Source organism: Wolffia australiana, chromosome 8 (genome assembly GCF_029677425.1).
Source record: "Wolffia australiana isolate 7733 chromosome 8, ASM2967742v1".
In the NCBI taxonomy this organism is placed as follows: domain Eukaryota; kingdom Viridiplantae; phylum Streptophyta; class Magnoliopsida; order Alismatales; family Araceae; genus Wolffia; species Wolffia australiana.
The window spans coordinates 3,623,175-3,695,263 of NC_135842.1; the positions used below are offsets into that span (position 1 = coordinate 3,623,175).

The 72,089-nt window shown below is 47.3% G+C and overlaps 2 non-coding genes and 1 pseudogene across 2 annotated transcripts; all 3 read right to left on the bottom strand.

Moving 5' to 3' along the window:
* Positions 1-38,881: 38,881 nt before the first annotated feature.
* Positions 38,882-38,960, bottom strand: LOC144707299 (small nucleolar RNA R71; annotated as a pseudogene).
* A 10,077-nt stretch (positions 38,961-49,037) lies between these two features.
* LOC144707267 (small nucleolar RNA R71) lies at positions 49,038-49,144 on the bottom strand. The gene has a single exon (XR_013582428.1). It is a non-coding gene; the product is annotated as a small nucleolar RNA R71 (small nucleolar RNA).
* A 6,827-nt stretch (positions 49,145-55,971) lies between these two features.
* Positions 55,972-56,077, bottom strand: LOC144707276 (small nucleolar RNA R71). The gene has a single exon (XR_013582438.1). It is a non-coding gene; the product is annotated as a small nucleolar RNA R71 (small nucleolar RNA).
* Positions 56,078-72,089: the final 16,012 nt, after the last annotated feature.

Genomic DNA, 72,089 nt, shown 5'->3' on the forward strand with positions numbered 1-72,089 from the left:
TTTATTGAGGGGAGGGAGTACATTTACATGCATTATCCATGAAATTTTTTCGTTTTGCATTCACAAACCATGGATATTTGATGATCTTAGGAGATGATTGTCCAATTATATGCATGATAGTTCGATTATTTTCAAAAGGGTAGAAATGCAAGAGTGGCCAGCTAGGGAATCCTAGGTGAAGTAAGCCTAGCTAGGTGCACTACGATCCATACCACGACAGTCATATCTATTACCATTATACTTCTCTCACCTCACCATCCACCTCGGGTTGAGATAGCACTTACATGCACGAATATTGTTAGAGTTAGTGTAGAGTAGTGTTATTGTTAGCTCATGGGCAGTATTATTATGACGTGAGTGAAGCTCCTGACCCACGAAGGATACATAACCGTCGGGAATAAGCTGCCGGTCTACTAAGGGCGGCACATGGGTAGTGGATAAGCGCCACAAAACTATCAAGTGAAAGCTGCACTGCGCATAAACAAGCAAAAGCTTGCATCATAGTACTAAGGTTGATTGTCATAAAAAACCACCAACAAGCAGCAAATGCCAAATAAAATAAAGGTGGAAAAGCTGTCTCCCATGTGTTTGAGCCGATGCTACTATAGCCATAGTATTGAGCTACCATTAATACCACTCTCTATGCGTCGTTCAGTAGTGCGCTTGGGGTGTTAACTCGATCTTATTCCATATACTATGTACTTACTACATGTACTCCATAGATCATGTGCCCTTAGTTGAGGTTTAAGGCTGAGATAGATCCTAAATTTCTTCTATGCTGGTCAAATTTAATTGCTGAAAATACTCCTTGAGAAGAGCATGAATCAAAGTTATCGGAAGTCAAAATTCACCTTGAGATCATCTTTTATTCTCACCTGCATGTCATTACTAAGGGACTAGTAATGATCTAAGTTGGGGGGTGTTTGATGACTCTAAAATATGTCATCAAATAATCAAGTTCTTAAGTTTAAATTCATTACAATTATCTTGTGAATTCATGCTAAGTTCATGCATATGTATTATTTTATGAAATCACTAACCCCACTTGATTCAAAGAATCAAGTGGAATATATTTAACATTTTATGGCTAGTGAACATTCAGAAACAGGTTAAGAAGATCAAGGAAGAGAGGAGGATGAAGAGAAGTGGGCACAAAAAAAAAAAAAATGCCCCTGGTCATGACTTAAGAGAAAACCTATAAATACTCTCTTGAGAGAGGAGTTTAGGTGTTCAGAAATTTCTCTAAGGAAACAAGGGCTTGGAGAAGAGGATATGTGCACCTTCCAAGAGCTGCTGAGCATTGGAGTTGGGAGGAGAAACAAGCTGAAGATTAACTGAAGATCGAAGACCTCCACCTCGCCGCAAGGAAGTGACCTTGGTTGGAGTGAGTTCTTCAGTTCAGTGGTGTACTCTTCCCATTTCAGACAATCTCAGTTGGGGCTGGAGAATCATCAAAGGTTCTTCAGCAATTCCCAATCTGTGTTGTTGCTTTGTGTTAGTTTGAATATCAGTTCATAGTTTTTGTGTTTGTTTGTGTTTGTTTATTCCTTTGTTCAAGCTCCTATCAATCTAATCCACCTATCAGAAACCTATCTGCATAAACGAAAGTTTGCTTGAGCTCCTGTGCAACGCAATGGGCAGGCACCTGTGCGCACGCCACAGGCACCGCTGTGCGCTCGCGCACAGCAGCTGCAACCGCTGGTCGCACGGGCTTGTCGCCTGCGCCACAAGTGTTGCCGCACACCAGCGGGCGTGCAACACGCTTGTTCGGCGTGTTGCAGGCGGGTGGCGCTTTGATGCCGTGGCCGCGAGCTTGTGTGTCGCGCAGCCACGAGCCCACTCGGTGTGCGCAGCTGCTTGCACCGCAGCTGTGAGCTCGTGCAGCTTCCCTGCGAGCTGCAGGTTCTGGTCGTGCATAATCAAACACCTGTTAGGTGTTTGATGAATTGACTAGACCGTAGTTGCAGCCCATTTCATTATTTAATTGAAACTATAGGATTCTGCTTGTGGTTAAACTCAGATTCTAATATTGCGGAGTAATCCTGAGTGGTACAAGCTACTGGAAGAATTATCGAATTGGACTGTAGATATTTCTTTCCATTGCTGAAATTCAACATTTTGATCTGATAATTCAAAGTGAACCGAAGACATTTTCTGCTGTTTCTCTGCTCCCTGAGGATCGACCCTCACTCTCCTAAGCCGTGAGGTTATAAATTTTGTTGTATAAGCTCTCAACCTCACACGATTATCTTGCTAAATAACCAGTAAAAATCACAGTAAAATTGAGCTTATTAACTGGCGCCATTGCTGGAGCACGGTATAACAGTAGGAATTTTTATTTTCTTTAAATCTACAGTCAATTCTCTGAATCTACAGTCATTTTTTGCAAATCTACAGTCATTTTTCTGAATCTACAGTCATTTTTGTTGATTTTCCTAGAGCTGAAGGACTTAACAATCCTCAGCCTATTGTTATTCTAACCGTTTGCTGAAGATTTATGGTAGTAACACGTTCAGGAGCTGGTGAAACATCTGCAGAGAAGGACATTAGAGACACCTCTCCAGATTCTACAGTTACAGAACCTGAAATTCAGCAGGAGAATATGGCTGAAGAGATTCATCAGCATCATGAGAGGAGAAGGACCATGCTTGACAGGTCGACACCGTCGGGAGGCCTACGTCAAACTGATGTAAACCTTAACATCGGTGACGGTATCTCCTTTCGATATGACAATGCATTAATTCATTCCTTACCTGAATTTAATGGACTGCCTGCTCAAAATCCCTTAGAATTTCTTGATGACTTCCATATTAGGTGTTCATCTCAAAACGTTCCAGGAATTTCTACAGAAATTTTAAAAATGAAATATTTTCCTCTAACTTTGAAAGACAAAGCATTTTCTTCGTATCGTAATTTAGGAATCACCTTTAACTCATGGGATGAGATGCAAGGAAAATTTCTGCAAAAATTCTACCCTCTCTCCAAAACGAATTTCTATAGAAGGGAAATTCACAATTTCCATCCTCATGATGGAGAAGCTTTTAGCGAGTCATGGGAGAGATTCAATGATTTGTTGAGGAAATGTCCTCACCATGGCATTGAACAATGTCAATTAGCCCAAATATTTTATGAGTCTCTCTCTGATTTTATGAAAAACAAAGTAAATCTCGCTACCGGTGGAACGTTCTATACTGCATATGAGGACGAAGTTTTTGATATTTTGGAGAGAGTTGTAGAAACTGATTTGCAGGAGATTGGAGCCAATCAGAATGGGAGGAATGTGCAGCCCAAGAGAGCAGGAGTTCTGCAGGTCAACGCCAAGGAGGAGAGCTACAAGCGGGCCTAAGGGAGACCAACCAGAAATTGGAGGAGCTCACCTCTACCTTGAAGAATGTCTTCCTAGGTAACTCTCCCATCATTAAAGCTAAGATCTGCTCTCTCTGTTTTAGCAGGGAACATGAAGATGGAGCCTGCCAAGCCATGGAAGAAGAGGTGAAGGCCTTCAATCAGCCGCAACAACCGTGGGCAGGTCAAAAGCGGCCAACTTTCCAAACGGAGGCCTCCCACCAAGGAAACAAGCCGGCAGCTCAACCCCCATTCCAGCAGAGACAACAATTCCAACACAGGCCTCCACAACAGTATCAGGTTTCATCTCAAACTCAACCTGATTTCTCTACATTAACCCCCGTCATTTCAGATATGATCGAAAAGCAAAACCAAAAGTTGCGGGCGGAGATGGAGATGCGAATGCAGGTGATGATGGAGTTCCAGACTAAACAAATGCTGGAGTCACAAGAGCAAATGAGGAAGCTGCTGGAGAGTTTCAGGCCACCCTCTGAGTTCCAAGGAGGGAGTAGTGCTGGGCCACATGGTAAGCAGCCGTGGCTTGGAAGTGGACAAGGCCAAGATCGAGGTCATCCAGGGCCTTCCACCTCCAACCAACCTAAAAACCCATAGGGGTTTCCTTGGCCACGCGGGTTTCTATAGACGTTTTATCCTTGATTTTGCTAAAATTTCTAAACCTTACAAACCTTTTATCATCTAAAAATAATGATTTTGAACTAACACTAGAGGCTAAGAATGCATTTGATAAATTAAAAGAAGCTTTAGTAAATGCACCTATCTTGCAAGGGCCCGATTGGACCCTTCCTTTTGAACTAATGTGTGATGCTTCTGATTTTGCAGTAGGTGCAGTGTTAGGTCAGCGAATTGACAAGAAACCCGTGGTCATCTACTACGCGAGTAGAACATTAGTGGATGCATAGCTAAATTATTCTACGACCGAAAAGGAACTACTGGCTATTATTTTTGCATTAGAAAAATTTAGGTCTTATTTGTTATGAAGTAAAATTACTGTTTTTTTTTATCATGCAGCTATTAGATATTTATTAGCAAAGAAGGAGGCAAAACCTAGGTTGATTAGATGGGTGTTACTATTACAAGAATTTGATTTGGAGATTAAGGACAAGCGAGGATGTGAAAACGTAGTAGCAGATCAACTCTCTCGAGTTTTAAACACCCAACCTGCGTTAATAAACGATGCATTTCCGGATGAACATGTCCTAACCGCACAAGGAGCATCGCTTCCTTGGTATGCGCATATTGTCAATTTCTTGGTTTCAGGACAAATTCCAACAGGTTGGACGTCTCACGAGAGGAAGAAGCTGCTTAAAGATGCAAGATTTTACTTTTGGGAAGACCGGGCTATTCCATCAAGGCCAAGAGCAAATTTTGAGGCGGTGCGTCCCCGAGAGCGAGCAAAGGAGCATCTTGGAATTCTGCCATTCCAAACCTGGAGGAGGACATTACTCCGCTAAGGTAACCGCACATAAAATTGTTGACTCTGGTTTTTTTTGGCCTACGTTATTTCAAGACGCTCAAAAGTTTTATAACACATGTTTATCATGCCAAGCATCCATGAACATAAGTAGGAAAGATAGAATGCCTCTACAACCCATTCTAGAAGTAGAAATATTTGATTTATGGGAATAGATTTTATGGGACCTTTTCCTAGTTCAAATGGGTATGAATATATATTGATGGCTGTCGATTATGTCTCCAAATGGGTGGAGGCCATCCCCTCGAAAACCAATGACAGCAAGGTAGTGACTAATTTTATTGAGAAACATATTTTTTATAGATATGGATGCCCACGAGCGATCATTAGTGACGGAGGATCACACTTTACAAATTACAACTTTAGGAACCTCCTCAAGAAATTTGGTGTTCATCATCGAGTCACTACCCCTTATCACCCCCAAGCGAATGGCCAAGTGGAATTATGCAATCGGGAGGTTAAGAAAATTTTGAGGAAAATAGTGCGTCCAGATGGGAAAGATTGGTCTAGGAAGCTTGACGAGGCATTATGGGCTTATAGGACAGCTTACAAAACCCCTCTCGGCATGTGTCCCTTCCGCCTTATCTTTGGCAAAGCTTGTCACCTACCACTTGAGTTAGAACACAAGGCCCTTTGGGCTATTAGAAAACTCAACCTAGATTTGGATAGAGCCGGCAAGCATAGACTTCTTCAATTGAATGAGTTGGAAGAGTTAAGAAATGAGGCTTATGAGAATTCGAAGATTTATAAAGCCAAGATGAAGATGTTTCATGACAAGAGCTTGAGGAGAAGAATCTTTGTGGAGAATCAAAAAGTATGGCTGTACAACTCTAGACTAAAACTCTTTCCAGGTAAATTGAAAACGCGATGGGATGGTCCCTTCCTTGTTCAGCAGGTTTTTGAGAATGGAGCCGTCACAATTTTAGATCCTACGTCTCAAAGATGATTCACTGTGAACGGGCAACGGCTCAAACCCTACTTAGAAGAAGAAGATCTTCACAGCCCCATGAATATTACGTTAGAAAAGCCGTCGCATGATAGCTCATGATCCGATTAGCTTTTGTTTTTACTACATTTCCTATTCTCTATGCTTGGTTATTTTCCTTGTTTTGTTTTTGTTTCTGCGTTTTTGTTTCTGTTCTCGTGTGCAGCCACTCCGATCCACGCCCACCTAACACGTCACTGGACAACACGCATGCTGATCGCCGCCCTTCCTTCCATGGTTTGGTAGTCCTTTCTCCTTCCTCTCAATTAAGATTTGTCATGTAGGAACCTGCCTTTTATTGAGGGGAGGGAGTACATTTACATGCATTATCCATGAAATTTTTCGTTTTGCATTCACAAACCATGGATATTTGATGATCTTAGGAGATGATTGTCCAATTATATGCATGATAATTCGATTATTTTCAAAAGGGTAGAAATGCAAGAGTGGCCAGCTAGGGAATCCTAGGTGAAGTAAGCCTAGCTAGGTGCACTACGATCCATACCACGACAGTCATATCTATTACCATTATACTTCTCTCACCTCACCATCCACCTCGGGTTGAGTTAGCACTTACATGCACGAAAATTTTTAGATTTAGTGGAGAGTAGGGTTAGTGTTAGCTCATTGGCAGTATTATTATGACGTGAGTGAAGCTCCCTGACCCACGAAGGATACATAACTTCGTCGGGGGAATAAGCTGCCGGTCTACTAAGGACGGCACATGGGTAGTGGATAAGCGCCACAAAACTATCAAGTGAAAGCTGCACTGCGCATAAACAAGCAAAAGCTTGCATCATAGTACTAAGGTTGATTGTCATAAAAAACCACCAACAAGCAGCAAATGCCAAATAAAATAAAGGTGGAAAAGCTGTCTCCCATGTGTTTGAGCCGATGCTACTATAGCCATAGTATTGAGCTACCATTAATACCACTCTCTATGCGTCGTTCAGTAGTGCGCTTGGGGTGTTAACTCGATCTTATTCCATATACTATGTACTTACTACATGTACTCCATAGATCATGTGCCCTTAGTTGAGGTTTAAGGCTGAGATAGATCCTAAATTTCTTCTATGCTGGTCAAATTTAATTGCTGAAAATACTCCTTGAGAAGAGCATGAATCAAAGTTATCGGAAGTCAAAATTCACCTTGAGATCATCTTTTATTCTCACCTGCATGTCATTACTAAGGGACTAGTAATGATCTAAGTTGGGGGGTGTTTGATGACTCTAAAATATGTCATCAAATAATCAAGTTCTTAAGTTTAAATTCATTACAATTATCTTGTGAATTCATGCTAAGTTCATGCATATGTATTATTTTATGAAATCACTAACCCCACTTGATTCAAAGAATCAAGTGGAATATATTTAACATTTTATGGCTAGTGAACATTCAGAAACAGGTTAAGAAGATCAAGGAAGAGAGGAGGATGAAGAGAAGTGGGCACAAAAAAAAAAATGCCCCTGGTCATGACTTAAGAGAAAACCTATAAATACTCTCTTGAGAGAGGAGTTTAGGTGTTCAGAAATTTCTCTAAGGAAACAAGGGCTTGGAGAAGAGGATATGTGCACCTTCCAAGAGCTGCTGAGCATTGGAGTTGGGAGGAGAAACAAGCTGAAGATTAACTGAAGATCGAAGACCTCCACCTCTTGCAAGGAAGTAACCTTGGTTGGAGTGAGTTCTTCAGTTCAGTGGTGTACTCTTCCCATTTCAGACAATCTCAGTTGGGGCTGGAGAATCATCAAAGGTTCTTCAGCATTTCCCAATCTGTGTTGTTGCTTTGTGTTAGTTTGAATATCAGTTCATAGTTTTTGTGTTTGTTTGTGTTTGTTTATTCCTTTGTTCAAGCTCCTATCAATCTAATCCACCTATCAGAAACCTATCTGCATAAACGAAAGTTTGCTTGAGCTCCTGTGCAACGCAATGGGCAGGCACCTGTGCGCGCACGCCACAGGCACCGCTGTGCGCTCGCGCACAGCAGCTGCAACCGCTGGTCGCACGGGCTTGTGCGCCTGCGCCACAAGTGTTGCCGCACACCCGCGCGGACGTGCAACACGCTTGTTCGAGCGTGTTGCAGGCGGGTGGGCGCTTTTGAGGCCGTGGCCGCGAGCTTGTGTCGCGCAGCCACGAGCCCACTCGGTGTGCACGCAGCTGCTTGCACCGCAAGCAGTTGTGAGCTCGTGCAGCTTCCCCCTGCGAGCTGCAGGTTCTGGTCGTGCATAATCAAACACCTGTTAGGTGTTTGATGAATTGACTAGACCGTAGTTGCAGCCCATTTCATTATTTAATTGAAACTATAGGATTCTGCTTGTGGTTAAACTCAGATTCTAATCTTGCGGAGTAATCCTGAGTGGTACAAGCTACTGGAAGAATTATCGAATTGGACTGTAGATATTTCTTTCCATTGCTGAAATTCAACATTCTGATCTGATAATTCAAAGTGAACCGAAGACATTTTCTGCTGTTTCTCTGCTCCCTGAGGATCGACCCTCACTCTCCCTAAGCCGTGAGGTTATAAATTTTGTTGTATAAGCTCTCAACCTCACACGATTATCTTGCTAAATAACCAGTAAAAATCACAGTAAAATTGAGCTTATTAACTGGCGCCGCTGCCGGGGAGCACGGTATAACAGTAGGAATTTTTATTTTCTTTAAATCTATAGTCAATTCTCTGAATCTACAGACATTTTTTGCAAATCTACAGTCATTTTTCTGAATCTACAGTCATTTTTGTTGATTTTCCTAGAGCTGAAGGACTTAACAATCCTCAGCCTATTGTTATTCTAACCGTTTGCTGAAGATTTATGGTAGTAACACGTTCAGGAGCTGGTGAAACATCTGCAGAGAAGGACATTAGAGACACCTCTCCAGATTCTACAGTTACAGAACCTGAAATTCAGCAGGAGAATATGGCTGAAGAGATTCATCAGTATCATGAGAGGAGAAGGACCATGCTTGACAGGTCAACACCGTCGGGAGGCCTACGTCAAACTGATGTAAACCTTAACATCGGTGACGGTATCTCCTTTCGATATGACAATGCATTAATTCATTCCTTACCTGAATTTAATGGACTGCCTGCTCAAAATCCCTTAGAATTTCTTGATGACTTCCATATTAGGTGTTCATCTCAAAACGTTCCAGGAATTTCTACAGAAATTTTAAAAATGAAATATTTTCCTCTAACTTTGAAAGACAAAGCATTTTCTTCGTATCGTAATTTAGGAATCACCTTTAACTCATGGGATGAGATGCAAGGAAAATTTCTGCAAAAATTCTACCCTCTCTCCAAAACGAATTTCTATAGAAGGGAAATTCACAATTTCCATCCTCATGATGGAGAAGCTTTTAGCGAGTCATGGGAGAGATTCAATGATTTGTTGAGGAAATGTCCTCACCATGGCATTGAACAATGTCAATTAGCCCAAATATTTTATGAGTCTCTCTCTGATTTTATGAAAAACAAAGTAAATCTCGCTACCGGTGGAACGTTCTATACTGCATATGAGGACGAAGTTTTTGATATTTTGGAGAGAGTTGTAGAAACTGATTTGCAGGAGATTGGAGCCAATCAGAATGGGAGGAATGTGCAGCCCAAGAGAGCAGGAGTTCTGCAGGTCAACGCCAAGGAGGGAGAGCTACAAGCGGGCCTAAGGGAGACCAACCAGAAATTGGAGGAGCTCACCTCTACCTTGAAGAATGTCTTCCTAGGTAACTCTCCCATCATTAAAGCTAAGATCTGCTCTCTCTGTTTTAGCAGGGAACATGAAGATGGAGCCTGCCAAGCCATGGAAGAAGAGGTGAAGGCCTTCAATCAGCCGCAACAACCGTGGGCAGGTCAAAAGCGGCCAACTTTCCAAAACGGAGAGGCCTTCCACCAAGGAAACAAGCCGGCAGCTCAACCCCCATTCCAGCAGAGACAACAATTCCAACACAGGCCTCCACAACAGTATCAGGTTTCATCTCAAACTCAACCTGATTTCTCTACATTAACCCCCGTCATTTCAGATATGATCGAAAAGCAAAACCAAAAGTTGCGGGCGGAGATGGAGATGCGAATGCAGGTGATGATGGAGTTCCAGACTAAACAAATGCTGGAGTCACAAGAGCAAATGAGGAAGCTGCTGGAGAGTTTCAGGCCACCCTCTGAGTTCCAAGGAGGGAGTAGTGCTGGGCCACATGGTAAGCAGCCGTGGCTTGGAAGTGGACAAGGCCAAGATCGAGGTCATCCAGGGCCTTCCACCTCCAACCAACCTAAAAACCCTTAGGGGTTTCCTTGGCCACGCGGGTTTCTATAGACGTTTTATCCTTGATTTTGCTAAAATTTCTAAACCGCTTACAAACCTTTTATCATCTAAAAATAATGATTTTGAACTAACACTAGAGGCTAAGAATGCATTTGATAAATTAAAAGAAGCTTTAGTAAATGCACCTATCTTGCAAGGGCCCGATTGGACCCTTCCTTTTGAACTAATGTGTGATGCTTCTGATTTTGCAGTAGGTGCAGTGTTAGGTCAGCGAATTGACAAGAAACCCGTGGTCATCTACTACGCGAGTAGAACATTAGTGGATGCATAGCTAAATTATTCTACGACCGAAAAGGAACTACTGGCTATTATTTTTGCATTAGAAAAATTTAGGTCTTATTTGTTATGAAGTAAAATTACTGTTTTTTTTTATCATGCAGCTATTAGATATTTATTAGCAAAGAAGGAGGCAAAACCTAGGTTGATTAGATGGGTGTTACTATTACAAGAATTTGATTTGGAGATTAAGGACAAGCGAGGATGTGAAAACGTAGTAGCAGATCAACTCTCTCGAGTTTTAAACACCCAACCTGCGTTAATAAACGATGCATTTCCGGATGAACATGTCCTAACCGCACAAGGAGCATCGCTTCCTTGGTATGCGCATATTGTCAATTTCTTGGTTTCAGGACAAATTCCAACAGGTTGGACGTCTCACGAGAGGAAGAAGCTGCTTAAAGATGCAAGATTTTACTTTTGGGAAGACCCGGAGCTATTCCATCAAGGCCAAGATCAAATTTTGAGGCGGTGCGTCCCCGAGAGCGAGCAAAGGAGCATCTTGGAATTCTGCCATTCCAAACCTGGAGGAGGACATTACTCCGCTAAGGTAACCGCACATAAAATTGTTGACTCTGGTTTTTTTTGGCCTACGTTATTTCAAGACGCTCAAAAGTTTTATAACACATGTTTATCATGCCAAGCATCCATGAACATAAGTAGGAAAGATAGAATGCCTCTACAACCCATTCTAGAAGTAGAAATATTTGATTTATGGGAATAGATTTTATGGGACCTTTTCCTAGTTCAAATGGGTATGAATATATATTGATGGCTGTCGATTATGTCTCCAAATGGGTGGAGGCCATCCCCTCGAAAACCAATGACAGCAAGGTAGTGACTAATTTTATTGAGAAACATATTTTTTATAGATATGGATGCCCACGAGCGATCATTAGTGACGGAGGATCACACTTTACAAATTACAACTTTAGGAACCTCCTCAAGAAATTTGGTGTTCATCATCGAGTCACTACCCCTTATCACCCCCAAGCGAATGGCCAAGTGGAATTATGCAATCGGGAGGTTAAGAAAATTTTGAGGAAAATAGTGCGTCCAGATGGGAAAGATTGGTCTAGGAAGCTTGACGAGGCATTATGGGCTTATAGGACAGCTTACAAAACCCCTCTCGGCATGTGTCCCTTCCGCCTTATCTTTGGCAAAGCTTGTCACCTACCACTTGAGTTAGAACACAAGGCCCTTTGGGCTATTAGAAAACTCAACCTAGATTTGGATAGAGCAAGCATAGACTTCTTCAATTGAATGAGTTGGAAGAGTTAAGAAATGAGGCTTATGAGAATTCGAAGATTTATAAAGCCAAGATGAAGATGTTTCATGACAAGAGCTTGAGGAGAAGAATCTTTGTGGAGAATCAAAAAGTATGGCTGTACAACTCTAGACTAAAACTCTTTCCAGGTAAATTGAAAACGCGATGGGATGGTCCCTTCCTTGTTCAGCAGGTTTTTGAGAATGGAGCCGTCACAATTTTAGATCCTACGTCTCAAAGATGATTCACTGTGAACGGGCAACGGCTCAAACCCTACTTAGAAGAAGAAGATCTTCACAGCCCCATGAATATTACGTTAGAAAAGCCGTCGCATGATAGCTCATGATCCGATTAGCTTTTGTTTTTACTACATTTCCTATTCTCTATGCTTGGTTATTTTCCTTGTTTTGTTTTTGTTTCTGCGTTTTTGTTTCTGTTCTCGTGTGCAGCCACTCCGATCCACGCCCACCTAACACGTCACTGGACAACACGCATGCTGATCGCCGCCCTTCCTTCCATGGTTTGGTAGTCCTTTCTCCTTCCTCTCAATTAAGATTTGTCATGTAGGAACCTGCCTTTTATTGAGGGGGGAGGGGAGTACATTTACATGCATTATCCATGAAATTTTTTTCGTTTTTGCATTCACAAACCATGGATATTTGATGATCTTAGGAGATGATTGTCCAATTATATGCATGATAATTCGATTATTTTCAAAAGGGTAGAAATGCAAGAGTGGCCAGCTAGGGAATCCTAGGTGAAGTAAGCCTAGCTAGGTGCACTACGATCCATACCACGACAGTCATATCTATTACCATTATACTTCTCTCACCTCACCATCCACCTCGGGTTGAGTTAGCACTTACATGCACGAAAATTTTTAGATTTAGTGGAGAGTAGGGTTAGTGTTAGCTCATTGGCAGTATTATTATGACGTGAGTGAAGCTCCCTGACCCACGAAGGATACATAACTTCGTCGGGGGAATAAGCTGCCGGTCTACTAAGGACGGCACATGGGTAGTGGATAAGCGCCACAAAACTATCAAGTGAAAGCTGCACTGCGCATAAACAAGCAAAAGCTTGCATCATAGTACTAAGGTTGATTGTCATAAAAAACCACCAACAAGCAGCAAATGCCAAATAAAATAAAGGTGGAAAAGCTGTCTCCCATGTGTTTGAGCCGATGCTACTATAGCCATAGTATTGAGCTACCATTAATACCACTCTCTATGCGTCGTTCAGTAGTGCGCTTGGGGTGTTAACTCGATCTTATTCCATATACTATGTACTTACTACATGTACTCCATAGATCATGTGCCCTTAGTTGAGGTTTAAGGCTGAGATAGATCCTAAATTTCTTCTACGCTGGTCAAATTTAATTGCTGAAAATACTCCTTGAGAAGAGCATGAATCAAAGTTATCGGAAGTCAAAATTCACCTTGAGATCATCTTTTATTCTCACCTGCATGTCATTACTAAGGGACAAGTAATGATCTAAGTTGGGGGGTGTTTGATGACTCTAAAATATGTCATCAAATAATCAAGTTCTTAAGTTTAAATTCATCACAATTATCTTGTGAATTCATGCTAAGTTCATGCATATGTATTATTTTATGAAATCACTAACCCCACTTGATTCAAAGAATCAAGTGGAATATATTTAACATTTTATGGCTAGTGAACATTCAGAAACAGGTTAAGAAGATCAAGGAAGAGAGGAGGATCAAGAGAAGTGGGCACAAAAAAAAAAAAAAATGCCCCTGGTCATGACTTAAGAGAAAACCTATAAATACTCTCTTGAGAGAGGAGTTTAGGTGTTCAGAAATTTCTCTAAGGAAACAAGGGCTTGGAGAAGAGGATATGTGCACCTTCCAAGAGCTGCTGAGCATTGGAGTTGGGAGGAGAAACAAGCTGAAGATTAACTGAAGATCGAAGACCTCCACCTCGCCGCAAGGAAGTGACCTTGGTTGGAGTGAGTTCTTCAGTTCAGTGGTGTACTCTTCCCATTTCAGACAATCTCAGTTGGGGCTGGAGAATCATCAAAGGTTCTTCAGCATTTCCCAACCTGTGTTGTTGCTTTGTGTTAGTTTGAATATCAGTTCATAGTTTTTGTGTTTGTTTGTGTTTGTTTATTCCTTTGTTCAAGCTCCTATCAATCTAATCCACCTATCAGAAACCTATCTGCATAAACGAAAGTTTGCTTGAGCTCCTGTGCAACGCAATGGGCAGGCACCTGTGCGCGCACGCCACAGGCACCGCTGTGCGCTCGCGCACAGCAGCTGCAACCGCTGGTTGCACGGGCTTGTGCGCCTGCGCCACAAGTGTTGCCGCACACCCGCGCGGACGTGCAACACGCTTGTTCGAGCGTGTTGCAGGCGGGTGGGCGCTTTTGAGGCCGTGGCCGCGAGCTTGTGTCGCGCAGCCACGAGCCCACTCGGTGTGCACGCAGCTGCTTGCACCGCAAGCAGTTGTGAGCTCGTGCAGCTTCCCCCTACGAGCTGCAGGTTCTGGTCGTGCATAATCAAACACCTATTAGGTGTTTGATGAATTGACTAGACCGTAGTTGCAGCCCATTTCATTATTTAATTGAAACTATAGGATTCTGCTTGTGGTTAAACTCAGATTCTAATCTTGCGGAGTAATCCTGAGTGGTACAAGCGACTGGAAGAATTATCGAATTGGACTGTAGATATTTCTTTCCATTGCTGAAATTCAACATTCTGATCTGATAATTCAAAGTGAACCGAAGACATTTTCTGCTTTTTCCTTGCTCCCTGAGGATCGACCCTCACTCTCCCTAAGCCGTGAGGTTATAAATTTTGTTGTATAAGCTCTCAACCTCACACGATTATCTTGCTAAATAACCAGTAAAAATCACAGTAAAATTGAGCTTATCAATCGACGGCTCGTATTACGTCGCAGAGATGCTCGATGAATGTTCAATTTGTCAATGAATGCGCGTTAAAAATCCTCAAGAGCGAAGAGGACGGGCCGACGGTGGGGTGATGATTCAGTAAATCCTACGGTGATGGCTAGGTCCGGGTCGACTCCAAGTGACCCATAGAACCTCACGATCTAGCACGTCGAGAGGGGCGTCTGAGTGCCCATAGGAGTTCACCCTCGACGACTATAATCGGGTCGTCTATCCCAAAGAAAATCCTATCACTCAATGAGGTTGGCTAGCCTAACCAGACTCGTAACGATAACAAACGGCAATGGAAACCGATAGAGAAAGACAACACTACAAGGAGTAATAATACTGTAAATGTAGAGGGGCGGGCTACCTGGTTACGCTCCGTCAGCAACGAACAGTCGGGAAGGACCAGCACCAAGTGCACGACTCAAGCAGCAGCCGGGTTGACGGAAGACTTCACGACGCCATGAAGGCCAAGGGTTGGTCAACGTTGATTGGCAGCCGAGAGCTCTATCACGGGCGACTGCACAGACGGCACCGTCCGTAGTGGTGCAGGCGCGCGAGGCCGCTGATTGCGGCACAAGGTAGCGGGAGGGCAGCACAGGTCGGGACGGTGTTGCACCACCGGTGGGCGTTGATCACCCGGTGGTATGCTAGGGCGCGGCGGCAAGTGGAGCGGCCGTGGGTGGATGCAGGCATTGAGCTAATGAGGTGGCAGGCGGCACGCAACAGTGGGCTAGCCGGCCACGGGGGCGTGTGGGCGAGAGCGCGGGCCGCGAGGTCGGGCGGGCGTTACGCGGGTGCGCACTCGGGCGCGTGTGCAGCTACGAACAGGCGAGGAACTGTGGGTGACGGAACGTCAGGGCGTCCGCTAGCGAGTGCGCCCGGGCAGGGATGAGCGACGTACGTCCGTCGTGCGCGCGAGAACGTATGGGGCAATGCCTGGAGATTCTGGTCGGCGGCGACCTGACGCGGACGAGGACGCAGTCGTGTCTCGGACTTGGGCGAGGTTTGAGGCGCTCTAAGGCCTGGGGTCGACCAGCGAGGAGGGCTCCCATGGATGGCGGGTTAACTCCAGGCGGTGCTTCTGGTGAGGTCCGAGCGCAGGAGCGACCTGGAGATCGTAGGGAGCGGGCCGGCGACCTCAAGGACAGTCGGCGACGGCTGTGGCTGGCGACGAAGCAAGCTTGGAAGCTCAAAGGTCGTTGGTGGAAGCTGAACAGACTACTGACGCTGGCGAGTGGTGGAAGAAGAACTATTTCTATTTTTAACTCAACGATAGAAAAAAACGTAAAACATTGCCAAATGGTTGGTTTCAAAAAGACTCTCATGCTCTTGGGCATGCCTTCCCTTCCCCTTATATAGGGGGGGGGAAGGGTGCCAAGAGGCCACACAGAGAGGAGGGGTCTGTCGCATGACGTGGCCCTCCTCTTTACATGTAATGAAAGAGAACGATACGGACGAGGCCTAACACACGGCCCGGTCTGAATATTTATCACAAATAACCAAATAACCAAATAAGCAAATAATAAGAGACTTACGAAGAGTACTTGAATTTGGAGTCGCGTGCGTCGGCACGAGCGGCTCGGAGAGGTCGAACGCGTCCCGTGGCAAAGTCGGTGTTGTGATGGTTGCCCATCATCCTCCTGGGGTGGGAAGAGCTCGACTCCGACGAGCTAGTCTCCACGATGTCATCGATGGGCTGGAGCAGGTCGGGTCGATGTGGTTGTAGGTCTTCTTCTGTGATCCACGTGTCGTACGATGTCAGACGCCCCTGCCAGTGCACTTGGAATATGCGCTCCACTCGGTCCCCTACAGCGTTATTTACTTCCTATAGTACTATTTCTATCTTTTCTTGCCGCATACGGGTAGGTAGTGGAAATGGAATCTGTGTGCTCTCACTCACTTCACTATCAATCTTTGAGAGGCTGTGGGGCTCTTCGATGGGTGGCAAGGAATGATATCGGACCAAATCACAGACGTTGAAGGTTGAGCTAATTCCCCAGCTAGGAGGAATGCTCACGACATATGCATTGTCATTTATCCGTTGGGCTACTTGGAAAGGCCCGGCACTACGAGCATGAAGCTTCGTAGAGACCTCTAGAGAATGCCTCTCAGGCCTCAATCTAACCATCACTAGATCGCCCTCTGAGAAGATACTGGACCTTCACCCCTTGTAGGCGGCAGCCTTGTATTGCTCATTGAGGGATGATATGCGTGAATGAATATGCTCATGCATGCTCCTAAGTTCGTTCGTAAAATCATATGCGTCATTATAAATTTTACTACATGTATCTAGGGAATAAGGTCAATGGGCTTCCTCGGAAGTTGACCGTACACTATCTCGAACGGGGCCTTTCCTGTTGTGCGGTTCACCGAATGGTTGAATGCAATTTCGGCGTGGGGTAGGACTTGATCCCACGTCTTGAGGTTCTCCCCTACAAATGATCTAAGGAGGTTACCCAAACTACGGTTGGTGACCTCCCTCTGAGGATGGTAGGCTATGGAAAACTTCAGTTGGGTTCCCACGAGGACCCAAAGCATTTTCCAAAAGTAGCTAGTAAATCTAACGTCTCGATCGGAGACGATGGTCTTCAGTACACCGTGTAGCCTGACTATGCTATCGAAGAAGAGCCGAGCGACTCGAGAGGCGTCGGATGTTGTCGAGCATGGCACAAAGTGTGCCATCTTTGAAAAACGGTCGACGACAACCATGAAAGAATCATGATTCCTAAGGGTCTTAGGCAGGCGTAAGACGAAATCGATGCTAACGTCTTCCCACGGCTTGTCGGGGACCGGTAGTGGCGTGTAGAGGCCCGCGTTCTGCTTCATCATCTTCGCCCTCGTGCACGTGGAGCATTGGGAAATGATCTTTCCCACATCTTGCTTTTGAGATGGCCAGAAGAACCGATGCTCCATCTCTTGGATAGTCTTGTTGATGCCGAAGTGTCCACTCAACTCGCCGGCATGCATTTCCCATACCAGGAAATCTCGGAGTGATGTCCGGGGTATACAAAGCATGTTGCCGTGGAAGAGGTACCCGTCATCAATGTAATAATCTCGGGATTTTGGGATTGTGCCTTCGCGGACCTGCGCGAAGATTTGCCCGAAGTCGGGACAGTCAACGTAGCCGTCGCGTACTTGCTCAAACCTGAGGACTTGAGACTTCATCATGTTCAGGACTAACGGTCTCCTACTTAGGGCATCAGCTACTACGTTCTCCTTGCCCTTCTTTTGTCAAACGACAAATGTATAATCCTGTAAATACGCGATCCAACGCGCATGACGATTGCTAACCTTGCGCTGATCGTGGAGATGGCACAATGCACTGTGGTCCGAGAAGAGGACGAACTCCTTCAGAAGGAGGTAGTGACGCCAATGGTGTAATGACTGGACTAGGGCGTAGAATTCCCTATCGTAGTTGTCGTATTACCGGCGCGTGTCGTTCAACTTCTTGCTGAAATACTCTATGGGGTGTCCTTCCTGGCTGAGGACTCCCCCTATTCCGACTGCCGACGCGTCGCATGACACTTCGAAGACTTTCGCAAAGTCAGGTAACCGGAGTACCGGTGCCTCTGTCATGAGCTTTTCACCAGCTTGAAGGCGTGATGCGCCGTTGGGGTCCACTCGAAGTGCTCCTTCTTGAGGAGGTCCGTGAGGGGTGCCGTGACACCGCTGAAGCCCGGCACGAATCTCCTGTAGAAGGTGGCGAGTCCTATGAAACTGCGTATGTCGTGCACGTTCTTCAGTTTCGGCCAAGTGGTGATCGCCTCCACCTTGGCTGGGTCAGCGGCGACTCCTCTCGATAACAAAATGAATCCTAGGAAGGATACCTCAGACATGAAGAAGCTACACTTCTTCGAATGAGCGTACAGCTTCTCATGACGCAGGGTAGTGCACACTAGCCGAAGGTGCTGGAGGTGCTCGTCCCTCGTAGAACTATAAACTAATATGTCGTCAAAATATACGACGACGAACTTCCCTATGAACGGGCGGAGCACCTCGTTCATGAGCCTGTGAAAAGTACTCGGGGCGTTCGAGAGCCCGAATGGCATGACGTTCCACTCTTATAATCCGTCCTTGATCTTGAACGTCATCTTCCATTCGTCTCCGGGTCAGATCATGACCTGGTGATATCCACTCCAAAGGTCTATCTTCGAAAAGATAGTGGCTCCGACCATCTCATCGAACAAGTCCTGTACTCTAGGGATCGGGAAACGGTATTTCACCGTAATCTTGTTGATGGCCCTAGAGTAACAACACATGCGCCAAGTCCCGTCCTTCTTGGGTGCGAGTAAGGCCGGTATGGCGCACGGGCTAAGGCTCTCCCTGATCAATCCTTTGGAGAGCAGCTCCTACACCTGCCCGTGCAATTCCTCGTACTTGACCGGGTCCATCCGGTAGTGAGGTAGATTTGGGAGAGATGCTGATGCCGGACGTCGTCTCAACGGCGTCCGACCGTCACCGAGGGTAGGAACTCGGTGTCGTATCACTAACTAATCGATTTACGTCCACGACGTCAACCGATGGATATGCGGAGAACAGAAATGCATGTATGACGATAATGAGGATGATGGTCCGACTATGGTACGTGCAATGCGCCGACAAGCTATGAGAGCCAATCCGGAGTGGGGACGGGGTCGCCTAGCTAGGTTGAACCAGCCCTCCAAGTCGTCCGAGGCGGGTCGAGGGCGCGCACGCCGTCGAATGGGGTAACTCCCACTGGAATGCTCACACGCGTCGGGGCGTCCCGACTCGTACCGGACAGGTAAGACACTCGTCTTTGTTTCGTCGTACTCTCAATCTGTCTCACTCACCTATCTAACCCGAGCGCGGTGGAGGCAATACGAAAGAATACTGAGGGAAATAAATGACGTAAAGGGGCGAGTGAAGCAGAGTACCTTCGTCGCGCTGGCAACGGTATCTGCGTACCGACTGGTTCCGGAGAGTTGTCGGGTGCGGAGATTGACTGGTGCGGGGCGGCGGCGTCGGTGTGAGCGAGCAGGAACCCCAGCGTCGCGCGGATTACAGACGGGCGGGCACGTCGCGAGGAGGGGGCACACGGCCAGGCGCCTAAGGCACCGGTGAGCACGGCCAGCGGGCGCGCAGCAGCGCCGCGACGATGCACCGCGCGCGCTGTTGCCACGCGCGCCGCGGTGTCGCACAGCACACCAGCCGCGCAGCTGGCGAGTGCTGCTAGGACCGGCGGCGCGGCGAGCAGGGCGGCAGCGGCAGCGCGGGCAGCGCGGCGCGCCTTGGCGGCGCGCGCGCGCATCGGCGCGCGCGCGCGCGCGCTGGCGGCGGCGGGCGCGCGCGTGGCGCGCGCGGCAGCGCGCGGCGCGCGCGGTGCGCGCGGCGGTGAGTGCGCGATCGGGCACGGCGGCAGCGCGACAGCAGCGGCAGCGCGGCGCGCGGCGCGCGCGCGGCGGCGCTGCCGGCGCGATCGCTGGCGCGGCCTTCGGCGCGCGGCGTGGCGCGCGCGCCAGCGCGGCGCGGCGGCGCCAGCGCGCGCGCTGGCGCGCCGGCGGCCGGCAGCAACGCGGGCGCCGGCGGCGGCAGCGGCGGCGGCGCGGCGGCGGCGGCGCCTTCTTCTTCCCTTTCCTTCCTCTCCCTTTCCTTCTTCTTCCCTTTCCTTCCTCTCCCTTCTCTTCTTCCTCTCTTCTTCTTCTTCTTTCTCCTCTTCTTCTTCTTTCTTCTCTTTTTCTCCACGACCTGACCCCTTCTTTCTCAAAGTGCAATTCTTCAAATATTAGGTCAAGGTAAGGGAAGCGCCCACCTCTTCCCCTTATATATGGGTGAGATGGCCCTTCCTTAGTCCAATAACACAAAAGAAAAAAGGAGAGAAAATAAGCAAGAAAATAGGAAACGGGCTTGTCAGGCCCAACATAAAAGAAAAAGGGGGAAAAGGGTTCCGTCTATGGGCCCTTCCCCCGCTACACGACAATACGAGTAAAGGGAAAAACTATAAGATAAAGTAACCGACTGTAACGGTGTGCTCCGCTGGTCGGCATCCGCGTCATGCCGAGTAACGGAATGCGGGATCCCGTGTTGCTGCGGCGGCTCGTCGTGGTGGCTGGACTCGTCTCGGTGGCGAGCTGGGTAGTGCCGGCTCCTCGGGTGCTGAGTCGGGGAAGTCCTGCTGCTCCTCTTCTGCTGGCTCGATGACGACCGGTGGTGACGCGCCATCAGATGCTCTTGGAACTAAGCCTATTGCATGCTGGATGTTCCTTAGTGGAGGAAGCTCACAAGGGAGCTCAGTAGGAAATACGTCTGCGAATTCCACTACTATCGGGGACACCTCAGGGTCCTTGGGCTCCGTCTCCTCTGGTGCCGATGATGGTGATAGGGCGAGCGCAAAGCAGACCGGTAGCGTGTCTTCGACGGGCTCTAGGTCTCGCCTAAATATGCACCCATTGGTGACGAACGGTGTTCGTGGTGGGGCTGCCTGTCCGGTAGTGATGGCCCACGCCATCAAGGATCGTCATCGACGTCATCCACATCCTGCGCCCGCGGCGTTGAAGACCAGGTGATCTTGCTCCGATTATCTTCCTCGCTTTCTGTTATCTTTCTTTCTTGTTTTGTTTTATCCCGCCTCATTCGCCCGTTTTGTCGTGTTTCGTCGCACCAGCGACGGTCGTGTTTCGTTGCTTTTCCGTTGAGGGGGTGGATCTCTATCCACCCCCATCCCCCTTGTTTCTTCCCCTTGACTCCTCTTCATTCCCCCCCCCCCTTATTTCCTCTTAGTTAGTGTCTTCTGTTTGTTAAGGGGAGCCCATTTATAAGGGCTTCCTAATCGGACCCATTATGGCCCACTTAGGGACCAACTCTTCTCCCCGTGATAAGGGAAGAGAGGGCGCCCTAGGGTTCGGAGACCAGTTATTTTTTCATTGAAGCATTTTATCGATCAGAAGGCTGGTCTCGTTCCTCACTTTGAGCAGAACAGAAAGAAAAGGAAGAAGAGGGAAGAAGAAGGAAAAGGGAGAGGAAGAAGAGGGAAGAAGAAAAAGAGGAAGAGGAGGAAGGGGAGGAACCGCAGCCTCGCCACGTTCGTGCGCCACCCCGCGCGGCGCCGCTGTTGTTTGCGCGCAGGCCCGCGTGTAGCCGATTTTTACGCGCCGGCCCGCGTGCTGCCCCCATTCGAGTGCCGCCCGCGTGCTCGCTGCCGCATCGCCCGCATGCCACCTGCGCGCGTCGCCGCCGCCCGCGCGCCCACTGCGCGCCGCCCCATCGCCGCTGCCGGCGCGACGCTGCTGCCGCCCTCCTCAAGCTGTCCCTCCCGCACTGCGCTCGCTGTGACCGCCGCCCTGACCGTGGCAACAGTGTTGCCGTGCTCGGGACGTCGCCCTGCCACGCTGCCCGCCGATGTCCACGCTGCTTGACATTGCTCTGTGCCGGCCGCGCGCACCCGCCAACTCTGCCCCAAAGGCGCTCCGACGCCTAAACCCTCGACGATCGAACTTTACAAGCCGCTCTGGCACCTTCTTTGCACATCGAGCCACCGTGACCTCTCCGGCGCCCGTTATCCAACCCGTTCCGACATCGGCCGTCGACGAGTCACCGCACCACAAGCCCGTCGTCGAGGTATGCCGTACTCTCCGACGCCCGTTTATTTATCCCTTGTAGTGTACTTTTGTTTCGACTCCACCGCGCTCGTGCTAGGTAGGTGAGAGTGGTAAAATGAGAGAAAACTACGTTCTGAGTGTCTTACCGGTGCGGACGAGTACGTCCGTTACGTGCGAGCCCAACGGACTGAGTCCGTTTGGCCGTAGAGGCCCCTATCGCCGTCACCCGGCGACTCCTGTCCAAGCTTAGAGCTCAGCGCCTCCCTAGAGTCGGGGCCTGCACGTACCACACGGAGGGCATTAATCCCCGTAGTTACATACCCGTTAGAGTATCGTTGGACGACAACATCGCCGCTCCCAATATGTATCATTTATCGTCGCCGAGCCATCATACTCGATGACAACGGGATGACGTTCTAGACATACGCACTGCATCATATTGGTATCAAAGGCCTGCTGTGGACGCCCATAGCACGCCTCCGACCGCGCATAGACGTCATTCTTGCATTGGATCATTTTTCAAAAACCATCTAGGTTACCCTAGGAACATGGCCATCGAGACGCGATCAAGCAGGTTGGCGCAACCCGGAGGTTCGACTTCCCCGCGACGCACCATATCGTTGCCCGACGAGAGAGGCCCCCACACGGCCATCTTGGAACCTTGTCTCGCGACATCTGTAGGCGGCCCATCACAGCCACCTACGGAGGCTGCCCGGACCGCACTCGCCGATGCGAGTACCCCTGGATCGACGCCTCCTCGCGGGCACACCGGTGCACGCCATGGACATCGACGGTCCCCTCGGACCTCCCCGAGATCACTAGGTGCCTCGTTACCTAGTGAAAGGGAGGATAGGGCGAGGACGAGTCATCGCCCACACGGGAAGGCTCCCGTTGACGAGGCTTCACCTAGGGCTGTTGCCACGCGCGGCCGAGGAGCAAGACGTGCACAAGGACGACCGTGGCGACAGCACCGACACTGGGAGGACCCGTCCGAGGAGCAAGGGGCATATCTCCGCACTGTGGCCAACTCACTCGAGCGCGTTGAGCGGTTGCTCACGCGCCCGCTACCTTCCGTACTCGACGGCGTACCGGTGCTCGTGGCTCCCGAGCAAGCCCGCGACCCGTCCCGGGCCGCGCAACACCTAGATCGTCCGAGGAGTCCTTACGATGACGATGAGTACGAGGAGCACGACTGGGGGCCAGACGAGGAGCTTTGAGATCGGCGCCCTGCCCAAGACCCCGCACGCGACACATTGAACGTCCGTGCCCGGGATAGACAATACCTACGTGACGACCCCAAACGTGGGTATGAGTCTAACCTACCGGTCCGCCGAGACGAGTACGTCCGGCCATATGACCGAGGACCCGAGGCCAACATACCAGCCCAGCGAGATGACTACGTCTGGCACAATGATCATGGTTACCACGCCGACCGACCGGCCCCCCAAGGCGAGCGCGCCTGGTGCCATGATCGAGGTTACGAGGCCAACCTACCGGCCCGCCGAGACGAGCCTGTCCGGCACGATGATCGTGGTTATGTAGCCGACCCACCGGCCCGTCGAGACGAACACGTCCGACGCCACGGTCGAGGATGAGGCGGACCGACCAGCCCGCCGGGACGAGTACGTGCCGCACTACGACCATGAGTATGACAATGCCGACCCACCGGCACGCCACGACGACGATATCCGACCACCTTACCACCGCCGGTACGAGGAACCTGATGAGGTTCCCCGGTACCCGCCCCGCGCGATGCCCGATATCTGCGCGCCTCGCGACAGTCTTCCCCGGCTCTGGGATGATCACGATCGCGACCCGATTCCGCCTCGACGATGCGTCGACCCGCGTCACGAGGGTCACCCGGAGCCCCAACGTTATCCAGAAGACGATGAATGCCGAAGAGAGGAGCACCGTGCGAGGATCCAGAGGAGTGTGCGTGCCGATGTCGTCGTTTTTCAGGGGTCGAGAAAACCGAAGGAATTCATCGATTGGGAGTTGAGCATGAATTCCTATTTCTGTTGGTACCTCATGGACGATGACTTCTGCGTCGAACATGTGGAGACGAGACTTGGCGGAGAGGCCAATATCTTTTGGGAGAACGAGCGAGTCGCTGCCGAGCGATGAGGACGGCCCATCACGTCTTGGGCCGACATGGCGTAGAAGTTGAGAAGTAAGTACGTGCTGCGACAATACCAAATGTCGCTATTCCTCACATGGCTTGACCTTAGGCAGGGTCGACTCTCGGTGACGGAATATATCGAGGCGTTCGAGGAATGCCGGATGCGATGTCAATTCGTGGAGGATCCGCGAATCATCGTCGGTCTATTTGCCCACGGGCTTCGACCAACCCTGCGCAGCGAGGTTCTCAAGTGCAACCCCGCAGAGGTCGACGAAGCCTACTACTTAGCGGAACACATGGAGCATCCAAGCGATGAGGCCCCCGCGCACGCCACTCACATTGCGCCCCGAGCGGCACCCGTTCGCTCAGGCCCGCTCGCTACCATTCGGACTTTCCAGACTACCGGAGGGCAAGGAACCGCCGCCGTCACCTCCGTGGGTTCTATCCCACCTGTTCAGACCATCACGAGCGACACTTCGGCCCGCAGCATTACCGTCACTCAAGCACCACTTGCGTGCTTTAAGTGCCAAGGTTGAGTGCATCGAGCCAGCAAGTGTCCGTCTTCGGCTCTCTTGATCGATACAGGAGAGACCACACAAGACCAGCCTGGAGACCTGGATCCGTTATTTGACGATGACTATCACGCAGATGAGGATCTCGAGAACGAGTACGACCCTCCCGACCCTTAGGTTGGATACATCCAGATAGTGGGCGCCGGTACAATCGCCATCGACTGCCTGAGCACTAGAGGGACACTCGTCCCACCAGACGATGTATCGCAGGTTAACCCTGTGCCTGTCCCACCGAGGAAAGCCCCGATGGTTGATTCGACGCTACAAACCTCGGTCTTTTGCACGTTTTTCCGCATGGACGACAAAGTATGCAAATTAACGGTGGATAGTGGTAGTTGCGTCAATGCCATCTCGGACGCGTTGGTCGCCTGACTAGTGTTGGCGACCATGCCTCATCCTACCCCCTTTGACGTGTCGTGGATTGACGCTTCGTCTCTACCGGTGAAGCGACAATGCCACGTCCCGCTAACAATGGGGGCGTATGATGAGACCGTCCTGTGTGACGTCCTTCCTATGAAAGTAGGAAGTATCATTTTGGGTCGTCCTTGGATCTATGATCTTGACGTCACTATAGCTGGCACATCGAACGTATGTTCATTTCTGCACAAGGGACGATGGGTCACGTGGTACCCTTACACCACAACGCCAACAGTGAAGAGTGCGCCAACCAAGATGGTTGGGCTTACAATTGTCCGCTATCCCTCGGCCCCTCGAGAGATGGGATACACCGAGGAGGACGCATACTCACGCCGCCCGCTGGACAGCCCACGCCACCCGTCAGGAGACCCGCGCCACGCATAGTGCCGCTGGAGCCGTTCGTCCAACTATACGAACTGCCCGCGCCAGTCGTCTGACCAGCTGCGTCGCCAGGCCAGCCGCCCGCGCCACTCGCCTAGAGCCAACACGTCGTGCTCCAACCAGATTCGTCGAGGATGTCCCACGTCCTGGTGCGGACCCTGCACTCTTCCGCCGCCTAGATGACGAGCGGCGGACGCGTAGCGTCCGCTGCACCATCCGTAAGGGCATGATCCATCGCCGTCGCCCTTCCTCGCGCGGCGAGCATACGCCTGAGGTCTTGGAGGCCCAGGCTGCCGGGTTGAGCCCACCCGAGATCGCCAACGTCCAAGTCACGTCACGACCCCCACCCTTAGCACCCGTAGTAGTCCTTCATTACGCATTTGCCCAACATGTTTTATCGTCGCATCATGATCATCATTACATGTAATCATTTAGTCATGGACAGTACAAGTAGGCTGCCGACTTGCAGAGCCGACTCTGAGTGACTAACGAGGGAAACCGAGTGTCGGTGAGATTTTGGCCGGAGAGCTATTCTCCCGGGCCTGCCATAACGCTACATGTCCGTAGGGCCGGCCCGTTCTCCACCCTCCGACGAGTGGACAGATACGCCTACATCGCCGAAGTCCCTCCTTCGTGGGGGACCTGCTCCACTAACATGGTGGGCCCGATCCCATACCGAGCACCCCCTCTCCCCCCTACCCAGGCCTTTCTAAACCCCATTGTTGTGAGCGAGTTTGCCGCGACCAATTCCCCGTTGAACACGCCCGATTGGCACCAGTCGGGCGATCGTATACTGCTTGGGGTAACTAACAATGCAGGGAGCCGGGTACCGTGGAGGACTTCATGTGTAGATGCAGAAGCCCGATCGCCACAAAGCGCGACACACGCCAGCGACGACCATGCCCTCGTCGGATGTCGCCGCCAGCTACCCCAACTCGACGGAGCCGAGTTCTTCCGACCCCGGAGGATTGATGGCACACGCCATCAAGGATCATCATCGACGTCATCCGCGCCCTGCGCCTGTGACATTCAAGACCGGGTGATCTCGCTCCAGTTATCTTCCTCGCTTTCTGTTATCTTTCTTTCTTGTTTTGTTTTATCCCTCCTCATTCGCCCGTTTTGTCGTGTTTGGTCGCACTCGCGACGGTCGTGTTTCATTGCTTTTCCGTTGAGGGGGTGGATCTCTATCCACCCCCATCCCCCTTGTTTCTTCCCCTTGACTCCTCTTCATTTCCCCCCCCCCCCCCCCCTTATTTCCTCTTAGTTAGTGTCTTGTGTTTGTTAAGGGGAGCCCATTTATAAGGGCTCCCCAATCGGAACCGTTATGGCCCACTTAGGGCCCAACTCTTCTCCCCGTTATAAGGGAAGAGAGGGTGCCCTAGGGTTCGGAGACCAGTTTTTTTTTCATTGAAACATTTTATCGAATAGAAGGCTGGTCTCGTTCCTCGCTTTGAGAAGAACAGAAAGACGAGGAAGAAGAGGGAAGAAGAAGGAGAAGGGAGAGGAAGAAGAGGGAAAAAGAAGAAGTGGAAGAGGAGGAAGGGGAGGAACCGCAGCCTCGCCACGTTCGTGCGCCGCCCAGTGCGTGCGTCACTCCGTGCGCCGCCGCCATTCGAGCACCGCCAGCGTGCCCGCCCGCGTTGCCCTCGCGCCACCCGCGCGCCCGCCGCCGCGCCGCCTGCGCGCCCGCCGCCGCACCGCCTGCCGTAGGGCACCCGCTGCCTCGCCGCCCGTGCGACCGCCGCCGCGCCGCCTACCGCCGCATCGCCGTGCTGCCGCCCTGCTGACTTACTCGCCAAGCCGTCCGTCCTGCACAGCGCTCGCCGTGACCGCTGCCTCGACCGTTGCAACAGTGTTGCTGTGCTCGCGACATCGCCCAGCCGCGCTGCCTGCTGACGTCCACGCTGCTCGGCACCACTCTGTGCCGGCCGCGCGCACCCGCCAACTCCGTCTGAAAGGCGCTCCGACGCCTAAACCCTTGACGACCGAACTTTACAAGCCGCTCCGGCACCTTCGCTGCACGTCGAGCCGCCGTGACCTCTCCGGCGCCCGTCATCCAACCCATTCTGACATCAGCCGTCGACGAGTCACCACACTAGGAGCGCATCGTCGAGGTACGCCGTACTCCCCGACGTTTGTTTATTTATCCCTTGTAGTGTACTTTCGTTTCGACTCCACCGCGCTCGGGCTAGGTAGGTGAGCGTGGTAAAACGAGAGAAAACTACGTTCTGAGTGTCTTACCGGTGCAGACGAGTACGTTCGTTACGTGCGAGCCCAACAGACTGAGTCTGTTCGACCGTAGATGCCTTCGTCACCCTGACGAGGTCCGAGAGGCCCCCATCGCCATCACCCGGCGACTCCCGTCCAAGCTTGGAGCTCGGTGCCTCCCTCGAGTCGGGGCCTGCACGTACCACGGAGGGCATTCATCCTCGTAGTTACATACCCGTTAGAGTATCGTCGGACGACAACATCGCCGCTCCCGATACGTATCATTTATCGTCCCTGAGCCATCATACTCGGTGACGACGGGATGACGTTCTAGATGTACGTCCTGCTTCAAGTAGTGGGTGCTGCCTGGGGGCTATGGGCGGGGGTCGAGGGATACCATATGAGGCACCTACCCCATAAACAAACGAACATGTGTTCGCTTGTCCTGCTAGGCTGACGTCATGGTCAAACAGCCATGGTCGTCCGAGAGTGATACTACCAATTTTCATTGGTAGTATGTCACAAAGCACCTGTTCGTCATACGTGCTCATCTTCAATGGGCCATGGCACTACATCCGTACCGGGAGGGTGGATGCGTCGATCCAAGACACATTGTACGGCGTCGGGTGCGGTACCAACATGAGTCCAAGCTTGCAAGCTGTGTCTTCGGATATGGCGTTGACACAGCTTCCGCTAGCAACGATGAGCTTGTACGTGTGTCCGGCGGTGTTCACATACAGATAAAAGATGGAGGTGCGCTGAGTCGTGTCCGCACCTCTGGGAGTGGGTAGCTTTGGCGCCGAGGTATGGGCGCGCGGGGAGGCTACCGGAGCGGGTTCGGGGGAACGTGCGCTCGTCTGAGGAATGGCAATGGCCACGGGGTCTGACCCCGCTGGTGGGTTGGTGATGGGACGTGCACGTGTGCTAAGGTCCCTAGACGGGGCGCCCTGGTGTATGCGTAGGGTCACAACGGGTTGGGTTGGGGCCGGGAGTACCGGGGTGATCTGTATGTATCCGACGGGCTCCTCGTAGGCTTCCCCATCGGGACACTCTCCTGGGTATTCGTCCACTTCCAGATCATCCCCCGGCGGGGCGTCTACCGGGTTCCCCTGAATGTCCATGTGTAAGAGCGAGGGGCACTCCGTGCGGTAGTGTCCGAACCCCTTGCACTTGAAGCACTGCATGGGTTCACGGGCGGCTACCGGTGCCCTAGCGGTCGACACCGCGGAGGGAGTCGGCGGTGCTAGAGTGGGTGGCGGGGTGGGGGCCGGAGTGGCTGGTCGGGGTGTGGCTAGTGCTCTTCGTGTCCATCCGGATGTCGCTCTAGAGGTAGAACTCGCGGATGAGCTAGTGCTGCTTGTCCGGGGTGCGAGTGGTTGTCGGTGTAGCGTCGTCATGAGAGTTTTCGTTACTCTCCAGTAGGCTGTATGCTAGGTCCACGGTGCTGGGGTTCTGCTCTAGAACTCTGACCCCTATGTCTGACCATAATCCGTGGACGAAGAAAGCAATCTGAATCTGAGGGCTTTCTATGAACTTGCACCTCATGCGATACTCCTCAAATTCCTGAATGTACTCACTGACCTGTCGTCGACCTTGCTTTAGGTCCATCCACTTGAGTAGCAAGCGGGTCATGTAGAGCTTAGGGATGTACTTATCCTTAAGCTTGCGAGACATCTCGTCCCACATGTGGGGTGGGTCTCCACGGTGTCAGGCAGCTTCCTTCTCGTTCTTCCAGAAGATCTTGGCTTGCCCTCCGAGACAAGCTTCGGCGTAGGACACGCAGAGATCGTCGTCCATATCGTACAACTGGAAGTAGCTCTCCAAGTTGGATTCCCAATCCATGTAATCCTTCGGGTTTCGGGATCCTTCGAAGATGGGTACTTCCATGCGCACGCTCTTCATGATCATGGCGCGATGCGCCTCATGTCGTCTCTCTCGTTCATCGTCCGGATGACGAGCTGGTGGAGGTCGAGGGACCTCCCGAGGGCCTACTTGCCCTACATAGTCGGGGGCGGGTGCGGCCGGTGGGACCGGCTGCGGGTAGTAGGCCGCCTCCGGGGCATAGCCCGGGTGTGGGTAGGCCGGAGTTGGCGCTGGTGGTCTGGTACGGGCCGCTGGCTCATGATATGGATGGGGAGCATAGGTATGGGTAACGGCGGGCTGACCATGCGTGCCTACCGGATAGGTCGGCTGCAGTGTCGGAGGATACCATGTGGGGTATTGTGGGACCATGGTAGGTGGTGTGTGCGGGGCGCCGTGAGGTTGGGGCACGGGTACTTGTGCCGTGCTATGGTAGGTCGGCGGCCCATAAGTAGCCGGAGGTGCCGGAGGAGGGGCGACATAGGGTAGCCCACTCGGCCCTACGGCGTAGGTCAGCGCATCGGCGTCGTGGCATGGGTCTGCACGGGGACGTGGTTCTCGCCTCCGATGGGTAGGGTTCTCTATCACGCCGATAGGGTCATTCCTCGGGGTAGCGCTGGGTGCGATACCCGTCAGGTGGCGGTGATCTCCGTTGGTGATTCACCCAGCTCCGCTGCTTGTGATGCCGAGGTTGGTACGCCGGCTGGTCGTAGTGCCGTGATGCCGTCGGTCTTGGAGGGACGTACGCCGAGACCGGAGCGGGGCTGCTAGGCATAGGAGCTTTGCCCGGGCATTGGGGAACATCTCCCGACGAGCTAGTGGTCCGGTGACCACTAGGCGGTGCCCTAGGGCTGACCGCGGAGGAGGACACACGGTCCTCGGCTCTAGCCGCATGGTGGGGTGATGCTATCCCACCGTTAGGAGTAGGGACCCAAGGGACGAGTTTCCGGACCGGAGGAGGAGGAGGTATCGGTACCTCCTCGTTCACTATCGGGTCCTCGTGATATGGTAGATCGAACGGATCTCTGGGAGGGAGATCCTCTAAGTTTGGATCAAACTCATGATCCGAAATCGTCTGCGTCTGCGTTCTGCATCTAAGCCCGTGTCCGAACCATTCTACAGTCAACCTCCTCAGATTTAACTACGGGTCCTATCTAGATGATGCTAAGAGATAAAATGAATGCTATGACGTGGTCTTTTAATTTTTTTGTGCGTATGCGAGTGAATTTTAAAATATGCGACGAGTAATGAAACGACGAATAATAGATGTGAAAATAAGAAACTGATATTCGTCCGACCGTGTTGAGCAAACGCTAACACGACTGGCCTTGATACCAATATGATGTAATACGATATGGCCAGGATCGACAGCTCGTATTATGTCCCAGAGATGCTCGATGAATGTTTAATTTGTCAATGAATGCGCGTTAAAAATCCTCAAGAGCGCAGAGGATGGGCCGACGGTGGGGAGACAATTCAGTAAATCCTACGGTGACGACTAGGTCTGGGTCGACTCCAAGTGACCCGCAGAACCTTACGATCTAGCACGACGAGAGGGGCGTCTGACTGCCCACAGGAGTTCACCCTCGACGACTATAATCAGGTCGTCTATCCCAAAGAAAATCCTATCACTCGATGAGGGTGGCTAGCCTAACCAGGCTCATAACGATAACCAACGGTAGCGGAAACCGAAAGAGAAAGAGAGCACTACAAGGAGTAATACTACTGTAAATGTAGAGAGGGGGGGGGGGGGCACCTGGTTATGCTCCGTGAGCAACGAACAGTCAGGAAGGACCAGCGCCAAGTGCACAAGTCAAGCAGCAGCCGGGTTGAGGGAAGAGTTCACGATGCCGTGAAGGTCAAGGGTCGGTCAACGTTGATCGGCAGTCGAGAGCTCTATCACAGACGACGACACAAACGGCACCGTGCGTAGTGGTGCAGGCGCGCGAGGCTGCCGATTACGGCACAGGGTAGCAGCAGGGCAGCAAAGGGTAGCAGGAGGGTAGCGTAGGTCAGGATGGTGTTGCAGTGCAAGTGGGCGTCGATCACCCGATGGTATGCTAGGGCGTGGCGGCAGGTGGAGCGGCCGCACGCAGAAGGACGCGTTGAGCTTATGCGGCAGCAGGCGGCGTGCAACGACGGGCTAGCCGGCCGCGGGCGCGTGTGGGCGAGAGCATGGGCTGTGAGGTCGGACGCGCGTTACGCGGGTGCGCACTCGGGCGCGTGCGCAGCTACGAACAGGCGAGGAATTATGGGCGACAGAAGGTCGGGCATGCGCGAGCGAGCGCGACCGAGCAGGGATGAGCGACGTACGTCCGCCGCGCGCGCGAGAATGGACGGGGTGATGGCTGAAGATTCTGGTCGGCGGCGACCTGACGCGGACGAGGATGCAGTCCTGTCTCGATCGGCGAGGAGGGCTCTCGTGGATGGCGGGTTGACTCCGAGCGGTGCTTCTGGCGAGGTCCGAGCTCGGGAGCGGCCTGGAGATCGCAGGGAGCAGGCCGGTGACCTCAAGGACGGTCGGCGGCGGCTACGGCTGGCGGCGAAGCAAAATTGGAAGCTCAAAGGTCGCTGGTGGAAGCTGAACAGACTAGTGACACTAGCGAGTGGTGGAGGAAGAACTATTTCTATTTTTAACTCAACCATAGAAAATAACGTAAAACACCCTCAAATGGTTGGTTTCAAAAAGACTCTCATGCTCTTGGGCATACCTTCCCTTCCCCTTATATAAGGGGGGGGGGGAAGGGTGCCAAGAGGCCACACAGAGAGGAGGGGTCCGTCGCATGACGTTGCCCTCCTCTTTACACGTAATGAAAGAGGACGATACGGACGAGGCCTAACACACGGCCCGGTCTAAATATTTATCACAAATAACCAAATAAGAAAATAAGCAAATAATAAGAGACTTACGAAGAGTACTTGAATTCGGGGTCGCGTGCGTCAGCACGAGCGGCTCAGAGAGGTCGAACCCGTCCCGTGGCGAAGTCGGTGTCGTCGCGATGGTCCCCCATCAGGGGGGAGTCTCCCCAAAGACTATTCTTGAATTTTGAAGTTATAACATATTGAGAAGGTGAAGAGTCACGTACGTGAGAAGAGGAAGAAGAAGAAAGAAGAAGAAGAAGAAGAAGAAGGAGAAGAAAGAGAAGGAAGGGGAAGAAGGTGAAGGGGAGGAAGGAGAGAAGGGAGAGCGGAAGGAGATCTTCGCCGTGCTGCCGCCCTCCTGCCGGAGCTCTGCCACCCTCCTGCCGGAGCACCGCCGCGCCGTCGCCTCTCCGCCAGCTCCTGCCACGCCGCCGTCTTTCTACCATCCGCTACAGGTCGACCTCACCCGTCGCCCAGTCTGACTCGCAGCAGCCCGACGGCTGACTCCGCCGGCCAGTCTTGTCCGCCGATCCGCCACCTCCACGACCCGCCGCCCGTTTGCACGACGGCACCGCGCTTGAGCCGATCGCACCGCGCCACCTCTGACCCACACTCAACCGCCTTTGGGTCCACCGAGCCCTGCGCTTGCTGGGGGTCAGCGGTCGCCTGAGCCCAACGCGTCCGCCCGCGCACTGCCCATGATGAGTACTCCCATGAAGAGTACTAACCTAGCCTATAGCTTAGTAGAGAGTAATGAGTACTCCCATGATGACACTCTTACAACGACCTCCGTCACACCCCGAGCGAGTAGTACTAGCTCGTCCACAAGTTCGGTGATGTAATACGATCGGCCGGGATCGATCGGCTCGTATTACGCCACAAGAACTTGTTGTATGAATTCATGAATTATACGGGTAAAGTGTAGAATGAGCAATAACTAGATCGACGAATAAAGAAGTAAGCCCACGATGGTCAATGACGGGTTTGATCCTAGGATCAGACTCCAATGACCCTGAAGACCCGCTAGACGTCTAAGAAAGTGAGGGGCGTTTGACGGCCTAGAGGGGTTCGGTGTCTATGTTGTGGACTAAACCTTTACCCCAAGAAATCCCTATCTCTCGACAAGCTGGCTATCCTATCAATGATTATAGAGAGAAAACCAGGCAGCAGACGAGATAGTGGAAGACGACGCTGAAAGCGGTAATAATACTGGAAAGTAGGGGAGGGAAGATGCGTAGGCACCTGATGGGTCGATAGTCCACGGCGTAAGTAAACGTGCCCGCGTCGATGGCAGAGCTTGGGATGGGCAACAACAGAGGAGTCCGCTCAGACGATGGGCTTCACTGGAGGACGGCGTGTGTGCCAAACGGGTGAGGGCGCACGACAAGTGCCCGACGCTCTCGGTGGCGAGCGCAAAGATGTGGAGCACCTGCAGGCAGGTGGGCGCGGAGGGCCCGTGATGCGGGCACGCGTGCAGGAAGGCGGGTGCACGGTGAGTAGCGGGCTCGGCGTGCGGCGTTGGCAGATGGGCGGGCGAAGAGGCACGCGGCCTCGGGCGACCTTGCGGGTGTACGGCGCTGGCGGGTGAGCAAGTGCGCGAGCGCACGACTGAGAGCAGCACACGGGTGCACGGGGCGTGTAGGCGTGAAGGGAAGGGGGCGTGCGGCAGCGGGCAGGAACGAGGCGTGCGGCGATGGCAGAGGAGCGGGCGTGAGGGGGGGCGGCCTTGGGCCACTACGCGGCAGATCCGCGGGGCAAGCAGCCAAGCAGCCAAATAGGGCGCAGTTGCGGAGGCAGCCTCAGTGAGCGGGCGCCAACGGTTCGCCAGGTGGGGCGCACGAGGGTGGTGGAGGCGACGTCGCAGGTGGGGATGGCGCCGGCAGTTTTGGGTGATAAGCAAGCGCTTCTTGATGGAGTTTGGCAACGGAGTTTGACGGAGTTTGTTCTTGATCCGTAACCGCTCCAAGAAATGTTAAGAACGTGGCCTCTTGATGCTTCTTAATGACCTTGGTGGGATCTTGATGACCCTGTGGACGGCGGGCGTCGGCGTCGAGTCTTCGGCTTCCGGCTCCCTTGGAGTGGTCTCGACGAGGTGGTCTTCAGCTCCAGGCGCGGGCGACTTCTTGAACTTCTTTACTCGTACCGGAGTGATCTCGACGGGACGCTTGAACAAGATCCCAACGGAGTTATCTCGACGTGGGAAATCGCGGGCTCTACACCATGGAGTGATCTCGACGTGGGCGGGAGTAGCCAATTTCCCTCTACTCTCCAACTACGATAAGGGGAGACAAATGTTGGCAAATTTTCCTTTCACAAATGACTCCAAATGTTCCTTGGGCATGCTATCCCCTTATATAGTGAGGATAGGTGCCAACTGAACGTGGGGGAGGATGAACCGTCGTATGACGTGGTTGACCTCTCCTTACAATTTGAAAAGAAACTGAAAAGTTAAAAGGGAAAAGACGAAAATGAGGCCCAACAGTGGCCCAGTCCAGGAAATCCAAAAACAGAAACAAAACATAAACCAAGGCAAGTAAGATAGAGATGCTTACGCGGGGTACTTGAACCTTGGGTGGCGAGCATCAACGCGAGCTACTCGGTGAGGTTGGTGTCGGCCGGGCGTGACGTCTTCAGGATGGTCCTCCATCATTCGGCAACTAGAGCAGTGTCCGGATGGACACGAGGAGCTCCGAACACACCGCGTCCAGCTGCACCAGCACCTACCCCGGCGCCCGTTCCGACCCCATCGACACCCTCCGTAGTGTCGACCGCTAGGGCCCCGATGACGGGCTATGAGCCCATGTAGTGCTTTAAATGCAAGGGGTTCGGGCATCGCCGCACTGAATACCCCTCCGTCCTGCATATGGACATCCATGGGAACCCACTAGATATGCCGCCGGAGGATGACTTGGAAGTAGATGAGTACCCGGGAGAGTGCCCCGAAGGAGAAGACTTTTAGGAGCCCCTCGCTTATATCTAGATACCCCTGGTACCTCCGACCCCGGTCCAACCCGTTGCGACCCTACGCATCCAGCAGGGCACCCGGTTAGATGGCCCTAGTACCCCGGCACGTTCGGTCACCACCACCCCAGCGGGATCGGCCCCCGGGGCCATTGCTATCCCAAAGGCGAACACGCATCCCGCCGGGCCCCCTACGACGATGTCACCGCGCAATCCTACCTCATCGCCAAAGCCACCTAGCCCGAGAGGCACTAATGTTACCCAGCGCACGTCTATCTTTTATTTGTGTGTCAAGATTGCCGGGCGCACGTACAAACTTATCGTGGATAGTGGGAGCTCTATCAATGCCATCTCCGAAGACACGGCTCAGAAACTCGGACTCACGTTGATACCACACCCAACGCCGTATAACGTGTCATGGATCCATGCATCCACTCTACCGGTGAGGATACAATGCTATGTCCCACTAAAGATGAGCACCTATGATAAGCAGGTGCTCTGTGATATACTACCCATGAAAATCGGTAGTATCATCCTCGGGCGACCTTGGCTGTTTGATCACGATGTCCAACTATCTGGACGAGCAAACACCTGTTCGTTCGTTTACGGAGGTATCCCTCGACCCGCACCCACGTTCCACCGTCGACTCCCGCGTCTTGACAGGATCACTCGCAGCCAACACCTGTTATCACCAATGGGTGTATCTTTAAGCGAGACTTAGAGCCTGTAGAAGATACCCCGCCCCTCTGTTTTGCGCTCGCCATATCACCGTCTACCGCATCGGAAGAGACGGAGCCGAAGGACCCCGAGGTATCTCAGCTAGTAGAAGAACTCGCAGACGTTTTCCCCACTGAGCTCCCTTGTGAGCTTCCTCCACTGAGGAATATCCAGCATGCCATAGACTTAGTTCCGGGAGCATCCTCCCGAACTTACCTCACTATAGGATGGATCCGGTCAAGTATTAGGAACTGTACGGGCAAGTAAAAGACTTACTCTCCAAGGGATTGATCAGGGAGAGCCTTAGTCCGTGCGCTGTGCCAACCTTACTCGCGCCCAAGAAGGATGGTGATGACCACAAATATGTCATATAATAATCCAATAAGTGACATAAATCAAATCATTATTTGCATACATTATTTCCTGATTTACCATTCAAATCATGATTTTTACTGACCCACTTGATTCTCTGAATCAAGTGGATTAGATCTCACTTCTTTGATTAATGAGTTGAGATGTGGATCAAACACAAGGGAGAAATCATCTGACCAAGAGAGGCTGGCAAAATTTACAAGGAAGAAAAACCCTAAAAACTCCAAGAAGCATAAAAGGAAGAGAAACCTATAAATAGCCTCTTGAGAGAGCATGTTAGGTTGTCCAGAAATTCTGTTCAAACAGGCTAGGGCTTGGAGAAGAGGACAGCTGTAGACCCTCCAAAGGCTAATGAGCATTGGAGTTGGGAGGAGAAACAAGCTAAGGAATAACCAGAACAAGAAGATCATCACCTCGCCGGAAGGAACGTGACACAAGGTTGGTGTGATTGCTGTGGTTTCAGAAATTGTATTCTTCTCCCTCTAGGACAATCTAGGTTGGACTGGGAAGCACCCATCAGGGTTCCTCCAGCATTCTCCAACCAGACTTGTTTTAGTTTTAGTTAATCTGAAGTTTTCTTTGTTCAGAATCATTCTCTTCTATCCCTTGTGTGATTTCACATCCACTTCAATAGTTTTTGTTCCACTTCTACTCTGTGGAAGCCTCGTCAAGGCCGAGCACAGCAGAGCCATGCCCAGCCAAGGCTGAACACAGCAGGGCCACGCCCAGCCAAGGCCGAGCACAGTAGAGCCACGTGCAGCCAAGGCTGAGCACACCAAGGCCACGCCGAGCCAAGGCCGAGCGCAGTAGAGCCACGCCCAGCCAAGGCCGAGCACAGTAGGGCCACGCCCAGTTAAGGCCGAGTGTAGGAAAGCCATGCCTAGCCAAGGACGAGCACAGCAATGCCACGCCCAGCCAAGGCCTAGCGCGACCCTAAACAGGTGCACAGCACCTGTTTGTTGCCGCGCGCACAGTTTCCTGTGCGCAGCCTTCAAGCTGCGCGCTGCTTCTGCACACGCCCCGCATGCAGGGGGTTTCGCGCGCAGAGTCCTGTGCACAGCCTTCAAGCTGCGCGCCGCTTCTGCGCACGCCCCGCGTGCAGGGGGTGTCACGCGCAGGAAGTGCTGCGCACAGCCATCAGGCCGTGTGCAGCTCCTGCGCTCACCCCATGCACAGGAAGCGCCGCGCACAGGAACTACGCCGTGTGCAGTTCCTACGCACGCTAGCGCGCAGCTCGTGAGTTGGCAATCTAGCGTGCCAATTCTTCAGATCTGATCTTTAAAAAATATAGTCACATGATTCATTAAGCTTGGCATAAACTGAATTTCCCACTTAAGACTTTGCCAATTGATCTTACTAAAGAACACTCTACCAAATTTTACAAAAGATGATTTAATTGACTGTTGGAATAAACTACCAAGAGTTGACAACCTAGATCGAATTAGAAGGAATAATTGTTATCTTATCTGCTCCCTGTGGATCGACACCTTACTCACCCTACGCTTGTGAGGTTAACTTTTATTGTTGTTTAACTCAAATCCTCACACATGCGATCAATAAATAACCAGTAAAAAACCACCAAATTTGCGCTTATCAACTAGCGTCGTTGCCGGGGAGCACGGTATTACAGTAGTAATTTTATTTTCTTTTCAGTTGTTATTGACTCTTTTTCCTAAAGCTGCAGGATTAAAATTCCTCAGCTTATTGTCTTTCTAACAGTCTTTTGAAGTCTATGGTAGTGACAAGATCCAATGCTGGTGGAAGAACTACAGAGAACGCTACGTGTGCGAGAGACTCCACCCCAGAAGCTACAGTCACCCAACAGGACAGTCAGCAGCAAAACATGGCAGAAGAAGGACGTCAACAGCATGACAGAAGAAGAACCATGCTGGACAGATCAACACCCTCGGGAAGTTTGAGGCAAACTGATGTGAACCTGAACATAGGTGAGGGTATAATGTTCAGGTACGACAATGCTTTAATACAGTCTTTACCAGAATTTAATGGCCATTCTGCACAAAATCCCTGGAATTCTTAGATGATTTTCATATTAGGTGTTCCTCACAAAATGTGCCAAGTTTATCTACAGAAATATTAAAGATGAAATACTTTCCTCTAACATTAAAAGATAAAGCCTTTTCTTGGTATCGCAACCTAGGAATCACATTCAATTCTTGGGATGAGATGTAGGGGAAGTTTCTGCAGAAATTTTACCCTTTCTCTAAAACACATTTTTATAGGAGAGAAATCCACAATTTCCACCCCCACGAAGGTGAAGCTTTTAGTGAAGCCTGGGAGAGATTCAATGACCTGATGAGGAAATGTCCTCATCATGGGATTGAAAACTGTCAACTGGCCCAATTTTTTTATGAATCCCTGTCAGATTTCATGAAAAATAAGGTGAACTTAGCCACCGGTGGGACCTTCTATACCGCATATGAAGATAAAGTTTTTGATATTTTGGAGAGAGTTGCAGAAACTGATTTGCAGGAGATTGGAGCAAATCAAATGGGAGGAATGTGCAGCCAAAGAGGGCAGGAGTGTTGTAGGTCAATGCTAAGGAGGTGGAGCTGCATGCAGGCCTCAAGGAGTCTAACCAGAGAATGGAGAAGCTCACCTATACATTTAGAAATGTTTTCCTCAATAACTCTCCAATCATAAAAGCTAAAATCTGCTCTCTCTGTTTCAGCAGAGATCATAAAGATGGAGCTTGCCATCCATTGAGGAGGAAGTGAAGGCCTTCAATCAACGACATCAACCGTGGATAGAACAAAAGAAGACAAATTTCCAAAGTGGAGAGGGCTTCAATCAAGGTAGCAAGCCTGCGTTTCAATCTCAATTTCAGCAGAAACAGCAATTTCAGCCTAGACCCCAGCAGTCTTACCAGTTTCCACTCCAAAACCAGCCAGATTTTTCTGCACTAACCCCTGTTATTTCAGATATGATAGAAAAGCAGAATCAGAAGTTGAGGGCAGAAATGGAGATGCAAATGCAGGTGATGATGGAGTTTTAAACAAGGTAAATGCTGGAATCTCAAGAGCAAACCAGAAGGTTGCTGGAGAGCCTCAGACCTGGAATTACTGAACCTTAGGTAAGAGCTCAAAACATAACTTTCAAACTAGTCGATTTCCTACCCAACCGATGATTAATCTGTGCAACCTACTACATGTAGACCATTCTGCACATTAAGTTATAAACAAGGAGGATCTTGAAGTTCTAGCAATCTCAAAATTGAGAAGTGGGAAAGAACTTCAGGATCCTTATCAGAATTCTGTAGAGAATTCGAAGAAGGGAAATGAGCAAGGTAGTGAAGAGGGGGAATCGATAGACTCAATTTAGGTGGTTTTTTACTGGTTCTTTACGGGTCAGTCATGTGAGGAATTGAGCTATTCAACAATAAAAGTTAACCTCACAGCCTTAGGGCGAGTAAGGTGTCGATCCACAGAGAGCAGGTAAGACAATAGCAATTCAGTTCAATTCAGTTTGTACTTTAAGATTTGAATATTCCGTTTTAACAATAAGCTAAATTGTTCTTAGGAAAATCTTGCAGAACAGTCTTTTAAAACAAACTCAATTTAGCAGAATCTTCACTGAAGAATTTCTTCACTGAATGATTTACTTCTGCCCTTTGGGGCAATTGCACAAACACCTTGTCGATGTTCCTGCGCGCGAGCGTGCCTGCGCGAGGGTGCGGCCTGTGCAAGGTGCCTACTGCGCGCAGGCTACTGCCTGCGCACAGGTGTGTTCGCTCGCAACACGGGGTCGGCGCACAGCTGCTGCCTATGAGTGGTGCACCTGCTCGCAGCGCGACGACTACGCACGACTATGGTCGATGGCAGCCTTGGTCGTGCACAGCTCGGCTGCGCGCGGCCTTGGATGTTGCAGCCTAGGCTGTGCACGACTATGGCTGCTGGCAGCCTTGGTCGTGCGCAGCTCTACTGCTGGAGGCCTTGGGTGCTGGCGGCCTGGTCTGCTAGCGGCTTAGGCTGCTGGCGGTCTGGGCTGCTGGCGACCTGGGCTGTGGCCTTGGTCGTTAGCGACCTTGGCTGCCTTGGTCGCTGGCGGCCTGGGCTGCTGGCGACCTGGGCTACTGGTGACCTAGGCTGTGGCCTTGGTCGCTAGCGGCCTGGGCTACTAGCGACCTAGGCTGTGGCCTTGGTCGCTGGCGGCCTTGGCCGCTGGCGGCCTTGGCTGCTGGCGACCTAGGGTGTGGCCTTGGTCGCTGGCGGCCTTGGCTATTGGCGGCCTATACTACTGGCAGCTTTGGTGGCACGCAGCCCTGGTTGTGCACAACCTGGCTGCTGCTATAGGGATGGAAAACTCAACAGGATTGCTGTAGAAAACTGTGATTTTAGAAAATGAGAGAAAGATAGGTTTGAACAAACAATGAACTCAAAATCAAACTAGAATGGGAAACAATATCGGTTGAAATCGTTGGAAGATCACTGGAGTGTTTCTTCCAACCCAACTTAGATTGTCTATAGGGAGAGGAGTACACAGTTACTGAAACTTGAGAAATCGCTCCGGCCTTGTGTCACGATCCTTGCGGCAAGGTAGAGGTCGTCTAGGCCAAGTTAATCTTCAGCTTGCTCCTTCTCTCTATCTCCAATGATCATCAGCTCCTGGAGGGTGCAAAACTCTTCTTCTCCAAGCCCTAGCCTGTTCAAGTGGAAATTTTGGACAACCTAAAATGCACTCTCAAGAGGCTATTTATAGGTTTCTCTCATTTATGCTTCTTGGAGATTGTTTAGGGCTTTTTCTTCCTTATAATTTTTTGCCAGCTCCTCTTGATCAAATTCAGTCCTCTTGATGCTTGATCCATATCTGAACTCATAAATCCCATAAGTGGGATCTAATCCACTTGATTCAGAGAATCAAGTGGGGTTAGTAAGTGGGGAAAATAATGTGCATGAAATATGACTATTTTGGATTAAATGTATGCAAATGTCACTTTGATGCTCAGAGAATCCTTAATTATTTATGACATATTGAGAGTCATCAAACACCCCCCAACTTAGATCATTACTAGTCCCTTAGTAATGAAATATGAGTAAGCATAAATGATGATCACTAGTTGACTCTTCATTTTGGATAGCTTTGACTCATGTTCTTGTCAAGGAATGTCTTTGTTAATTGAGCTTGGCCAGCTTAGGGAAATTCCAGAGGATCTATTTCACCCTTTAACCGCAACTAAGTGCACTTCTGATCTATGGATTACATATTGTAAGTACATATCATATGAGATAAGGTCAAGTTAACACCCCAAGCACACTACTGAACAAGGCGTAGAGAGCAATGCTAATGCTGGCTCAATACTAATGGCTATAATAACATCGGCTCAAACACATGGGAGAGAGCTTTACCACCTTTTTTTTTTCAATTACATTTGCTGCATGTTGGTCATATTTTGATGACAATCAACTTGATTTCTACAGTTTAAGCGTTAAGCTTGTAGTGCTTACTGCAGCTTCTTACTTTGCATCTGATGGCGCTTATCCACTACCCATGTGCCGTCCTTAGTAGATCGGCAGCTTATTCCCCCGAAGAGGTTTTGTATCCCTCTTGGTTCAGGGAGCTTCACTCACATCAATAAATAATAGTGTCGTTGAGCCAACACTTGCCCTACTCTCCACTAAAGCTAAAGGTTTCATGCATGTAAGTGTTAACTCAACCCGAGGTGGGTGGCAAGAGGAGAGAAATATAATGATAAGATTTATGGATTGCAGCTAGTATGAATCATCTGTGCACCTAGCTAGGCTTGTTTCACCTTGGGTATCCTTAGCTGGCCAGCCTTTCAACTCTAATCACCCTTTAAAAGAACACTAGTGTCATGTCTATTATTGCTTGAATATCTCCTAAGATCATCAAATATCCATGGTTTGATAGATGATGAAAACAGTTGTTAATGAGACTCTATCCCCCCCCCTCCATAAAAATGGCATGTTCCTACATGACGGGAAGTAAACTGGAGTAAGGAGAAAGAGAGACCAAACCAAGGAATGGAGAGCTGCGATTGGCTACTTGATTTGTCCATCGTGTGGTGTAGGCGAGCTTGGATAGGTGAGGCTGCAACATGACGAAGAAAACAAAATGAAGAAAACAAAAGCAGAACAAAAGGTAAGATAAAGAAAGCAAAAACACAACTAAATTACCATTCAGATCATGCTACTATCATTAGGAGGTTTTTCTAGAGAGATATTCATAGGTCCATGCAAATCTTCATCTTGTAAATATGGCTTAAGTCTTTGTCCATTAATAGTGAAATGTTTTTGAGATTGAGGATCTAGAATCGTGACTGCTCCATTTTCAAAGACTTGTTGTACTATGAAAGGGCCATCCCACCTAGTTTTCAATTTCTCCGGAAATAATTTCAACCTCGAATTGTAAAGCCAAACTTTTTGATTCTCTACAAAGGTCCTTCTCCTCAGGCTTTTATCATGAAATGTTTTCATTTTGGCTTTATAGATCTTTGAATTCTCGTAAGCCTCATTCCGGAGTTCTTCCAACTCATTCAATTGAAGAAGTCTTTGTTTTCTGGCTTGATCTAAAGCCAAATTAAGTTTCCTAATAGCCCAAAGTGCCTTGTGTTCTAACTCCAAGGGTAGGTGACAGGCTTTCCCAAAGATTAGTCGAAATGGGGACATTCCTAGAGGTGTCTTGTAGGATGTCCTATAGGCCCATAATGCCTCGTCTAGTTTCCTAGACCAATCCTTCCCATCAGGACGCATTATCTTCCTTAAGATTTTCTTAACCGCTTTATTGCACAATTCGACTTGACCATTAGCTTGAGGGTGATACGAGGTAGTGACTCGATAATGTACACCACATTTCTTAAGGAGGGTTCTAAAGTTATAATTGGTGAAATGAGAACCTCCATCACTAAAAATGACTCGTGGGCATTTATACCTATAGAAAATATTTTTTTCTATGAAATTGGTCACTACCTTACTATCATTGGTCTTTGTGGGAACGACTTCTAACCATTTGGACACATAATCGACAGCCATCAAAATATATTCATATCCATTGGAGTTAGGAAAAGGCCCCATAAAATCTATTCCCCACAAATCAAATATCTCTACCTCTAGAATAGGTTGTAAGGGCATACGATCTCTGTTGTTAATGTTGATTGAGGCTTGTCAAGCTGGACAGTTGTTATAAAATTTTTGAGCATCTTGAAATAGAGTAGGCCAAAAAAAACCAGATTCTACAATTTTATGGGTGGTTACCTTGGCCGAGTAGTGCCCTCCTCCTGGTTTTGCATGGCATAATTCCAAGATGCTCCGTTGCTTGCTTTTGGGTATGCACCGCCTCAAGATTTGGTCCAGCCCTTGGTGGAATAATTCCGGGTCTTCCCAAAAATAAAATCTGCTGTCCTTCAGCAGCTTTTTCCTCTCATGAGATGTCCAACCTAAAGGAATTTTTCCTGAAACAAAAAAATTGACAATATGTGCAAACCAAGGAACCGATGTTCCTTGTGCCGTTAGAACATGTTCATCAGGAAACCCATCATTTATCAACTTAGGTTGGGTGCCTGAAATCCTAGATAGGTGATCTGCAACTCCATTTTTACATCCTCTCTTATCCCTAATCTCTAAATCAAATTACTGTAATAAGAGCACCCATCTAATGAGTCTAGGCTTCGTCTCCTTCTTCGCTAATAGGTATCTAATAGCTGCATGATCAGAAAAAACAGTAATTTTACTACCTAGCAAATAAGACCTAAACTTTTCTAATGCAAAGATAATTGCCAGTAGTTATTTCTCTGTAGTTGTGTAGTTCAATTGTGCGTCGTACTAAAGTTCTGCTGGCGTAGTAGATGACCACTGGTTTCTTATCAACTCGTTGACCTAACACTGCTCCTACAGGAAAATCAGAAGCATCACACATTAGTTCAAAAGGAAGGGTCCAATCGGGCCCTTGCAAGATAGGCACATTCACTAAGGCTTCTTTCAAAGTATAAAATGCATTTTTAGCTTCTATTGTTAGTTCAAAATCATTATTCTTATACGATAAAAGATTAGTAAGAGGTTTAGAAATCTTAGCAATGTCCAAAATAAAACGTCTATAGAAACCAGCGTGGCCAAGAAAACCTCTAAGGGTTTTTAGGTTGGTTGGAGGTGGAAGGTCCTGGATGATTTCGATTTTGGCCTTGTCCACTTCCAGTCCTCGGTTGCTTACCATGTGACCCAGCACCACTCCCTCCTGCACCATGAAATGAGATTTTTCCCAACTTAATACGAGGTTGGATTCAATGCATCTCTTTAATACTTTGGTGAGACTTAGGAGGCAGTTGTCATATGTAGATCCAAAGACGAAAAAATCATCCATGAAGACTTCTAAACATTCTCCTACTAGATCGGAGAATAGTGCATTCATGCATCGCTGGAATGTGGCGGGTGCATTACATAACCCAAAAGGCATACGCCTAAGGGCGTATGTCCCCACAGGACTCGTGAAGGTCGTATTTTCTTGATCTTCAGGATGAATGTTCACTTGGTTGTATCCTGAATATCCATCAAGAAAACAGAAGTATTGTTGCCCCGACAGTTTTTCCAATATTTGATCCATGAAGGTTAGTGGGTAGTGATCCTTCTTAGTTGCTTTGTTGAGCTTTCGATAGTCGATGCATACTCTCCATCCAGTGGTTAAGCGTTTCTACACTTCTTCTCCTTTTTCATTCACTTCTACTGTCACTCCGGACTTCTTGGGAACCATCTGTACAGGGCTCACCCATCTACTATCAGAGATGGCATATATAATTCCTGCATTTAACCACTTTGATATTTATTTCTCAAGGACTTCTCTCATATTAGGGTTGAGCCTCCTTTGATGCTCTCTACAAGGTCTAGCCTCCTCCTCCAAAAAGATTCTATGTTCACAAATCGAGGATGGAATTCCCTTAATGTCATCAAACGTCCAACCTAGGGCATCCTTATGGTCTCTAAGTACCTTGAGTAATTCATCCTCTTGTTTTTGGGTAAGTGATAAAGAGATGATTACGGGTAAAGTTTTCAGGTTATCTAGATATGCATATTTGAGGGAAGAGGGTAGAGGCTTTAATTCTAAGTTGACCTCAACTGAAGGAGAATCCGTAACTGCATCATCTAACTTTCGCTCTTCTATACATGATAAATACTCCTTCATAATTGCCACCTCTCCTTCATCCTCTGTACACAGTTTTAGTTCTTCATTACTTCCTAAGGGGCACTTCATCATTTTCGATATATCAATCTGAACTCTCTCCTTTCCAATTTTAAATTCTACAGTCCCCTTCTCCCAATCCATAATCGTCCTTGCCGTCACTAAGAACGGTCTTCCTAGAATGATAGGAGCTAAACTAATGTTCCCAGATATTTTTACATCTGTCACTATGAAATCTACATGGATTCACAGTTCTGTACAGTGATCATGACATCAGTCAGCCTACCTTCAGGTTGCCTTACAGTTCCATCAGCTAGGAGTAAGTCCATGTGTATTTCCTCTAATCCCCATATCCATAGTCCTCATACAAAGCCATTGGAATGATACTTATGCTCGCTCCGGTATCTAATAAAACTTTAGAAAAAGTTTTTCCTCCTATTTCACATGTAATGAAAGGGGCTCCTAGATCACTCATTCTAATAGGAATGACATTCAAAATGCTAGAGGCATTTACTAAAAGTTTAACTACTTCCCTAGGCTTTCTACTAGTGCAAGAACCCTTATGGTATTTTTTTAAGGAGGGCGCACACCTAAGCATGTCTTCTACAGTAACAGTCATGGTGGCCTGTTTAAAATTTTCTAGCAACCTGTTTTCATAGTCATGGACAGGTTTTCTCCTATTTAGAGCAGAGGGATAGGGAACGTCTTGAGCATGAGTGGAAGGTAGAGGCTCCTTCGCGTAGGAAGGTTCCTCTTCCTCCCTACTTTGCTCATTTTCCTTTCTTGAATTCTCTGAAAAATTCTCATAAGGATCCTGAAGTTCTTTCCCACTTCTCAATTTTGAGATTGCTAGAACTTCAGGATCTTCCTCATTCATCTCATCATGAATAGAATGTTGTACATGAAGTAAATTGCATGGGTTTATCATGGGTTGAGTAGGAAATCTATTGGGTTGACAGTTAGGTTCGAAATGTGTACTGATAAACTCAAATAAGGGTAGTTATTTCATGCATTAATCATCTTATATCTTCTAAAAGTAAGTACATCATTGCCAAAACTGCTTGTTTTTGCATAGTAATGAGGTCATGCCTTTTCACTACCCTAAAGATGAAAAAACTTACATTTCTACTTAATTAGTGTTTCCATCAATGATTTGACATGAATTTCACAAGTTAAACAGTTCTGGATTTACTCTTAATTGGATTTGAGGGATATTTCTAACCCCCACTTGACTCATTGAGTCAAGTGGGATATGAATCTAACGATTTCCCTAGTGTATTGACTTTTCAGGTCAAGGTTGACTTTTCATGGTCATAAAATTACGAAATTTTATGGGAAAGTCAAGAAAGTAGTCTGAAAGCTTGGGACAAAAATTAAAGTCAAAAGGAGCAAAGATAAAACAGATAGACGCTGACCAGTGGAGCTGACTCAATTGATAGGCTTGGTGCAAAGGAGCTTGAAGGAGACCTTCTAGAATGTTCTTGGAGGTTTCCAGGTTGATCAAGACATATGGGGGTGACTCCAGATGGCAGATCCTGGTTGGATGAAAGCCCAAGGTCGAGATCCAGGCCAGGATCCATGAGGTGGAACCCATCCATCCATCCATTCCAGCCCAAATCCAAGGGCTAGAGATGAGTTGTAACAAACTCAAACCAACTCTAACCAACTTGTTCTGTTCCCTCCAAATTCGACCTGGAGGGAAAGAATCTGGTTGGTTGGGGTCTGTTCACCTGGATTGAAGCTTCAAGAAATCAATCCTGGACGTTCATCCATGATCCAACCACCAAGAATGACTGAAACAAACACATGTACCCCTATAAAAGGGCCCCCCTCACCCTCTTTGAGGGCATCCAAGAATTGAGTATTGTTTTCTTTACTTTGTGTCTTTCTTGAGCTTGTTCCTGGGTCCATCTTCATTCAGAAGGTGCAAGGAGTCTTCTAGAAGAGTCCTGGATCTTGAAGCCAGATGGTAGGGAGTTGGAGCAACAATCTTGGGCCATTTGTGGTGTGACAAAAAGGTTACGCTGTTCTTTCCACCCTATCTCCTTTTAGAATTCTCTTAAGCTTCTTGGCTATACTTCGGCAGATAGCCAACGTCTCAAGCTTTTCAACGCCTACTCACACGTGTCAAACCGATATCCGGAACTCCAGATATCGTCGTTTTGGTCCATAGCACGTGGGAGGACCTCCGCGCGCGGCGGAGCGGCGAAGCCCAGCTCACAAGCAGTGGCGGAAGCGCCCAGGCTTGTGCGCTATCTCTCTCCTCCTCTTCTATTTTCCATTCAATTAATTCAGAATTTTTTATCTCTATCTAGAGACGATAAAAATTCTGAAAAAATTCTCAAAAATCATTTTCAATCTAAACTTTCTACGGGAATTTTTTTACACTTGGTAAAATTCATATCATCCTTCTTAATTGAACATTTACCTTCATAATCACTAAAAGCTTTACAAAAAAGGTTATATGAATCTTGAACTTGCAATACTAGTTGAAAATCTTTCTAACTAACTACCTAGCTCCCTGACGGATCGACCCTTACTAAAATACTACTATTAAGGAAATTAAATTGTTGATTGGTACTTAACTATCCTTACGAACGACTCTCAATCAAATTGTACTGCTTAGTTTGGCCAAATCAAATGGCGCCGCTGCCGGGGAGCAACGCGTAGTTTGTTGGATTGAGTTTGAATTAGTTTTACTTTCTATCTTGTTAAGGGTGTCTTTACCCTTAACAGGTGTGTTGTCACCTTTTCTCCTTGAGTTATTGGTGTTAACCAGGTCCCAAAAGAAGACTTCCATTACACAATATCAAGAAGAGAACAAACTTCATGAAGATCTTACAAAAAGATACAGCAACAAGATGGAAGGAAATCGTCAAGATCAGCATAGGTGCGAACTTCCTTGCAATCCTCAAAGAAAGACCCTGTTAGAGCAAGTAAATCCAAAGACTGTAAGAAAATCTACATCTATTTCTTTAGATCTTCCAGAAGGGGTTAGATTTAAAGTCGACAATACCTTGCTTAATTCTCTTCCTAAATTTTTTGGAAAGTACCATGAAAATCCATATTATGTTTTAGACAATTATACCATGATTTGCTCATCTCAATGCATGCCCCGAATTTCAACAGATCATGTTAAGATGTTTTACTTTCATCATGTTTTAGAGGACAAGGCGAAGGATTGGTATATGAAATTAGGAGTAACCTTGTCTAACTGGGAAGAAATTGAAAATAAATTCTTACTTAAATTTTTTCCTCATTCTAGAACTAAGGCATGCATTAGAGAGATTGAGAATTTTTGGCAACATGAAGATGAAAATTTTAGTGAGGCTTGGGAGAGGTTCAATGATATATGCAGAAAATGTCCTCACCATAACATAGAGGAGTCCAAGTTAGCTAAAATTTTCTATGAAGGTTTAAGTGAGGTGAACCAACTCAAAGTAGATCAATCGGCTGGAGGATATTTTTATAATGCATATGAGGATGAGGTGATGGAAATTATTGAAAGAGTTGCTGAGATTGACTTGCAGAAAATTAATTCGAGCAATAATGGACGAAGAATTAGGAAAAATGTATCATCTGTTCAAGAAAGAGATGATACGGGGGTCCAAGAACAATTAAAAGAGTTAACCACCATTGTAAAAGGACTAGTACAGAATAACTCACCTTTAGTCCTTGCAAAGATTTGTTCAATGTGTGGCAGCAAAGATCATGAGGATGGAGCTTGTCAGCAAGAGGAAGAAGTACAGATGAGTTACTCTAATCAAAAGCCGTGGAATGAGCAGCCGAACTCTAACGGCTTTCACCAAAGACCTATCTTCAATCAATCTAACAAGCCAGCATTTCAAGTTCGACCACCTATCCAGCATGGTCTTCCCTACACGAGGCCCCCACAGCCTAACTTTCAAGAAACGCCATATCAAGGTACAACTGACTCTTTAGATAAAATGAGTTCCATGATTCAAGGATTAGCACAAATGATGGAGCTACAAATTAAAGCCACTATGGAGAATCAGCAGCAGATCAAAGTTCTGGTGGATACTCTTCAGAAGAATCCAATCGAAATGGGAGGTAAGGGAGTTGACCCCAACTCCCACTCAGGTCGTTTCCCAACACAGCCTTGCATTAATCCTAGAAATGTTTGTGTTCTTGATGATAGTAGAATTCATGATTTTGAATTGGAAAACATAGATGTGAATCAAGAAGACCTTCAAGCCATTTCTAAATTAAGAAATGGTAAAGAACTTCGGGATCCACCTATGGATAAAGGAAAGAAGTTAGATGCAGAGGAATCTACACCACAAAAAGACTTCTTAAAGAATTCTCATCCATCTATCCCATATCCCACTGACCCTTCTTATACCCAAGACCATTCTAGATCATGAGAAACGAATCATTAAGAATTTTCATGATGCCATCCTAAAAATCACTGTGAAAGATATGATAGATAGTTCACCCTTCTTGAAAAAATATATCAAAGACTTATGCATACCCAAGAGGAAAAGGGAAATAGCAAAAATGACTGAGAAGTCTTCCCTATTCATCAGAGGTATACCACCGAAGTTAAAAGATCCTGGATCTCCCTTGATAACTTGTGAAATTGGAGGAAAGATATTCACTAGAGTCCTCTTAGATACAGGAGCTAGTGTTAGCATAATGCCCAAAGCAGTGTTTGATGAATACAAATTTGGGGAGTTGGAGGATATATATATGGACTTGTTATTAGCTGATGGATCAGTTAGAAAACCTGTAGGATTATTAGAGGATGTGGAGATAAAAATTGATCAATATAGATGATGCGAAACGCCGACGGCCGGGATCGAGCGGCGCGTTTCGCGTCATACGAATAATGATGATATGATGCAAACACAATGAGCTTTTATGATCGAGCAGTTAAGACACAAGGAGATAACGCGATGGACGGTGACGATCACCAAATAGATTGATCCGAAAGTCAGACTCCCAATGACCCTCAAGACCACTAGACGTCTAGACGAGAGGGGCGTCTAACGGTCCTGATAAGTTCGGAATTTAAAGATCAAGTGATAGACCGTTTACCTCAAGAAAGTCCTGCTCCCACAACAGTGGCTTGTTCCTAATCCGTCGTCGAGTGCTGAGTGGCGGCAGAGGATGCGATAACGGAGGACGGCACTGGAACAGATAATAATACTGGTTAAGGAGGGAGAGGAGACGAGCTGACCTTAAAATATGTAGTCCACGGCGTATCGAAGACGGGGCGAGATAGCGCCCGGGACGGATTCGCCTTGTCATAGGCCGGAATGCCGGAGGGATCAACGTGGCTTGGCGCAGTGACGGGCGGCACCGGTCGCAATCTGGCAGTGGCGGTGGCGCAGAGCCACGCACAGGGCAGAACGGTGGCGCAGGGGGTTGATGACGCCGCGAAGCCTCGGCACGCGTGGAGCCACAGTGCGGCAGAACCGTGGCGATTGGCGGACCCGCGGCGGGGCGCAAACTCGCGGCGCACGGTCGGATCACGGCTGGGCGCGAGTCCGCGGCGCTGGCAAAGCCGCGGTGCGGCGCGGGAGTCGCGGCGCAGAATGGGTCCACGGCGCGGCGTGGGGTCGTGGCACAGAGCGGGTCCCCGACGCGGGCGATGATGCGGGGTGGTCGGGAATCGGGGTTTGGGGCGGGGCGGCAATGGGAGAAGTGGCGGTCGAATCAAGAAAAAGGGGGGGGGGGGAAGCCAAAGGGTGATGCAAGAATGGGGTGGTTATGGTCAAGAACGATGGAAGATGGTGGGGAATGGTCAAGAACGATGAGGGTGAAGAGGAAGATTCAAGAAACGATGGGGAAAGGAGGGTGGGCGATCAAGAAAGGCAAGAGGAGGCGGTTGGGAATCAAGAAACGATGGGGAAAAGAGGGTGGGTGATCAAGAGAGGCAAGAGGAGGCGGTTGGGAATCAAGAAACAAAGGGGAAAGGAGGGTGGGCGATCAAGAAAGGCAGGGTAGGGGGAGGGCAATCAAGAAAGGCAAGAAGAGGTGGTTGGGCGATCAAGAAGGGCAGGGGAAGGGGAAAGGGCGATCAAGAAGGGTAGGGGAAGCGGTTGGGCGATCAAGAATTTCAAGAAAATGGGGGATGAGAATGGGTGGCGTTCAAGAATCAGCGGGAAAGATCAAGAAATGGGGTTAGATGATCAAGAAGCGAGGGTGAAGGGGTGGCGTCCAAGGAAATGTGGGCGAGATGGGCTGGATGAAGGAGAAGGGGGTGGATGCGTAGAGCCAAGAACCTGGCGTGGTGAGTTCTTGGTGGGTCGCGGGTGGTTCTCCTCATTGGAGATGATTTCCCGAATGCAGCGCGGCGCCGTAGTCGTCGCGAACCTTCGAGGACGCCCAGAGTGATCTCGACGGGTGCTCTCTCGATTCTTGATTTCAACAGCTTGAAAATCTTCAACGCATCTCGAGTGATCTCGACGATACGGTTGAACACGTCACGCTCGGAGTGATCTCGACGGACAGGACGTGGGCTCTACTCCTCGGAGTGGTCTCGACGAAGAGGTGGGGCTAGCCAAACCCCCTACGCTACGACTACGATAGGGGGAAGATTCTTGAAACAATTTCAATTCAAAAACTTCCAAGTAGTCCCTTGGGCATGCCCTCCCCTTATATAGGGAGGAGGGGTGCCAAGGAGACGTGGGGAGAGGTTGAACCGTCATGAGACGTGGTTCGACCTCTCCTTACAAAATCAAAATACAATCTTAAAATGAAAATAAAGACGAGGATGGGCCCTACGATACTGGCCCAATCCATAATTCGAAATGCAAAGAAAATACACATAGAAAAAACATAAATTGTTCGAACCTACCCGGAGTACTTAAACCCCGGGTTGCGGACGCCGGCACGAGCTGTCCGACGTGGCTGCTGGCGAGTCGTCGTCGGTCGTCCGGCTGATGTCGTCGTCGTCATCAGGTCGTCGTCGGCACGATGGTCCTCCATCAATAGACTCCTCAATGATTTTATTGTGACTAAAGTGAAGGTTAAAGAGGACCTAAGCATAGCACCAATCATCTTAGGTCCACCATTCTTACTAACAGCTAGGACAGTCCTTGACTTTGAAAAAGGAATAGTAGAATTCAAAATTGGGGATGAAAAAGTGCAAATGAAAATCAATAGGCCTTTAAGGCACCCTAGGAGTGAAGAAGAAGTCGATCTCTGTGAAATAGATGCCATTGAGGAATGTATACTCGAAAACCATCACCTAGGAGGAGAACAGCTTCATCGTGAACAAGGGCCAACCATTTACCCTGAACCTCTAGAACTTCCAGACTCAGGATTCGACCTTAAACCCTTACCTTCATCTCTAAAGTACTCTTTCCTTGACAAAGAAAAGAATCTACCAGTGATTATTTCCTCAACCTTAACTTCTTCTCAAGAGCATGATTTAAGAAGTCTTTTGAAACAATTTAAACAAGCTTTGGGATGGGCCTTTAATGACATAAAAGGAATTCCATCAAATATATGTGAACATAGAATTTTCTTAGAAGAAAATTCTAAACCACATAGGGAATTCCAAAGAAGGTTAAACCCCCACATGCGTGAGGTACTTGAAAAAGAAATTCTGAAATGGCTAGATGCAGGAGTCATCTATGCCATTTCAGATAGTCAATGGGTGAGTCCAGTCCATATGGTACCCAAAAAGTCTGGGACCACAGTGGAGCTGAATTCTAAAGGAGAAGAGATCCAAAAGAGAGTGGCCAATAGCTGGAGAGTATGCATTGACTATAGAAAGCTTAATAAGGCTACTAAGAAAGATCATTATCCCCTACCTCTTATAGATCAAGTGTTGGAGAGGCTGTCAAGACAAAAGTATTTCTGCTTCATGGATGGATACTTGATAACACCCTAATTTCGGTATTTATTTCATGTTATTAGCATGATTTATGCATTTAAAAGTCTTAAATTTGGGTTGTTATCATATATTTACGCAAAAATAATGCTTCCAAGTAATTTCTGATTTTTCCCTAATTTTCTGTTAATTATATGAATTTTTAAGGATTTATTGAAGCTCAAAATAATTATTTTTTGATGAAAATGGCACATTAAAAAGTTTATTTTGACATTTATCAACATGGGAATTAATCAGGGAATTTTCTAGAATTTTCTAGAATTTTTTACGAATTTTTAGGAATTTTCTGGGATTTATTTCAAGAAGAAATGCATTTATTCTATGAAAAAAGGGCATATTTATAGGAGAAAAAATGTATTTATGCAATTTCTAGACTTTTCGGGGCCTTTTTGCAACGTTTCGTTGCAAAAAGACCCTGAAAACAGCTCTCGGTCGCCACGACAGGCGTAAAGATCCTATTTAAAATCATTTAGGGTTTTATTGCAATTTTTAATGTTATAGGAGAAATCGAAGGAGAGAGAGGGCGCCAGGGGCATATACGCAATTACTTTTAAGCAAGGCCCAAAAGCAATTCCAGGCTTTTCAAGGACTTTTCTGCAAAAAGGAGGATTCAAAATGCGCCAGCCAATGAGAGAGCGACACGTCATTGCGTGTTTAAAAACGAAACTAATAAATAAATCAATTTTAAATCTAATGGATTAAATTGGTTAAAAATTGATTTATTAATAACTTTTGATCCTGAAGTCCGATTGAGATGATTTTTTTATGGATTTGTTCGTCTTGATCCTCTTTCTACCGTATAGTTAGATCATTCAGATCTAGCCTACATTGATAGATAAATATTAAGTACTAAACGGGGGTAAAATGGTGATTTTTACCCTATAACCTAAGTATAAAAGCTGAATTTCGAGAGGGGGAGCTCATTCTGAGGGGTGCTTCATCACAGCTGCAAGACAGAGAGGAGTCCCAGCCTGGATCAACAGTTTTGGTATTTTTTTCTTTCATTGTATTCAAACTTTTGTGCATTTTGAATGAAATAGGTTAAGTTGTTTGTTTCTTTATCTCCATTCTAGTCTGAACTTCTAAATCGCTTGGCTTGAGCGGCATGTACAAGCCCTGGTTAGGATTGAGAGGAGAAATTGAGGAATTTTACCTGGGCATTCAATTGCATTACAAAAGAAAATTATAAAAAAATTTAGTTTTAATTTTTAGAAGTCTCAATTTACCCCATTTTAGTTCTGAATTATCAATCTGAAAAATCAACCCAACTCATTTTAAGAACCCTCTTTCAACCTCTCTAAATGATTTCTTGGATCCTTTAATTAGGATCAAAGAAGGAAATTTAGAGCTCTTAATTCTTCTAATCTTCCCATCTCTCCTACCCCCCTCTCTAAATTCTCACCTAATTAGGGTGACGTGATCCTCATTGAAGATCAAATTCACTCTAATTAGGATCTAAAACACCCAAAATTAAATCAAATTGAAATTCCTACTTGCCTCCCTTGGACGACACTCATACTTATCACTATACATATTAAGTAGAGTTTTATAAATTTTATTGCATAAGCCAAAAATTCACAACGACAAGGGCTAAAAATTTGCGTAATTTTCACCCCTATTTTCGGCTTATCAATTGGCGCCGTTGCCGGGGAGGCAACACATAGGAATTCAACATATTTTTATTTGTAAACACAGTGGTGAATTGTTGCTCACGAGTTTGTTAAGTCTCCTTATTATTGATTTTGATTTAAGATGGTATTTGGTTTTTAACGACTAACGAGTGTTGTGTTTGAATTAGTGGTTTTGTATGAAGCTTCGGTCCGGATTTGAATCAGGGAGCAGTGACAGAAATCCCCCTGTAGTAGATTCCACCACACCCGAGTCGTCTTTCACCGAACCCACATTTGTAGAGGAGATATTGATTAGACCCGTACCAATGGACCCAATAGGTAATGGAACAGGAAACCCTGAGGTAGTTAACGATGAACGGAGGAGGATTAGAGAGTATTCCACACCAGCAGAAACCCCCATCTTAACCAGGATATCTGCCCCGATTGGAGAAGATGTGATGTTTAGAATCGATCCACACTAATTTCAGCTATTACCGTCCTTTTTGGGGAAGGCAAACGAAGAGCCCTATGACTTCTTAGAAAAATTTTACGAAGCATGTGATAGTTGCACTTACCCCAGAATTTCAAAGGAAGTTGTGAGAATGAAACTATTCCCTCGTGCCCTTAAGGATAGAGCCAAGGGTTGGTTTAGAACATTGGGAACAAATTTTGAATCATGGAATGATATGGAGAAGAGCTTCTTAAAAAGATATTATACAGTGGCTAGGACAAATTCTTTCAGAAGAGAAATTAGAAATTTTCAGCAGGGAAATGATACATTTAGCGAAGCATGGGAGAGATTGATGGGGCTCATTAGGAAGTGCCCCCACCATGGCATTCAAAAATGGGAGTTAGTGCAAATTTTCTATGAAGGCTTAAATGATGTGGAGAAAGGCAGAGTTGATATCTCGAGTGGAGGAGCAATAGCTGACATGTATGAAGATGAAGCTATGGCACTACTACAAAAAATCTCCAATAATTTAGCCTATCACCAAGATGCCTCCGATCATGTTAGGGTTACCCCTCGGAAAGGTGGACTGTTGGATGTTAGAGGGGTTGAACCCCAGATTACTATGGATAGAATTGAAAAACAGATAGGTGTAATGATGGGAAAAGCCATTGAAAAGATGAATAAAAAAATAATCTCACTATGGCAAGGTCAGAATAGCGGAAGAGCACCCAACCAAATAAATCGATGTGAAATGTGCTCAAGTGATAGCCACACCGGAGAAGAATGCCCTATGATATCAGAAGTGAATGCTATAGGCAGGCAAGAAGGGAGCAATGTCCAATGGGGAACTAGAGGAAACTTAGGAGGACAGGGATGGAACAACAACAACCGACCACCCCAACAACAGTTCCAATCCAAGGCGAACAATCCCCAACACCAACAACATTATCAACCTTACCGAAATTTTTCAGATCCCACTAATGCGACTATCACCAAGGTCATCGAGGAGCTGCAAGAAGACAAGAAGAGGATGCTCAAGATTTTTGAAGAAATGGAGGAGAGGCATCGGAGGGAGATGGAGAAGCTCAAGGCGGAGATCTGCCTTCACAGCGGTCAACAATTTGCGCACGGGGGAGCACCGCAAGGTACGTGTGAAGACCCTATAAAGATGGGGACCAAATCAGGTAAACTCCCTACTCAGGCCTGTATTAATCCTAGCAATTTACTTTATGTTGATGACATGTGTAGTGTAGTTAATGAGCATATTCATGACATGCATGCATTGACTGAACAACAAGAAATAGGAGAGCTGAGTGCTATATCAAAACTTAGGAGTGGGAAAGAGTTGGCTAATCCATTTGCAGCTATAGAGAAACGAAATGAAGTGGAGGATAAGTTAGAGGAAGTAGAAAAGGATGAGGATGAAGGGGTAGAGGAAAATCTGGAAAAGGAACCCAACCCCAAAACATATTGCCCACCTATCCCTTTCCCTAGTGCCTTACAAGCGAAGAAAGAAAAATCGAAAGACAGCCCACTTCTTGAGTATTTGAAAGAGGCTACGGTCAAAATTCCTGTTTTAGATGCGATCCAGTACATCCCTGATTATTCCAAATTTGTGAAAAACCTGTGTACACCTCCTAGGAAGCAAAAGAGGATTCAACTTTCTGAGAATATTAGTTCAATTTTTCTACATGAATTACCTCAAAAGCGCAAGGATCCGGGAGCACTAGTGATCAAATGCGAAATTAGGGGGGAAGTATTCACCAAAGCTTTACTTGATTCAGGAGCAAGTGTGAATATCATGCCTAAGGCCCTACTTGAGACTTTTAAATTTGGTGAATTACAACCTGTAAATTTAAAATTGCAGTTAGCGGACGGATCAATTAGAAGACCGTGTGGACAATTGGTGGATGTGGTGATGAAAGTAGAAAAGTGTTCATTTCCTGTCGATTTTATAGTAGTGGATGTAAAAATTTCAGGAAAAATTAGTCATGCACCGATTATTTTAGGACGGCCATTCCTAGCTACCGCAAGAGTGAACACAGATTGGAATGCAGGAAAAATTAAATTGCGCATGGGAAAAGAAGAGGTTGAGTTACCAATCTCTCAATTGATGAAGTATCCCAATAGTAGCCAGGAAGACATTTATACATGTTCCCTAGATGATGAAAATGATGAATGCCATGCTATAGGGAAAGTAATCTATGAGGTGATGGCGGTGAATGAGAGTGCCTATGAGGGGGAGAAGGACGACCATGGTGAAATGAAGGGTGAAAACATGAATAACTACAGATCTACGCCCACTGAAGAATTAGAATTGAAACCTCTTCCTTCTCACCTTAAATATGTTTTTTTAGGTCCAAGAAAGACATATCCAGTAATTATCTCTTCAACCCTCACTTTAGAGCAGGAAGTTAACCTATTAGATGTCTTACGACAGCATAAGAGCGCTATTGGATGGACCATAGACGACATCAAGGGAATTAGTCCTGATATCTGTCAGCATAGAATTTTTATCGAGGAAGGATCTAAACCATCAGTTCAGCATCAACGTAGATTAAATCCTTATCTTTACGATGTGGTGTCGAAGGAGAATACCAAATGGCTGAAAGTAGGATTCATTTACCCAATTTCAGATAGTAAGTGGGTGAGTTCAATTCATGTGGTACCTAAAAAAACAGGGATTACTGTCCAAAAGAATCAGGATGGAGAAGATATCCAGACGAGGGTAGCATCGAGTTGGCGAGTATGCATAGATTACCGAAAGTTAAATCTAGCAACAAAAAAAGATCATTATCCTCTACCTTTCATTGATCAAATACTTGAAAAATTAGCTGGACAGAGTTTTTATTGTTTCTTTGATGGGTACTCAGGATATAATCAAATTAGCATTCATGAAAGTGACCAAGATAAAACTACGTTCACATGTCGTTTAGGAACATTTGCTTTTAGAAAAATGCCATTTGGACTTTGTAATGCACCAGCAACCTTTCAAAGGTATATGAGTGCAATGTTTTTTGATTTAATTGGTACATGTCTTGAAGTTTTCATGGATGACTTTTCCGTGTTTGGTGAATCTTTTGGGTCTTGTTTGTCTAACTTGGATAAAGTGTTACAGATTTGCGAAGAAAACAAGTTAGTGCTCAGTTGGGAGAAATCCCATTTTATCGTGGACAGGGGGATCATCTTAGGTCATCATATCAGCAAGGAGGGGCTGGCTGTGGACAAGGCAAAGATCGAGATCATCAAGGAGCTTCCACTTCCATCGACCCTAAAGCAACTTAGGGGTTTTTTGGGCCATGCCGGCTTTTATCGTCGTTTTATTAAAGATTTTGCCAAAGTGGCTAAACCTCTCACTTTGCTTCTATCTAAAGACAAAGAACTTATTTTGGATGATGAATGCAATTTGGCTTTTAATTTGATTAAAGAAGCATTAGTTACGGCTCCCATCTTACAAGCTCCAAATTGGAGTGAACCCTTTGAGATTTTTTGTGATGCTTCAAATTATGCAGTGGGAGCTGTGTTGGGACAACGCAAAGACAAGAAACCGACAGCTATTTATTATGCAAGTAAGACTCTCGACGCCGCTCAGGTAAATTACTCTACCACAGAGAAGGAATTACTTGCAATCGTCTTTGCTTTGGATAAATTTCGATCTTACCTAATAGTGAGGAGGATTATAATCTTTTCAGATCATGCTGCACTTAGACATTTGTTAAGTAAGAAAGAGACAAAACCTAGATTAATGAGATGGATCCTACTTATGCAAGAATTCGATATTGAAATTAAAGACAGGCGGGGAGTGGATAATGGTGCGGCTGATCACCTCTCCCGCCTATCATTGCCAGCCCTAACTCCCATCACAGATTCTTTTCCTGACGAGCATATTTTAGAAATTTCTACACGGAAATTGCCTTGGTATGCTCATATAGTAAACTACTTAGTAATCGGGCAATTGCCTCAAGGTTGGGATTATGATGATAGAAAAAAGTTTTTTAAGGATATCAAGTATTACTATTGGGATGAGCCTGAATTATTTAGATTAGGCGTCGATCAAATTTTTAGGAGATGTATACCCGAGGACGAACAATGGAGAGTCTTGGAATCATGTCACTCATCCTTATGGGGAGGACACTACGCCTCCAAGATAACGGCACATAAGGTCCTACAATGTGGATTTTATTGGCCTCATCTTCATCGGGATGCATATGAATTCTGCAAGAGATGCATTCGATGTCAAGCGGTGGTCAATGTAAGTCGCAATGCCGCTATGCCTTTAAACCCTATCCTTGAAGTTGAGTTGTTTGATCTTTGGGGCATTGATTTCATGGGACCCTTTCCTCCTTCTTTGGGCTATGAATATATTTTGGTAGGTGTAGATTATGTCTCTAAGTGGGTAGAAGCCATACCAACACGAAAAAATGATCATAAAGAAGTTGTTAAATTTGTCAAGGATAATATTTTCTCTCGGTTTGGATGCCCACGAGCCATTATTAGCGATGGTGGAACTCATTTCAATAACAAAGTTTTTAAAGAGTTGTTAAAACGATATGGAGTTCATCACCGGCTTACCACTCCGTATCATCCTCAAGCCAATGGCCAAGTGGAAGTCTCCAATAGAGAAATAAAAAAAATCTTGAAGAAAATTATTAACCCTAATGGAAAGGATTGGTCGAGCAAATTGCCGGATGCGTTATGGGCATATCGGACGGCATATAAAACCCCGTTAGGAATGTCGCCATTCAGGTTGGTGTTTGGAAAAGCTTGTCATCTCCCTTTAGAAATCGAACATCGTGCTTTATGGGCTATCAAGAAACTTAACGATCGTTAGATGATGCAGGTGACCATCGCTATTGCAGCTGCATGAGTTGGAGGAGTTGCGTAACGAAGCATACGAAAATTCACGCATCTACAAAGCCAAGATGAAAGCATTCCATGATCAACACATACACAGGAAGGTTTTTGCCCATGGCCAAAAAGTATGGTTATATAATTCTCGACTTAAACTGTTTCCAGGAAAGCTTAAATCAAGATGGGATGGACCTTATGTAGTATGTCAACATTTCGACAATGGGTCTGTTCTCGTTCGAGATCCAACACATGGAGCTGAACTCAAGGCCAATGGGCAGCGTTTCAAACCCTTCCTTGAACATGAGCCGCACCCCCCTAATGAAGACATTTCTTTAGAAGCGGCGACATCACCCTCTACTTAAGAGCATCAATAAGATTTATTTTCTTTTCATTACGTTTTAGGATTCATTTTTTATTTGCATTATTTTCTTTTACTATTATAGCTCCTCACTCTTGTTGCATCTCTTGTGGTAACTTTGACCAGGTTGCGGGAGTATGTAATTCAGCAAATCCGAGTTATCGCCAGGATCTCTTCTTCACAATGCTAAAGGGCCCCATATCCTCCATATCACTGTTTGCCCCTCTAACCTCAATTTTATTCTTCATGATTTTAGTAGCTTTGCATTGAGGACAATGCAGGTTTTAATGGGGGGGAGATAGTTCATTTTTAGGTGACAAACTATGGTTCATGCATTTAATTTTACAGAATTCTACATGAATTGAACCTGTTTTTTTTTAACAATCTTTAGCATGCACAGTCATGAATTAATTTTCTTTCATCCAATGGTTTGGGAACAAGTGTGGAGAAGTTAGGCTCCTAGAGCGGATCAAGAACATGTTGAGGTGCAACACAAGTGATTTTGGGCGATGTGGATTCAATTTCAAATTGGGGAGGGTGTCTAGTAGGTGATTAGATGATGGAAAGTCAAGGGTAGAAGCTCTATGCTTCAAAAGGGGAGTGACGAGTGAACTGAGAGCCCCCATTCCATCAACTCTAATAGCCGATCCCACTTATGCATTTCATCTCCCCATTAGCCTACTTTCATTCCAAAATAGTGAGCAGCCATTCTCCGAGTCCTATGCACGGAATCCACCACTTCATTCACCTTATTGTTCCACACGCTTCACGCCATATCCATCACAACTTGACTCCACCACCTTGCTTCCGCTACCGAGGATATGCTTATCTCCCAAGTACGTCTATCTCACTTTCCACGGTATCACTACGATACTGCCTCTTTGTATCTTTTCTGTCAATAATTCGCTCTGCATCATCTAAATCTCGTTCTTCTATCTCTTCTCCATAGACCAATGTGATTGTTATGACACTCATGCTGGTTGTGATAAAATATTTTAAAAACCATTCAAGTCATGGAAAGTGTTTCATTTGTTGTTATCCTCTTTGTTTGATATACAAAAAAAAAAAAAGAAAAAAAAAAGAGTTCGAAAAAAAAAAGAAAAAAATAAAAAAAAGACAAGAGGAATGAGAAGAAGACAAAGAGAAAGGAGGGGTTTGACTTGCACCATTTCTGGTTTTGACTTTCAATTTAGGGCAAGATGGTCTTTATTCTCTATATCATCACATTGGTCTCATCTCTTCTATCTCCCTCACTTCCTCTAAAAATCTTGGGAGTAGGTTATCCAAGGTAGCACAACACCCGTTGGACCATAAATCTCTCATTGTTCATGCTCACCCTAATTCTTTCACAAAGTCTCATTCTCCCCCATCACAACTCTATCATATACTTGATGCCGGCCGTCGTCTCAATGGCGTCCGACCGTCACCGAGGGTAGGAACTCGGTGTCGGATCACTAACTAGTCGGTTCACGTCCGCGACGTCAACCGATGGGTATGCGGAAAACAGGAATGTATGTATGACGATCACGAGAATGATGGCCCTAATCTGGTACGTGCAATGCGCCGACAAGCGATGGTATGCCAACCCGGGGCAGGGACGGAGTCGCCAAGTGGGGCCGAACCGGTTTTCCAAGTCGTTCGAGAGGGGTCGAGGGCGCGCACGCCATCGAATGGGGGTAGTCCCCACTGGGTTGCTCACACGCGTCGGGGTGTCCCGACTCGTACCGGACGGGTAAGACGCTCGTTTTGTTTTCGTCGTTCGCTCAACCTGTCTCACTCACCTATCTAACCCGAGCGCGGTGGAGGCAATATGAAAAAATACTGGAGGAAATAAATGACGTAAAGAAGCGAGGGAAGCAGAGTACCTTCGTCGCGAGGCGACGGTTGACTCATGTATGAACTTCCACGAGAAGGACCAGAGGTGTGGGTGTACGCCAGTCGCAAACACCGGGTAGGGAAGGCAGTCGGCGCGGCGATGCCGGTCGTCAAGGTAGCAGCACAGAGGGTCGACGGCCGGCGGCTAGTCGTGCGGTCGGCGGCTCGGGCTGGCTGCACGAGGGGCGGTGTGAGGCGGCTGCGCGGTGGCGGCTGCGCGGTGGCGGCTGCGCGGTGGCGGTGTGAGGCGGACGCGCGGCGGTTGGGCGGCTGGCCACGCGGTCGGTGGTCGGGATGGCCGCGCGAGCAGAGGCGCCGAATGGCTCGCGTGGCGGCGCGTGCAATCCCGGCGGCTGGTCGCAGCGGCGGCTCGGGCTGGCCGCGCGAGCAGCGGTGCGAGGAGGCTGCGCGAGCGGCGGTACAACCCGGCCGCGCGGCGGTGCAACCCAGCGCGGCAGCGCTCGAACGGCGCCGCGCGAGCAGAGGCGCGGGAGGTTGCGCGCGCGGTGCAGTCCTGGGCAGCTGGTCGCGCGGTCGGCGGCTCGGGCTGGCCGCGCGAGCGGCGGCGCGAAGAGGCTGCACAGTGGCGGTGCAACCCGGTCGCGCGGCGGCGGTGCAACCCAGTCGCGCGGCGGCGCGGCTCGAACGGCGGCCGCGCGGGCTCGGTTGGCGGCCGTGCGATCTCGACCGGGGTGGCACGGCAGCGGTTCCCTTCCCATCCCCTCTTTCCCCTTCCTTCTCCTCCCTCTCCTTCTTCTTCCTTCTTCTTCTTTCTTCTCCTCTTCTCCCCACGACCTGACGCTTTTCTTTCAACGTACGATTCTTCAAATTAGGTTAAGCGTGAGGGGAAGCGCCCACCTCTTCCCCTTATATATGGGTGAAGATGGGCCCTTCGTTAAGTCCAAAAACAACAAAACAAAAACAAAAAAAGGAAAGGAAATAAGGAAAGGAAATAAGGAAAACAGGCTTGTCAGGCCCAACATAGAAAAGGGGGGGGGGGAAGAGTTCCTCATATGGGCCCTTCCCCCGCTACACGACAACACGATAAAAGCGAAAAGCTATAGAATAAAGTAACCGAAGGTGTCAGTGTGCTCCGGTGGTCGGCGTCCGCGTCATGCCGTATAATGGAATTCGGGATCCCGTGTTGCTGCGGCGGCTCGTCGTGGTGGCTGGATCCGTCTCGGTGGCGAGCTGGGTAGTGACGGCTCCTCGTGTGCTGGGTCGGTGACGTCCTGCTGCTCCTCTACTGCTGGCTCGATGACGATCGGTGGCGACGCGCCATCAATACTCTTCTCGTTGTGTTCAATATTCTGTGCTCAACAGGAGGAGGAAATGGCTTCTTCTATTCTTAGGAAAGAGAAAAGGCTAATGGAGAGGCAAGTACTAGGTGGCCGTCACCCTGGGAGAGAGTGATCTTGCTCGCTAGAGATGTGAGACCAGCTGCACATGAGTGGAGAGAGTTTACATGAGGAGGATAGTGTTATACCTAGAAACAAGTACACTACCTTCTCATCCACTTAGGCATCCAAGCCAAGGAGAAAGAAACCCCACATTCCTGAAAAGGTCGGAGCTCAAAATGTCATTTAGTGTTTTAGTTCGGCTTGTGATTGATACACTTAACACTTCCCACACTTGTTGTCTAACTTACAGGATGAAAGAGATGATAATTCAGCAAAGTACTTAGATGTTGCTAAGGGACTAGCAATGTCTAAGTAGGGGGGTATATGATAACACCCTAATTTCGGTCTTTATTTCATGTTATTAGCATGATTTATGCATTTAGAAGGCTTAAATTTGGGTTGTTATCATATATTTACGCAAAAATAATGCTTCCAAGTAATTTCTGATTTTTCCCTAATTTTCTGTTAACTATATGAATTTTTAAGGATTTATTGAAGCTCAAAATAATTATTTTTTGATGAAAATGGCACATTAAAAAGTTTATTTTGACATTTATCAACATGGGAATTAATCAGGGAATTTTCTAGAATTTTCTAGAATTTTTTACGAATTTTTAGGAATTTTCTGGGATTTATTTCAAGAAGAAATGCATTTATTCTATGAAAAAAGGGCATATTTATAGGAGAAAAAATGTATTTATGCAATTTCTAGACTTTTCGGGGCCTTTTTGCAACGTTTCGTTGCAAAAAGACCCTGAAAACAGCTCTCGGTCGCCACGACAGGCGTAAAGATCCTATTTAAAATCATTTAGGGTTTTATTGCAATTTTTAATGTTTTAGGAGAAATCGAAGGAGGGAGAGTGCGCCAGGGGCATATACGCAATTACTTTTGGGCGGCGTCCAAAAGCAATTCCAGGCTTTTTAAGGACTTTTCTGCAAAAAGGAGGATTCAAAATGCGCCAGCCAATGAGAGAGCGACACGTCATTGCGTGTTTAAAAACGAAACTAATAAATAAATCAATTTTAAATCTAATGGATTAAATTGGTTAAAAATTGATTTATTAATAACTTTTGATCCTGAAGTCCGATTGAGATGATTTTTTTATGGATTTGTTCGTCTTGATCCCCTCTTTCTACCCGTATAGTTAGATCATTCAGATCTAGCCTACATTGATAGATAAATATTAAGTACTAAACGGGGGTAAAATGGTGATTTTTACCCTATAACCTAAGTATAAAAGCTGAATTTCGAGAGGGGGAGCTCATTCTGAGGGGTGCTTCATCACAGCTGCAAGACAGAGAGGAGTCCCAGCCTGGATCAACAGTTTTGGTATTTTTTTCTTTCATTGTATTCAAACTTTTGTGCATTTTGAATGAAATAGGTTAAGTTGTTTGTTTCTTCATCTCCATTCTAGTCTGAACTTCTAAATCGCTTGGCTTGAGCGGCATGTACAAGCCTTGATTAGGATTGAGAGGAGAAATTGAGGAATTTTACCTGGGCATTCAATTGCATTACAAAAGAAAATTATAAAAAAATTTAGTTTTAATTTTTAGAAGTCTCAATTTACCCCATTTTAGTTCTGAATTATCAATCTGAAAAATCAACCCAACTCATTTTAAGAACCCTCTTTCAACCTCTCTAAATGATTTCTTGGATCCTTTAATTAGGATCAAAGAAGGAAATTTAGAGCTCTTAATTCTTCTAATCTTCCCATCTCTCCTACCCCCCTCTCTAAATTCTCACCTAATTAGGGTGACTTGATCCTCATTGAAGATCAAATTCACTCTAATTAGGATCTAAAACACCAAAAATTAAATCAAATTGAAATTCCTACTTGCCTCCCTTGGACGACACTCATACTTATCACTATACATATTAAGTAGAGTTTTATAAATTTTATTGCATAAGCCAAAAATTCACAACGACAAGGGCTAAAAATTTGTGTAATTTTCACCCCTATTTTTGGCTTATCAATACTCTGGTTACAATCAAGTCAATATCCATCGAGATGATCAAGAAAAAAACACGTGGACAAAGCCAAAGTGGAGGGACACACCATCAGCAGTCGTGGTACAGGAATCCCATTTCATGGTATAGGAAGGAGTTGTGTTGGGACACACCATCAGCAGTTGTGGGTTGAAAGTGGACAAACCCTTAGGGGTTTCTGAGGTCACACAGGTTTCTATAGAAGATTTATACTTGATTTTGCCAAAATAGCAAAACCTTTAACTGCTTTACTTTCTTGCAAAGAGAAGGATATAGTTTTGGATGAAGAGGCTATGATGGCTTTTCAAAAGCTAAAAGAAGCTCTCACGCATGTGCCAATATTGCAAGCTCCTAATTGGGACTTGCCATTTGAGCTCATGTGTGATGCTTCTGATTTTGCAGTAGGAGCAGTACTTGGCCAAAGAATTGATAAGAAACCTGTTGTGATATATTATGCTAGCAAAACTCTAGTAGATGCCCAACTGAACTATACCACCACAGAAAAAGAAATGGTAGCTATAGTTTTTGCCTTAGAAAAGTTTAGACCTTACCTATTAGGGAGCAAGACCTTCGTTCACACTGACCATGCTGCACTGAAATACTTGCTCTCTAAGAAGTAATCCAAAACCAGATTAATAAGATGGGTATTACTTCTCCAAGAGTTTGACTTGGAGATTGTAGACAAAAAAGGATCTGAAAATGTAGTGGCATATCATTTGTCACGGATTTATACAAATGACCAAACACCCATCAGAGATGCTTTTCCAGATGAGCATCTCTTGAAAGTTAAGATCCAAAACCCCCCTTGGTTTGCTGACATTATCAACTACATAGTCACAGGAAGGACTCCTCAAGGATGGAAATGGGAAAAGAAGAAGAAACTCTTAAGGGATGTGCGGTTCTACTATTGGAATGACCCTGAACTTTTCTACCAAGGGGCAGATCAAATACTCAGAAGGTGTGTTCCAGAGAATGAACAAAAGGACATCATGAGATTTTGTCATTCAAGAGCAGGAGGTGGGCATCACTCTTCTAAAGCAACAGCACATAAGATACTAGAAAGTGGATTTTATTGGCGTTCTTTATTTGCAAATGCTCATGAATATTATAAGAACTGCTTAGAATGCCAGGCTTCGGTCAACCTGAACAAAAAGGGTCATATGCCCCTTAAACCTATTTTAGAAGTTGAAATTTTTGATGTTTGGGGAATAGATTTCATGGGGCCCTTCCCAAATTCTTATGGTTTTGAATATATCCTAGTAGCAGTAGACTATGTCTCAAAATGGGTAGAAGCCATAGCCACTAGAACAAATGATAGCAAAGTTGTGATGGAATTTGTAGAAAAACATATATTTTATCGTTTTGGGTGTCCAAAAGACATCATTAGTGATGGGGGATCACATTTCAACAATTATCATTTTAGGACTCTTTTAAAAAAGTTTGGTGTATTCCATAGAGTGACTACCCCATACCACCCACAAGAAAATGGTCAGGTAGAACTAATGAATAGGGAAATAAAGAAAATACTGCAAAAAGTCATACGGCCTGATGGAAAGGACTGGTCAAAAAAGTTAGATGAAGCACTTTGGGCTATTAGAACTGCTTACAAAACTCCTTTAGGCAGGTCACCTTTTTCGACTGATATTTGGCAAAGCACACCACCTGCCATTGAAAATTGAGTATAGGTCTATATGGGCAATCAAGCAGTTGAATGTCTTTAGACAAAGCTGGAAAGAAAAGAAGGCTCCAACTCCAAGAGTTAGAAGAAATTAGAAATGAAGCCTATGACAATGCAAGGATTTACAAGGAAAAAATGAAAGCCTTCCAGGACAAAAATTTGAGAAGGAAGAATCTCTTTAAAGGACAGAAGGTATGGCTTTACAACTCAAAATTAAAATTATTTCGTGGGAAGCTAAAATCTAGGTGGGATGGTCCATACATAGTTGAGGAAATTTATGAAAATGGAGCTGCACTTATTACAGACCCAAAACGAGCCATAAAATTGACAGTAAATGGGCAACAGCTTAAGCCCTACCTACAAGACGAAGCTATTACAGAGCAATCGACTATTCATCTAGAGGAGTCCCAAGTAAGTAAATAATCTGCAGTCTTTTAATTTTTTCTTTCAGTACTTGTTCATCTTTCAGGAATAAAGCAACCAGCATTCTGGGAAATGAAGAACGACATGAATAAATGCACAGTTTGCACTTTTCTTTTCCTTTTATTTTACTTTTTTATGCAATAGGGACATTGCATGCATCAAATAGGGGGGAGAACATGGTTCCAGTGGGTAGAACATGACATTAAATGATTTTTCTTTGAAAACATGATTTTACATTTCTATATACTCTAAGCAAGAAATGTTGGCTAGCATCCTCACCCATGAGCCTAAAGGGAAATAGCATGTCTAGGAGAAGAAAGACTTCGTAGTATCTCCCTGATAAGATCACCTAGAAGAGAGCCAACTCAGTCTTTAGATATTGGGCAAGATTCTCTAAGGGAACGTCGACTCCAGTTTGGTAGATGATGGAAGTATTCATATCTCAAACAAAAATCTGATTTTCAAGTTCTGATCTCAACCCTTCTTTGACCCACCCTATAATAAAGAGCAAAAAAAAAAAAAACCTTAAGGCAAGTATTATTTTCATGGGAACTATGCTGTAGAGTGAACCTAATGCAAAGACACATGTATCTTGAATAAGTGTCTTGGCCGCAAATAAGTGTCATGCATGTTCACCCCAATACATCTGCATACCTTTGAATAAGTGAAGCCCAATGCAAAGACACATTGAATAAGTGGCTTTGCCGCAAATAAGTGTCATGCACGAAGGCAATTCACATTTTTTTCGCAAAAAATAATGCTCTAGCAGATTGTAGAGGGCAGCTCTACTAGCCACATGCCCAAGTGATTCTTACAAGCAAAAGGAAAAAGTCTCATAAAATTAGGGTGGGGAAAAAATTTTTGAAACCTTGTTCCTCTCTACAAGAGCATGAAAATATATTCATTATCCCATACAGGAGTCTGGATTCTTGAGAGAAAGATCTTCATCCCATATACTGACTTGAGTCGAAAATTTTCCTTAAAAGGTCTTTGAAGAAAATGCTCAAAAGTCAACAATCCTAGAATGTATCTTCCCCTTGGTAGTGCTAGGGACTACCAACATTTTAAGCTGGGGGATATTTGATAAACTCAAATAAGGGTAGTTATTTCCATGCATTAATCATCTTATATCTTCTAAAAGTAAGTACATCATTGCCAAAACTGCTTGTTTTTGCATAGTAATGAGGTCATGCCTTTTCACTACCCTAAAGATGAAAAAACTTACATTTCTACTTAATTAGTGTTTCCATCAATGATTTGACATGAATTTCACAAGTTAAACAGTTCTGGATTTACTCTTAATTGGACTTGAGGGATATTTCTAATCCCCACTTTACTCATTGAGTCAAGTGGGATATGAATCTAACGATTTCCCTAGTGTGTTGACTTTTCAGGTCAAGGTTGACTTTTCATGGTCATAAAATTACGAAATTTTATGGGAAAGTCAAGAAAGTAGTATGAAAGCTTGGGACAAAAATTAAAGTCAAAAGGAGCAAAGATAAAACAGATAGACGCTGACCAGTGGAGCTGACTCAATTGATAGGCTTGGTGCAAAGGAGCTTGAAGGAGACCTTCTAGAATGTTCTTGGAGGCTTCCAGGTTGATCAAGACATATGGGGGTGACTCCAGATGGCAGATCCTGGTTGGATGAAAGCCCAAGGTTGAGATCCAGGCCAGGATCCATGAGGTGGAACCCATCCATCCATCCATTCCAGCCCAAATCCAAGGGCTAGAGATGATTTGTAACAAACTCAAACCAACTCTAACCAACTTGTTCTGTTCCCTCCAAATTCGACCTGGAGGGAAAGAATCTGGTTGGTTGGGGTCTGTTCACCTGGATTGAAGCTTCAAGAAATCAATCCTGGACGTTCATCCATGATCCAACCACCAAGAATGACTGAAACAAACACATGTACCCCTATAAAAGGGCCCCCCTCACCCTCTTTGAGGGCATCCAAGAATTGAGTATTCATCAAACATTGAAGAATTGAGTGTGACGCGCAGGAGAACGCAAAGGCAGCTGTCGCGGCTCAGCGGCGGGGGCGGCGATGGCGGCGATGCACAGGTCGGGTGCGAGCGTGGCGTAGGACCGAGGAGGACGCGAGTGCGGAAGCAGGGAGAGGCGACGGCATCAGCAACTCGGCCAGGCAGGCCGAGAGCGGCGGCGGTGGCAGGCTCCGAGCTCTCCTTCTTCCTTCTTCTGCTCTTCTTCTTCTCTTCTCCTCCAGGTCGTGACCTAATTCTTCTTCATCAAAACAAACTTGTTTCTTCCAAATTCATCGATGCATAGTCTGATCGTTTAGGGCAACCTTGCTTCCCTTATAGAGGGGAAAGTGGGGTTGGCCCATTAAACCCAAAAACGAACAAAATGATAAAACAAAAGCAGACGAACCAATGACTTCTAGGAAACCAAAAATGACTAGGGGAAACCAAAAGGAGCGATAGTAGGGGGGAGGGGAGATGCTTATAGGATGAACCTCCCTCCTTACACGGGACCTTACGCTTCGGAAAATGACGAACGACGAAAACCAAGACTAAAACAATGAACAAAACAGAACGTAACAATGACGATAAGGTGTCCATTACCCGGAATATTTGAATCCGGGGGCGCGTGCCGTCACCTTGGCTTGCCGAGCGGGTTGGACACGTATGGCTAGCGGTGTCGGGGGCGACGGTGACGTCTCCAAAGATGTATCCGGGATAGCTGTCGGAGCTGCCCGGGACGATGATGACATCTTCAAAGACGCTTCTGGTGCTACTGTTGGTGCTGCGCCATCAATCCTCCAAGGGTCGGAAGAACTCGAGTCCAGCGAGTTAGGGGTGTCGAAGGTCAGCGGCTGAAGTAGATCCAGTTGAAGGCGGCGGAGCTCTGCCTCTGATATCCACGTGTGGTCTGCGCTGGTTCATCCCAACCACCGTACCAAGAACCCTACATAGTCAATTATCTCCTGTAGTACACAGTCGATTGCCTCGTGCCAATCGGGTGAAACAAACGGGAGAGTGGTCGCGGCAAGCTCGCTCACACTTAATGGGTCTAGAGAGGCTTGGGTGTGGGGGTGAGAAGGGGTTCGGTACGGAGCCAAATCCGCCACGTTGAACGTGCAGCTTATTCCCCACGTACGAGGAATCTCGACGACGTAGGCATTTTCGCCCACCCTTCGGAGGATCGAGAACGGGCCGGCGCTACGAGCGTGCAGCTTTGTTGCCGTCTTGGGAGAGTATCTCTCCGGTCTAAGCCTAACCATCACTAGGTCTCCCACATCGAAGACTCGAGGCGGCGGTGCAAGTCGGTAGACTGCTTGTACAATGCATTTTGGCTCGTGCTCCTATCATGAATATGCTGATGCAATGCATAAACATGCTGGGCGAATGCAATGCCATCCTCGGATATCCTAACATGCGGGTCAACAGGTGCTAAGTCTAGTGGGCGACCAGGGGCTTGGCCATAGACGATCTCAAATGCGCTCAACCCGGTGGTGCGGTTCACCGAGGAATTGTATGCAAACTCAGCAGGAGGGATGATCAAATCCCAGGTCGCGAGGTGTTCGCCCACTAGGGAACGTAGTAGGTTGCCCAAATGATGTGATACGACGACGGCCGGGATCGATCGGCGCGTTTCACGTCTCAGGGTTATGATGCGAATGTATGGGATGTAAGCCGAATGATGAGAAAATACGAATGAGCAGATAAGGACTTGACGGATAGCGACGTCGGCCGTACCGATCAATGAGAGACGAGTGAACCTAAGATCAAACTCCCAATGACCCGCTGGACCTACTAGACGTCTACTAAGTGAGGGGCATCTAACAGCCCTGGAGCGTTCGGCG